Source organism: Bos grunniens, chromosome 15 (assembly GCF_055505025.1).
Source record: "Bos grunniens cultivar Pamir isolate PY7600 chromosome 15, Bosgru_T2T1.0, whole genome shotgun sequence".
Lineage (NCBI taxonomy): Eukaryota > Metazoa > Chordata > Mammalia > Artiodactyla > Bovidae > Bos > Bos grunniens.
In genome coordinates, this window is record NC_141179.1 from 80,720,507 (window position 1) to 80,792,595 (window position 72,089).

A 72,089-nucleotide genomic window follows, 5' to 3' on the forward strand; every position below is an offset into this window, starting at 1 on the left:
ATAGAAGGGTATAGTAGTCCTGAAAACACCACAAATCAATTCAACATAATTAAGATTTATACAATTTTCACACAACAGTAAGATAAAAATTCTATTCAAGTTCCCACAGAGTATAAACTAAGAGACACTGGAACATATCCAGGGACATAAAAGAGGGTGCAAAATGTTCAGGGTCTGAACGTATTGAAACCATACAGAGTCTGTTCTCTTATTATCACTGGAGAATTATGTTAGAAATTGATATCAAAATATATTTGAAAATAACCCATATATTTTCAAGTGCAATGTGACATTTGCCAAGAGAGGTCTTTGACTTAGCCACTGAAAGCTTCAATAAAGTTAGAAAACTGAAAAAAAGAAAAAGAAAATGGGTGATTGCAGAGAAGAACGCATTTAAATGAGAAATTAATAGCAAACATACTTTCAAAACCACTTTTTCAACTATGGGAAGGGAAGCTGCCTTTCCTTAACGTGAAGTCAGTTTGTCCTTTTTCTCTCACCTTTCTTTAAAATTCTTGTTTCAGTTTCTTTTCAGTCAGTGCTTTCCTTGTTCTCCTCTGGTTCATGTTAATCTTGAAACTAGGAAATGCTTACATGGAAGGATTCTCAGAGGATGCTTTCTTGCCTCCACAGAACTGGGTTTCACCTCCGTCCTCCACTCTGTCTTACCACTTTGCCCCATCCTGGGCTGACATACTCAGTTTTCATCTCCTACTAATATTTCTGTTGCCACCACTACACTGCAATCTCTTATCTGTAAGAACTGTAATCTCCACAGTTTAGCTTGTGCCCTGGAGATTAATACTTGATCAACAAGCACTGATGGGGAGAATCAAGATCCCACATGCCATGTGTCTCATGATGTGGCCAAAAAAAAAAAAAAAAAGTTAACAAATATTGATGAATAATTTAAGGAGTGTGTGCAGTGTATAATTCAGCAAATATACTGCACTCCTTGTCTTCTTGTATATTGCTTCCCAGGTACATTTGCATTTATTGAATACACAACCTCATCCCTCATACTTGAAATTCTGTAGGGAGATCATATGGGGTGAGTGACTCTCTTGTTTAACAACTGCAGGGGGAAAAAATGAATGGAAATAATTGATTATGGGTAATAGACATCAAATCCTTAATATGTGTGAGGCATTGACCTCACCAGTTTACATGGATTAGTTCAGTCAATCCTCACAAACTCTTTGGGTCATCAGTATTATTATATTCACTTTACAAAAGGGAAACTGAGGACAGTGGAGGATAATTAACTTTCTCTGTCATATTGCTATTAATAAATTTTGAGAAAGGGTTTAAACAGATTAATAGATGGTCTTTAATATCATGTTGTTTAGGAAAGAAATGTGGCAAGCTCACACAGTGCTACATTCTGGGTAGAGGCAATCATTCATTCATTCATTTCTTCAGTAATCTATATAGTTAATAAATTTTCAAGGAAAAACTTTTGCTTGCACTTTGCTATGAATATAGAGAGTATAATAGAAACGTAAATGATGATTTGTGTCCTTAAACCATTTCCTTTTCACAGTGGGAAAGGTGAGACATGCATATTTAAAGTCACACAATAGGATTTTAGATTGTTAAGAATTCTTCATGAAGACCATTCTGGAAAGTGGTAGTATGTAGAGATTGCACTTAATTCTCCATAATGAGAAAGGGCTATAATAATAGTTCAAGAAATATTTATTGAGAATCATCTTATTCACAGGTTTTGTGAAAAATGTTCACTTCATTTCAAACAGTGGGCAAAACTACACATGCACCTTGCCTCCATGGAGCTGAGACCTCCAAAGTTATGCTGTTTCTCCTGGTTCATGGACAACATTGAAGGGCAACAGCCTAGACTAATAAGTGTAGTTCATTGTTCCAGACCTGAGTATTTTTTGGTGAAATATTCTTCCATAAAGACATATGTTGGGAGCCGCGTTAGGCATTACTGATAAAATGGAGGTACGGCCCCAACCCCCTCTCCTCATTCCGCAGGCACGGTCCCGGCATGAAGGAGTTAGCTCTTGTGATTCTGACTTGTTTCTTCCTTTCTTTGGTTGAGTTGGCTGGAAAGAATGTTAAGGTGCTTATTGTTCTTGACAGGAGCATGAGAAAGCACAAAGCCTTCTGCAGTTGTGCCCAGAAAATAATCCATAAAGTTAACCACTGACATTTATTCAAGAATCTTTACAAAGAATGTTCCAGGATCAGCACATAGGCCACAGCTTGAGGCCAGGGGAAGGATTGTTGTCTGAGACCTGCTTGTGAGGGGAATGTTTATGGCAAAAGAAGTTTGCTGAGCTTAGGGTTAATTAAGAATAGATAGAAGCCTTTTTAGGAGACAGTGATCTTAAGAAGCCTTTTTAGGAGACAGTAATCTTTAGATACTAGGGGCAAACAGGATCTAGAAAGATAAGAAATAAACTGAGGAATGTAGCATGAGTCACAATGTAATCACAAGTTAAGTATAGGACACATAAGAGGAAGTAGATAGTAAAGCTGATTCTGAGAGAATCGCTGAAGCAGGAACTCTGTTTGTAGGACAACAATGATTTCTGGAGACAATAAATTTGGGTGGGGGAAACTAAAAATGTCAAACCTATGACCTAATGCTTTTGTCAAAGTATAAAAGAAAACCTGAAGCTTGAAATAAACATGTAGTCCTGTACTTTGAGTCAGAGGCTACATCATTGCCCGCCAACACCACTCACCCCTTCAGGCTGATTCCCTGGCTGCTGGAGCTGGACTTCGGCAGATATAGTCATAAAGAACCTGAAAACCCATCACGATAATGCAAAGGCCTTTGAGTCAAAGGTTAAGAGTTACCGTTTATTGGAAATTGGAGGTGTTGCTGTCTGAGTGACCATATTTCTTCGGGATCCTCTTCAATGCTTGTTTTACATTGTTGTTCCACAGGCTGTCAATCAATGGATTAAGTACTGGACGTACCAAGGTGTAGAAAACAGCTATTATCTTGGATCCTTCAGCATTCTTATCTGTTGGTGATCTTAAATATGTGCAGAAGATTGCCCCATAATATAGGGTTACAATCGTCACGTGGGAACCACAGGTGGAGAATGCCTTGTGCCTTCCTTCTGCTGATTTGATCCTGAGGATGACAGCAAGAATGAAAGCATAAGACACAGGATGGTGATGAGGCAGTTGCAGAGGTTGAAGCCTGTTGATATGAGCAAATAAAGCTCTTTGACATGAGTTTAAGACCAAGCAAACTTAATGAGTGGTGGGTCAGCAGAGTAGAAATGGTTGACGACATTTGATCTACAAAAGTTCAAACAAAAAGTCAGGATGGCCTGGAAGAGTCAAGTTTGTGCAGATGCACCTGGACATCTTCACACTGTAGTGCAGAGGGTTGTATATGACCACATAGTGGTCATAGGCCATTGCTGTCAGCATGTAAAACTCAGTGAGGAGAAGTGCTATGAAAAAATAACTGTGCAAAACAACCAGCAAAGCTGATGGTCTTCTTCTGAGATACCAGGTTAGTCAGCATCTGTGGGGCTGCAGTAGAGGTATAGCACAAGTCTACAAGGGATAAATGAGTGAGGAAGAAGTACATGGGCGTGTGAAGGTGAGAGTCCAGTCTGATTAAAACCATCATGCTCAGGTTGCCTAGGAGGGTGACCAGGTAAATGACCAGAAACACTCTCTTCTAAACTCTCTTCTAAAAAGAAGAGAGACTGGAGCTTTGGGTGATCCATGAGCCCCAGGAAAATGAATTCTCTTAGTGCAGTGTCATTGGTGAGGGGCATTTTCTACACTTGAAACAAATGCAACCAAAGGAGATAAGAAGGTACACATTTTATTACAATTGAAATGATTTTTCTAATACTCTAGATGTTACTCAAAATGAATATTGTCATACACGGCTTCTTTACTTCTATTAAGCCATTGTTTCAGTTTCTTTCTTTTTTTTAATACTGAATTATTATTTTATTTCCATCTTTTACCTATTCTTGTATCTATGGCTGTATCTATAGATAACTATGCTTCTAACTATAGCTACATTCATGGTCACAAGTGAGGTGCATAATCGTTATCTCCCTGCACTATTTTTTCTTCTGCAACTCTACTTATCTTATAAGGCCAAGTTCAAGGCTAGTCCCTTGTGATGCATTTCTCACTCTTCTGTCATTATACCTGAGATTGAATTAATCTCCTTCTGTCTTATACTTCCCAAATACCCTATAAACTCTAATTTATTCTTCAGCACATTACATCACCAAAGGAGATCCACTTTCTACTCATGTGTTAGTTCTCCAGTTCAGTTCAGTTCAGTTCAGTCACTCAATCGTGTCTGAATTGTTGCAACCCCATGAACTGCAACAGGCCAGGCTTCCCTGTCCATCATCAACTCCCGGAGTTTACCCAAACTCGTGTCCATTGAGTTGGAGAAGACATCCAACCATCTCATCCTCTACCGTCCTCTTCTCCTCCTGCCCTCAATCCCTCCCAGCATCAGGGTCTTTTCCAATGAGTCAACTCTGCATGAGGTGGCCAAATTACTGGAGTTTCAGCTTCGGCATCACTCCTTCCAATGAACACTCAGGACTGATCTCCTTTAGGATGGACTGGTTGGATCTCCTTGCAGTCCAAAGGACTCTCAAAAGGCTTATCCAACACCACAGTTCAAAAGTATCAATTCTTCGGCACTCAGCCTTCTTTATAGTCCAACACTCACATCCATATGTGACTACTGGAAAAACCATAGCCTTGACTAGATGGACCTTTATTGACAAAGTAATGTCTCTGCTTTTGAATATGCTATCTAGATTGGTCATAACTTTCCTTCCAAGGAGAAAGCATATTTTAATTTCATGGCTGCAGTCACCATCTGCAGTGATTTTGGACCCCAAAAAATAGTCAGTCACTATTTCCACAGATTCCCCATTGATTTGCCATGAAAAGATGGGACTGGATGCCATAATCTTACTTTTCTGAATGTTGAGCTTTAAGCCAACTTTTTCACTCTCCTCTATCACTTTCATCAAGAAGCTCTTTAGTTTCTCTTCACTTTCTGCCATAAGGGTGGTGTCATCTGCATATCTGAGGTTATTGATATTTCTCCCCACAATCCTGGTTCCAGCTTATGCTTCATCCAGCCCAAGGTTTCTCATGATATAGTCTGCACATAAGTTAAATAAGCAGGGTGACAATATACAGGCTTGGCTTACTCCTTTTCCTATTTGGAACCACTCCATTGTTCCATGTCCAGTCCTAACTGTTGCTTCCAGACCTGCATTCAGGTTTGTCAAGAGGCAGGTCAGGTGGTCTGGTATTCCCATCTCTTGAAGAATTTTCCACAGTTTATTGTGATCCACACAGTCACAGGCTCTGGCATAGTCAATAAAGCAGAAATAGATGTTTGGGTTTTTTTGTTGTTGTTGTTGTTTTTGAAACTCTCTTGCTTTTACAATGATCCAGCGGATGGTGGCAATTTGATCTCTGGTTCCTCTGCCTTTTCTAAAACCAGTTTGAAAATCTGAAAGTTCACGGTTCATGTATTGCTGAAGCCTGGCTTGGAGAATTTTGAGCATTACTTTGCTAGTGTGTGAAATGTGTGCAATTGTGTGACAGTTTGAACACTCTTTGATATTGCGTCTTTGGGACCGGAATGAAAATTGACCTTTTTCAGGCCTATAGCCACTGCTGTGTTTTCCATACTTGCTGACATATTGAGTGCATCTTTTTCATAGCATCATCCTTTAGGATTTGAAATAGCTCAGCTGGGAATCTATCACCTCGACTAGCTTTGTTCATAGTGATGATAGTGATACCTCCTGAGGCCCGCTTGACTTCACACTACAGGTTGCTTGAATCCAGGTGAGTGATGATACCATAGTGGTTATCTGGGACATTAAGGTCTTTTTTGTATAGTTCTTCTGTGTATTCTTGCCACCTCTTCTTAATATCTTCTGCTTTGTTAGGTCCATGCCATTTCTATCCTTTATATAGCCCATCTTTGCATGAACTGCTTCCTTGGTATATCCAATTTGCTTGAGGAATTCTCTAGTCTTTCCTAGTCTATTGTTTTCCATTTATTTTCACTGATCACTTGGGTTTGCTTTCTTATCTTTCCTTGCTATTCTTCCGAAATCTGTATTCAGATGGATATATCTTTCCTTTTCTCCTTTGCCTTTCACATCTCTTCTTTTCTCAGCTATTTGTAAGGTCTCCTCAGACAATCATTTTGCCTTTTTGTGTTTCTTCTTGGGGATGGTTTTGATCACTGTTCCAGTACAATGTTATGAATCCTCGTCCGTTGTTCCCCAGGCACTCTACCTACCGATTTATTCCCTTGAATCTATTAACCTCAATCAGATCAGATCAGATTAGTCACTCAGTCATGTCTGACTCTTTGTGACACCATGAATCACAGCACGCCAGGCCTCCCTGTCCATCAACAACTCCCGGAGTTCACTGAGACTCATGTCCATCGAGTCAGTGATGCCATCCAGCCATCTCATCCTCTGTTGTCCCATTCTCCTCTTGCCCTCCAGTCCCTCCCAGCATCAGAGTCTTTTTCAATGAGTCAAATCGTCGCATGAGGTGGCCAAAGTACTGGAGTTTCAGCTTTAGCATCATTCCTTCCAAAGAAATCCCAGGGCTGCTCTCCTTCAGAATGGACTAGTTGAAACTCCTTGCAGTCCAAGGGACTCTCAAGAGTCTTCTCCAACAACACAGTTCAAAAGCATCAATTCTTCAGCACTCAGCCTTCTTCACAGTCCAACTCTCACATCCATACATGACCACTGGAAAAACCATAGCCTTGAATAGACGGACCTTTGATGGCAAAGTAATGTCTCTGCTTTTTAATAGCTATCTAGGTTGGTCATAACTTTCCTTCCAAGGAGTAGGCGTGTTTTAATTTCATGGCTGCAGTCACCATCTGCAGTGATTTTGGAGCCAAAAAAAAATAAAGTCTGACACTGTTTCCCATCTATTTCCCATGAAGTCATGGGACTGGATACCACGATCTTCGTTTTCTGAATGTTGAGCTGTAAGTCAACTTTTTCACTCTCCACTTTCACTTTTATCAAGAGGCTTTTGAGTTCCTCTTCACTTTCTGCCATGAGGGTGGTGTCATCTGCATATCTGAGGTTATTGATATTTCTCCCGGCAATCTTGATTCCAGCTTGTGTTTCTTCCAGTCCAGCGTTTCTCATGATGTACTCTGCATATAAGTTAAATAAACAGGGTGACAATATATAGCCTTGACGAAGTCCTTTTCCTATTTGGAACCAGTCTGTTGTTCCATGTCCAGTTCTAACTGTTGCTTCCTGACCTGCATATAGGTTTCTCAAGAGGCAGATCAGGTAGTCTGGTATTCCCATCTCTTGAAGAATTTTCCACAGTTTATTATGATCCATACAGCCAAAGGCTTTGGCATAGTCAATAAAACAGAAATAGATGTTTTTCTGGAACTCTCTTGCTTTTTCCATGATCCAGCATATGTTGGCAATTTGATCTCTGGTTCCTCTGCCTTTTCTAAAACCAGCTTGAACATCTGGAAGTTCACAGTTCACGTATTGCTGAAGCCTGGCTTGGAGAATTTTGAGCATTACTCTACTAGTGTGAGATGAGTGCAATTGTGTGGTAGTTTGAGCATTCCTTGGCATTGCCTTTCTTTGGGACTGGAATGAAAACTGACCTTTTCCAGTCCTGTGGCCACTGCTGAGTTTCCAAAATTTGCTGGTATATTGAGTGCAGCACTTTCACAGCATCATCTTTCAGGATTTGAAAGAGCTCAACTGAAATTCCATCACCTCCACTAGCTTTGTTCATAGTGATGCTTTCTAAGGCCCACTTGACTTCACATTCCAGGATGTCTGGCTCTAGGTCAGTGATCACACCATCGTGATTATCTGGGTTGTGAAGATCTGTTTTGTACAGTTCTTCTGTGTATTCTTGCCATCTCTTCTTAATATCTTCTGCTTCTGTTAGGTCCATGCCATTTCTGTCCTTTATTGTGCCCATCTTTGCATGAAATGTTCCCTTGGTATCTCTAATTTTCTTGAAGAGATCTCCAGTCTTTCCCATTCTTTTGTTTTCTTCTATTTCTTTGCATTGATCACTGAGGAAGGCTTTCTGATCTCTTCTTGCTATTCTTTGGAACTCTGCATTCAGATGTTTATACCTTACCTTTTCTCCTTTGCTTTTCACTTCTCTTCTTTTCATAGCTATTTGTAAGGCCTCCTCATACAGCCATTTTGGGTTTTTGCATTTATTTTCCATGGGGATGGTCTTGATCCCTGTCTCCTGTACAATGTCACAAACCTCATTCCATAGTTCATCAGGCACTCTAATCTATCAGATCTAGGCCCTTAAATCTATTTCTCACTTCCACTGTATGGTCATAAGGGATTTGATTTAGGTCATACCTCGATGGTCTAGTGGTTTTCCCTACTTTCTTCAATTTATGTCTGAATTTGGCAATAAGGAGTTCATGATCTGAGCCACAATTGGCTCCTTGTCTTGTTTTTGCTGACTGTATAGAGCTTCTCCATCTTTGGCTGCAAAGAATATAATCAATCTGATTTCGGTGTTGACCATCTGGTGATGTCCATGTGTAGAGTCTTCTCTTGTGTTTTTGGAAGAGGGTGTTTGTTATGATCAGTGCATTTTCTTGGCAAAACTCTGTACATCTTTGCCCTGCTTCATTCCGTATTCCAAGGCCAAATTTGCCTGTTACTCCAGGTGTTTCTTGACTTCCTACTTTTGCATTCCAGTCCCCTATAATGAAAAGGACATCTTTTTTGGGTGTTAGTTCTAAAAGGTCTTGTAGGTCTTCATAGAACCTTTCAACTTCAGCTTCTTCAGCATTACTGGTTGGGACATAGACTTGGATTACTGTGATATTGAATGGTTTGCCTTGGAAATGAACAGAGATCATTCTATCGTTTTTGAGATTGCATCCAAGTACTGCATTTCTGACTCTTTTGTTGATCATGATGGCTACTCCATTTCTTCTAAGAGATTCCTGCCTGCAGTAGTAGATATAATGGTCATCTGAGTTAAATTCACCCATTCCAGTCCATTTCAGTTTGCTAATTCCTAGAATGCTGACATTCACTCTTGCCATCTCTTGTTTGTCCACTTCCAATTTGCCTTGATTCATGGACCTGACATTCCAGGTTCCAAACCAATATTGCTCTTTACAGCATCGGACCTTGCTTCTATCACCAGTCACATCCAGAGCTGGGTATTCTTTTTGCTTTGGCTCCATCCCTTCATTCTTTCTGGAGTTATTTCTCCACTGATCTCCAGTAGCATATTGGGCACCTACTGACCTAGGGAGTTCCTCTTTCAGTATCCTATCATTTTGCTTTTTCATACTGTTCATGGGGTTCTCAAGGCAAGAAAAATGGTTTGCCATTCCCTTCTCCAGCGGACCACATTCTGTCAGATCTCTCCACCATGACCCGCCCATCTTGGGTTGCCCCACGGGCATGGCTTAGTTTCATTGAGTAGACAAGGCTGTGGTCCTAGTGTGATTAGATCGACTAGTTTTCTGTGAGTATGGTTTCAGTGTGTCTGCCCTCTGATGCCCTTTTGCAACACCTACCGTCTTACTTGGGTTTCTCTTACCTTGGGCTAAGTATCTCTTCATGGCTACTCCAGCAAAGCGCAGTGGCTGCTCCTAACCTTGGACGAGGGGTATCTCCTCACCACCACCCTTCCTGACCTTCAACGTGGAATAGCTCTTCTAGGCCCTCCTGCGCCTGTGCAGCCACGGCTCCTTGGACATGGGGTTGGTCCTCCCAGCTGCCACCTCTGGCCTTGGGCCTGTTGGTGTGGGGTAGCTCCTCCCAGCCGCTTCCCCTGACCTCAGACGTGGGGTAGCTCCTCCTGGCCACTGCCCCTGACCTCGGACGTCTGGTAGCTCCTCTTGGCCGCCCCCCCAACCTTGGACACAAGGTAGCTCCTCTCGGCCGTTCCTGCGCCATCGCAGCCTGGCACTCTTGGCCACTGCCCCTGACCTCGGATGTGGGGTAACTCCTCTTGGCCACCGCCCTTCGGGCGTTGTGTCCTCCTGGCTTCTGCCCCTGACCTCAGACGTGGGGTAGCTCCTCTCGGCCATGCTTAGTGCGCCGGTCGTCGCAGCCGCCTGCATAGCTGAACAAAAATAAGCCAGAATATAAGACATTTTAAATACTGAAAGCAAGTATCTGTCTTTCTACATTCATACCCAAATAAATTCTCCTCTGAGAATGGACAAGTGATATTCTCAGATAAGTGGATAGAGAGGGACTCTCACTGAAAGAACTGATTAAGGATATATATCACACAGAAGAAAACTAAACCATAAATGAACAATGGGTGCCATATAATGTGAAAGTGAAGTCGCTCAGTCGTGTCCAACTCTTTGCAACCCCGTGGACTGTAGCCCACCAGGCTTCTCCGTCCATGGGATTCTCCGGGCAAGAATACTGGAGTGGGTTACTATAATAGTGAGAGAAAAATTGATAAATGTCATGAAAGTTAAAGGAACATGAACATTGAATCACCATTTAATATAACTGTAATCATATACAATAAAGATAATATTTAAAGTTCATTAATAAATGATTTACTATTGATGATTTATTCTATACCTGCAAATGACAGTTTATAAGTTAGAAGCAGGATGAATTCATAATTAAAATATTGTATATTCCTTTTGGGAGAAGGCAATGGCACCCCACTCCAGTACTGTTGCCTGGAAAATCCCATGGACGGAGGAGCCTGGTAGGCTGCAGTCCACGGGGTCGCTAAGAGTCAGACACGACTGAGCGACTTCACTTTCACTTTCCACTTTCATGCATTGCAGAAGGAAATGGCAACCCACTCCAGTGTTCTTGCCTGGAGAATCCCAAGGACGGAGAAGCCTGGTAGGCTGCAGTCCATGGGGTCTCACAGAGTCGGACACGACTGAAGCAACTTAGCAGCAGCAGCATATTCCTTTCATTATTTAATAGCAATGTAGATATACTGAGTAACGAAGACTAAGTTAAGACAAGTATGCATACACAATTTAAGGAAACTTACTAATAATAGAAAATAGACTGTGTCATAGTCAAACAAGGATTAAAAAGGAAAGAAAGTTGCAAAATATGATTTAATTCACAGTAGGTAAAGAGGAGAAAAAGCACAAAATAATTTGTGGAAAGCACAAACTAAGTTGTCAGAATTATTCAAAAGTGGCAATATCCACAATAAAATAAGAAATAGTGATCAAAAGGACTCTGGGCCTGAAAATAAAAAGGTAAAAATAAGCATACTGGACATAACCAACCAAAAACAAAAAATAACAGTCAAATATATGTGAATATCAGACAAATCAGGCTTTTAGACTTTATACATCATAGAAAGGAAAGAAAGTATAAGTGATAAAAGGAATAATACCAGTTTAGCAGTTGATAAGACCTAATAATATAGTCTAAATAGTTTCAAAAACTACAAAAGAAAATAGGCAAGTCCACATCATCGTTCTCCATTTTCATATCTGAAAATTCAAACACTGAAGATCTGATAAAAAAATTTACTGGATAGACTTAATAGGACGCTGCTCTGCTCAGTTCCCATCTCTTCTAAGCATGTTTCAGTGTCATAGTCTTTCCCCCAGATATGCTTCAGGAGGATATGCCAAAGATGAGCCCTAGTGTCCATGACATGGAGAGGTGATGGATCTGAGTTTCTGAAACAATGAAATAAAAGGACCTGCTGTTATAGCACAGGGAAGACTGCTCAATATTCTACAATAATCTAAATGGGTAAACAATTTGAAAAATATAGATTCATGTATAGTTATAACTGAGTAGCTTTGCTGTACACCTGAAACTCACACAACATTGTTAATCAACTATGCTCCAAGATGATAAGAAAGCTGTGGTACATATACACAATGGAGTATTATTCAGCCATTAAAAAGAATACATTTGAATCAGTTCTAATGAGGTGGATGAAACTGGAGCCTATTATACAGAGTGAAGTAAGCCAGAAAGAAAAACACCAGTACAGTATACTAATGCATATGTATGGAATTTAGAAAGATGGTAACAATAATCCTGTATCAGTTTAGTTCAGTCGCTCAGTCGTGTCTGACTCTTTTCGACCCCATGAATCGCAGCACGCCAGGCCTCCCTGTCCATCACCAACTCCCGGAGTTCACCCAGACTCACGTCCATCGAGTCCGTGATGCCATCCAGCCATCTCATCCTCTGTCGTCCCCTTCTCCTCCTGCCCCAATCCCTCCCAGCATCAGAGTCTTTTCCAATGAGTCAATTCGTCGCATGAGGTGGCCAAAGTACTGGAGTTTCAGCTTCAGTATCATTCCTTCCAAAGAAATCCCAGGGCTGATCTCCTTTAGAATGGACTGGTTGGATCTCCTTGCAGTCCACGGGACTCTCAAGAGTCTTCTCCAACACCACAGTTCAAAAGCATCAGTTCTTCGGCACTCAGCCTTCTTCACAGTCCAACTCTCACATCCATACATGACCACAGGAAACACCATAGCCTTGACTAGACAGACCTTTGTTGGCAAAGTAATGTCTCTGCTTTTCAATATGCCATCTAGGTTGGTCATAACTTTCCTTCCAAGGAGTAAGTGTCTTTTAATTTCATGGCTGCAGTCACCATCTGCTGTGATTTTGGAGCCAAAAAAATAAAGTCTGACACTGTTTCCACTTTTCCCCATCTATTTCTCATGAAGTGATGGGACCGGATGCCATAATCTTCATTTTCTGAATGTTGAGCTTTAAGCCAACTTTTTCACTCTCCACTTTCATCTTCATCAAGAGGCTTTCTAGTTCCTCTTCACTTTCTGCCATAAAGATGGTGTCATCTGCATATCTGAGGTTATTACGAGACAGCAAAAGAGACACTGATGTATAGAACAGTCTTTTGAACTCTGTGGGAGAGGGAGAGGGTGGGATTATTTGGGAGAATAGCATTGAAACATGTATAATATCATATATGAAACGAGTCACCAGTCCAGGTTCAATGCACGATACTGGATGCTTGGGGCTGGTGCATTGGGATGACCCAGAGGGATGGTATGGGGAGGGAGGAGGGTTCAGGATGGGGAACACATGTGTACCTGTGGTGGATTCATGTTGATATATGGCAAAACCAATACAATATTGTAAAGTTAAAAATTAAAAAAAATAGAAAAAAATGAAAAAAATGAAAATGTGGCATTGCGTGATATCCTAACACTGCTAGTTATCCTGACACTGGTAGTCTATACTGCTTTATATTTTGGATGTATGCTGGAAATTGTTCATAACAAAACAAAACAAAAAAAAATGGAACCTCAAAACTAGTTTTGTGATGGGGATATAGATAGATTAAAACACTTAAAATATATAATAAAAATATTCTGTAGGATATTTAGGATTTACTTCAACAATCTTAAGAATGAAGATTCTATTGGACCAGTACTAATAGCTAAAGATATATCTTGGAGTAATAACCTGAGATTCCTAAAGGTTTTCACTTCATATAATTTTAATAAAAAATACAAAAAAAAAAAATCCAACAAGCAAGTTCACATATTTGGTGACTATGGGTAATGTAGATAGAATAATCTGTTTTTTTGCTAATTTTATAGAGCAATGACAATGCTGTTTGGTCTTGTGTCTTAACATATGTGTGGTATTATTTTAATATACTGAGTCAAAACTAACAATTTGATAACATTCTTCCAAGTCTCATAGGTGAATTATAAAAGGAAAAGAATAGTCAATAGGCAAAATGATTTGTTAAATTAAAGTGCTCACTGATTGATCAGAGAATACAGGTATGTTACATTCCAGTGACCAAAATGTCTACACTATTTGGCAAATAGCTTCTCTTGAATCGCTCTTCTTACTGCTTTTTAAACATTATCTCCACCAGTGGATCTTCCCAACCCAGTTCTGAAACCTGCATTTTCTGAGTCCCCTGAACTGCAAGCAGATCCTTTACCACTGAGCCACTGGAAAAGCCTCTATAACCGTTCTAAAAATTGTAAATCACTATGCTGAACACCAGGCTTTCCTGGTGGCTCGGACTCTAAAGAATCTGCCCGCAATGTGGGAGACCTGGGTTCGATCTCTGAGTTGGGAAGATACCCTAGAGAGGGGCATGTCAACCTACTTGAGTATTCTTGCCTGGAGAATCCCCATGGACAGAGGAGCCTGGCAGGCTACAGTCCATGGGATCACAAAGAGTCGGACATGACTGGGGGACTTTCAAATGTTGTATACCTGAAACTTAAAATTACAAATCAGTTATAAATCAGTTTTTTTTTTTTTTTTGTCTTTTACTTTATTTTATTTTTTTTAATTTTTTTTCAACTGCACTCACTCTTTTTTTTTTAACCATAATTCATTTTAATTTTTTAATTTAATTTTATTTTTTAACTTTACAATATTGTATTGGTTTTGCTATATATCAAAATGAATCCGCCACAGGTATACATGTGTTCCCCATCCTGAACCCTCCTCCTCTTCCCTCTCCATATCCTCCCTCTGGGTCGTCCCAGTGCACAAGCCCCAAGCATCCAGTATCGTACATCGAACCTGGACTGGCGACTAGTTTCATATATGATATTACACGTTTCAATGCCATTCTTCCAAATCATCCCACTCTCTCCTTCTCCCACAGAGTCCAAAAGACTGTTCTATACATCAGTGTCTCTTTTGCTGTCTCATATACAGGGTTAGGGTTAGGGTATTACTCAGCCATTAAAATGAATACATTTGAATCAGTTCTAATGAGGTGGATGAAACTGGAGCCTATTATACGGAGTGAAGTAAGCCAGAAAGAAAAACACCAATACAGTATACTAACGCATATACATGGAATTTAGAAAAATCAGTTTTTTAAAAAATCAACTCGATTTACTTAACAGAACCAAGTTCTACTCAACTCTCATCTCTTCTGAGTTTTCCAGCATCATGAGCTTCCCCAACTTGTATGTCCCGGGGGAGACGCCAAAGGTGAGCAGTCAGGTCCATGAAATGGAGATTTGTGCAAATTTGAAATAAGCGTCATTGTGTGAAAACTTAATGATGATTAGTTATGCTTCGAAAAGTGTTCTTCATATCATTCACTATTTTTGTCTGTGAGCTGTTAACAGAGCATAATTTAAAAAAAAAAAGTGAAAGCCTAATATAAGTTAGTGCTGGAGGCATATTGGTTAAAAAAAATTTTTAAGAAATAATTTTTAAAAATCTAAAGGAAATTTGGCATTTCTGTCAAACATTTAATCAATGAGGATTCCGTTAGTATAGTTCTTAAGTAATAATTTAAGATACTCAAAGATCTTGGATATATAATGTGAACAAAGGAAAAAACCAACCAACCAAAGAAAAAACTTTCCTCCTTATACGATTGACAAGTTTTGGAAAATAATTTGGAAAATATTAAACCCCTCAAATCAAACAAATTGGCATTGTCTTAGGATCATTGGTAATTCTGCCTTTTATAACTTTCTACCTTTATGAGTACTGTGCACAGAATTATCTGTCCTTTACTAATATTACAAAAATAGCAATGCTGTCTGGTCTTGTCATTGAATTTCCACGTGGTATTCCTTTTAAATACACTGAAATGAAACAAGCTAATGATCTGACAGATTCTTTCACATTTCATAAGTGAATTGCAAAAGGAAAAACTAAGTCAATGACAAAAAGTGACTTATCAATTTAAAATTCTCTCTAATCCGTCAGAAAATACAAATCTATTACATACGTCTGGCCAAATGTGTACCTAATTAAACAAAAATTTTCTCTTGCATTACTCTCCTTATTGCTCTTTTAACATCTTTGTTCCGAAGGCTGTAGATCAAAGGGTTAAGCATAGGACTCAGAAAGATATAAAAAACAGCTGCAATTTTGGTCTGTTCTACAGATGCCTCAGAAGGCGGCCTCAGATACATCCAGAACAGTGTGCCATAAAACATAGTGACAACTGTCAGATGAGACCCACAGGTGGAGAAGGCCTTGTGCCTCCCTTCTGGAGAACACATTTGCAGAATGGCTGTAAAGATGAAAATGTAGGAAATGAGGATAATGGTGAGAGAAAACACGAGATTGGAACCAGCCACCACGAACATGGCAGTTTCATTGACATGAGTGTCTGAGCAGGCCAGGACTAGGAGAGGTGGGTCCGCACAATAAAAGTGGTTGATTTCATTGGGTCCACAGAAGGAGAGGTGGAGCATCAGGATGGTCTGTGCAAGACCGTTTGCAAAGCCGTAAGTATAAGACGTAGCAACGAGAGAGAGGCAGACACCTCGGGACATTTTGCTGCCATATAACAAGGGTTTGCAGATGGCCGTGTAGTGGTCATAAGCCATTGCTGTGAGCATATAGCTATCTGTGAGCCCCAAAGAAATGAAAAAGTCAAACTGTATAAAGCAACCAAGGAAGGAAATAGTTTTTCTCTTGGATAAAAGATGGACCAGCATCTGAGGAGTGACATTGGTGGCATAACAGAGATCTACAAAGGAGAGGTGGCTGAGGAAGAAGTACATTGGAGTCTGAAGCTTTGAGTCAGCTCTGATTAACAAAATCATGCTCACATTGCCAAAGACTGTGATCAGGTAGATGACTAGGAAGACCACAAAAAGGACAGGCTGCAACTCAACTCGATCTGTCAGTCCCAGGAGGATAAACTCAGTCACTTCTGTGTAATTTTCTTTTAACATTGTGTTTGCTCAGCTTCCAATGATGTCTAAAGTAAATGAAATAAAAATGCATTTTTTTTATCATTTTCCATTACTCACATCATCAATGCCTACTTCTTTTTTTTTTTTTTTTTTTTCTTCTTTCAAACTTCTAAACACATATGGCATAAAGAAGTTACATAGAGGACTTTCTAGGTGATCCAGCAGTTAAAACTTCGTTTTGCAATGCAGGGAACAAGGATTTGAACCCCTTTTAGGAAACCATGATCCCACATGCCTCATGGCCAAAAAAAACAAAACATAAAACAGAAGCAATATTATAAGAAATTCGGTAGTCTTTTAAAATGTTCCGTATCAAATTTTTCTTTAAATATCCAGAAATAACCTAGTAATCATACACTAGATGCTTCAATATTTAACTTAATATAGAACACAATGACATAGTTTCAAATGCTTTTCTGCAAGTCTTTTCATAGTTGAGAAGCTTAGATCTTTCCTACAAATCATTACCATGAATAGGTCACTTCCAATCCCTTTAAATATTGCTTTTCTTTAAAACTATGATTCTTTGTTTTCAGAATGATTTTGATGTGGTGTCTAAAGAGTCAGTAATTGAAATTCATTTTGTTCCCCCCACAGGTGAATGATTTAGGGAAACAGAACAGATAGATCTTTATAGAACCAGTGTCTGCCTACCTGCCACTCTAACCTCAAGGTTATTTTCAAGCTAGTCCCTCACCCTGTGATGCATGTTCATTTTATCCACACTTGCCTATCTCAGGTTGCCCTTACATTACCAAATCTTACTTCAGTAAGATATCCCAAGCTATCCTTAGCTTTGTATATTTCAGACAATTATTTAGGGCAATAATTGACTTAGCAGCAGCAGCAATTGGCTCATGGGACACAAAATTAAATTGGTGTTTTTGTATAAATACAGGTAAAAATACAGTACATAAACAATATGTGATTATTTTTATATATCCAGATTTATCAGTGATGTTAAATATTAAAGGAGGGAATAATTGGGATAAAATAATGTATTAAAAATGTCCCCTTGAGGAGAAGACAATTTTTTAAAAAGTGATTGACACACCCATCCCCAAACTGTAATAATTTTGTTGTAACTTTACCTCATTTTAACTCTTTCATAATGTAAGAATAAGTTGTATGATAGGGATTCAATTTGAGTTCTGTAAAGGTCACACTGAGAATAATAATAGTACTTTTTATAAAACTGAGACAGTATGTAATAAATCATAAAGTGCATTTTTCAACTTTTGTACATGATAAAGGAGACCATCTCCTTGGAAGAAAATCTATGATGATCCTAGACAGCATATTAAAAAGCAGAGACATTACTTTGTTGACAAAGGTCTGTCTAGTCTAAGGTATGGATTTTTCAGTAGTCAGGTATGGATGTAAGAGTTGGACCATAAAGAAAGCTGAACACCTAAGAATTGATGTTTTTGAGCTATGGTGTTGGAGAAGACTCTTGAGAGTCCCTTGGACTGCAAGGAGATCCAACCAGTTCATCCTAAAAGAAATCAGTCCTGAACATTCATTGGAAGGACTGATACTGAAGCTGAAGCTCCAATACTTTGGCCACCTAATGCAAAGAACTGACTTGGCAAGGTAGTCTTAGAGAGTAGTGGACAGAAATGGCTTGCGACACTATAAACCTTCCTATTCTTGACAGACGCTCTCGACCTGAGGCTCTGTCTTGTGCCCTTTGATCTCTTTCTTTTTCCATTGTGATACCACTCCATGGTATATTTATAGATATTTGTACTATGAGAAAAATAGAATTTTGCTTAGCTGGTAAAGAATATGCCTGCAATGCAGGAGACCCCGTTTTGATTGCAGGGTCCAGAAGATCCCCTGGAGAAGGGATAGGCTTCCCACTCCAGTATTCTTGGGCTTCCCTGGTGGCTCAGATGGTAAAGCATCAGCCCTCAATGCAGAAGACCTGGGTTTGATCCCTGGATTGGGAAAATCCCCTGGAGGAGGTCGTGGCAACCCACTCCAGTATTCCTGCCTGGAGAATCCTCATGGACAGAGAAGTCTGGTGGGCTACAGTCCATGGGGTCACAAAGAGTCAAACAAGATTGAGTGACTAAGAACACACCACAGCAAACTGTTCAATACCTAGTCCTACCTGAGAAAGAAGGGTGATTTCCCAGTGACAGCACAAATATGAAGTAGCTGAGAAATTTATACCAGAATTGTCACAGAGGGATCAACACCTTAGGGTTCAATTATTTTTCACAGAAAATCATTTAGACTATAAACCACCATGAGTAATTTACTCTTTTTAAAATCTTAAGCCCACTGAGGACATGATTCTTGCCTCTCCCCAGTATCTTCAGGGAATCAAATCTTCTGAAATGGTATACTAATGGGAATCATTTTTTTTTAACTTATGCCTAAATGTCTTGATATTTTGAGACTTGACTTGAGTAAGTTATTAAGTTATCATGCAGATAGAAGACTGAATGATATAGGAAAACCATCAGACAGTCAGATAACTTTGGCTGCATTTGAACTACTTATTTACTGATTCTGAACCTTGCTCTTTATATTTTAATTGTTATAATAATAAACACATAGCAAAGGGAACACCATGGATATACAGATAATATAAATGTGCTAATGATGCTTCTTTTGTCAGTCTAGACCATCTGTACAGTTTACCTTTTTTCTTTTTCTTTTCTTTTCTTCTTTTTTTTTTTTTTTTTTTTTTTTTTTTTTTTTTTTTTTTTGGTCTACCTGGAGCTTAATCTTTAAATTCCATCAATAGGGCTCCTTGAGTGTCTAGTTTCCATCTGAGTTAGGCCAGTGGAAGAAACCAGGAGCATAACAGAAATGAGAGGAAGAGAAAAGTATCCAAATTTCATTTTCTCCCAGTTTCACAATGAAGTGCCAAGGTGGCTGCATCTTTTCAAAGAAAATTCCTGCTAAGGTGTGTGTTGAAAAGGTGGCCTGGCATGCTCTTCCTGGATCTTGTGACACTAGAATCCTGACAGAGGCCCTTGTGTTGACTGCTTTGGAACTGGTATGAAAATTGCCTTATGAACTTAGCCTCCAGGTACTTCAAGCTCGTGGACTGATTTAATTAACACTGCCAGTATTCTCCTTATTAAATTAAATTCTTTCCATTAAATTCTCTTCAGTTAAAACATCTGAATAGGATTTTGTTTTGTCTCACATCCCTGACTCAGACCAGAGGGTTTCATAATAATTACTCAATAAATGTGATTGAAGTGATATTTCTGGCTTCACCATTGCTAGATACTAAAAGGACCATTGAATCATCATCCTTCTGGGTCATGGATCACTTGCAGACTACACACAGGAGTCAGAGATTAAAATTACTAGAATTGTGCTGTACTTATTCACTCAACTAGTCTGACTCTTTGTGACTTCATGGACTGTCACCTACCAGGCACCTCTGTCCATGGGGATTCTCCAGGCAAGAATGTTAGAGTGGGTTGCCATGGCCTCCTCCAGTGGATCTTTCCAATCCAGGGGTTGTACCCAGGTCTTTGCATTGCAGGCAGATTCTTTACCGTCTGAGTCATCAAGGAAGCCCAAGAACACTGGAGTGGGTAGTCTACTCCTTCTGCAGGGGAACTTCCTGACCCAGGAATTGAACCAGGATCTCCTGCATTGCAGGTGGATTCTTTACCAGCCAAAATATCAGCATTATTGGAGATAAAACTGGATATGAGAATGTGGCTTATACATGCTTCTCCAACCCTTTCTTGAGAATTAGAGTCACCTGGGCAAGCAGAATAGTGAGATAATTCTTGCTCCCTCCTCCTCCCCTTTGACATGACCAAGCAGCATCTCTGACTGAGATGGACTGGGTATCAACTACACAGAGCAGAAAAGGACATTTCTATTGATGATGAGACACCTGCAGTTATCTTACATATCTTCATATGTAAAGGACTTATTGTATATGAATACAGTTTTGCTGTTTGTGAGAACATGGATTCACTTGGAGGGCATTAAACTGCTGAAATAATGCAGAAAGAGAAAATACACAAATGTTGTATGATATGGCATGTATGTGGAATAGCAAAAACATAATAAACTTAATAAGTAAACAAAAAAAGAAGCAAACTCACATACATAGAAACCAAACTATGGCTACCAGTGGGGAGAGGGAAGTGGGGAAAGGCAATATAGGGTTAGGGGAAAATCAAGTTATTAGAATATGTAAAATCATGTGTATGAAACTCTTGAAAATTTTAAAACATTGAAGATTTTTAAAAATCTTTCACTAAACAATGATGGAGGTCCTAAGATGGCAGAGGAATAGGATGGGGAGACCACTTTCTCCCCCACAAATTCATAGAAGGATCATTTGAACGCTGAGCAAATTCCACAAAACAACTTCTGAATGCTGGCAGAGGACACCAGGCGCCCAGAAAGGCAACCCATTCTCTTCGAAAGGAGATGTTTTATCATCAGTGTGATATGGATGAAGAAGTCTTGAGGCTACTGTAAGAATAAGACTGAAAACCAGAGGCAGGAGGCTTACATCCAAAATTTGAGAACACCAGAAAACTCCTGACTCCAGGGAACATTAATTGACAAGAGCTAATCCAAAAGCCTCCATACCTACACTGAAACCAAGCCCCACCCAAGAGCCAACAAATTTCAGAGCAAGACATACCAAGCTAATTCTCTAGCAACACAGGAATATAACCCTGAGCATTAATATACAGGTGGCCAAAAGTCACAGCAAACCATAGACACCTCAAAACTCACTACTTTACACTTCATTGCACTCCAGAGAGAAGAGATCCAGCTTCACCCACCAGAACACCGACGCAAACTTCCCTAACCAGGAACCCTTGACAAGCCACTCATCTAACCCCACCCACAGGGAGGAACCTCCACAATAAAGAGGAACTACAAACTTCCAGCATACAGAAAGGCCACCCCAAACACAACAACCTGAACAAGATGAAAAGGCAGAGAAATATTCAGCAGGTAAAAGAACATGATCAATGCCCACCAAACCAAACAAAAGAGAGGGAGATAGGGAGTCTATCTGAAAAAGAATTCAGAATAATGATAGTAAAAATGACCCCAAATCTTGAAAACAAAATGGAGTTACAGATAAATAGTCTGGAGACAAGGATTGAGAATATGCAAGAAATGTTTCACAAGCACCTGGAAGAAGTAAAAGAGTCAATCAATGATGAATAATGCAATAACAGATCAAAAACACTCTAGAGAGAACCAACAGTAGAATAACTGAGGCAGAAGATAGGATTAGTGAGGTGGAAGACAGGATGATGGAAATAAATGAAGCAGAGAGGAGAAAAGAAAAAATAAATAAATAAAAGAAATGAGGACAACTTCAAAGACCTCTGGGACAGTATCAAATGCCCCAACATTCAAATCATAGGAGTCCCAGAAGAACACAATAAGAAAGGTCATGAGAAATACTTGAGGAGACAATAGTTGAAAAGTTCCCTAAAATGGTGAAGGAAATAGCTATCCGAGTCCAAGAAACCAAGCAAGTCCAAACAGGATAAACCCAAGGAGAAACACACCAAGGCACATATTAATCAAATTAAGATCAAACACAAAGAATGAATATTATCTTTCAATAGAAACTCTTCAGGCCAGAAGGGAATGGCAGGACATACTTAAAGTGATGAAAGAGAAAAGGCTACAACCCAGAATACTGTACTCAGCAAGGATCTCATCCAAATATGAAGGAGAAATCAAAAGCTTTACAGACAAGCAAAAGTTGAGATAATTCAGCAGCACCAAACAAGCTCTCCAACAAACGCTAAAGGATCTTCTCTAGACAGGAAACACAGAAAGGGTGTATAAACTCGAAACCAAAACAACAAAGTAAATTGAAATGGAATCATACTTATTAATAATTACCTTAAATGTAAATGGTTTGAATGCCCTAACCAAAAGACAAAGACTGGCTGAATGGATACAAAAACAAGACCCCTATATATGCTGTCTACAAGAGACCCACCTCAAACCAAGGGACACATACAGACTGAAAGTCAAGGGCTGGAAAAAGATTTCATGCAAGTAGAGACCAAAAGAAAGCAGGAGTAGCAATACTCATATCAGATAAAATCGACTTTGAAATAAAGGCTGTGAAAAAAGACAAAGAAGGACACTACATAATGATCAAAAGATCAATCCAAGAAGAAAATATAACAATTATAAATATATATGCACCCAACATGGAGAAGGCAATGGCATCCCACTCCAGTACTCTTGCTTGGAAAATCCCATGGACGGAGGAGCCTGGTAGGCTGCAGTCCATGGGGTCGCTAAGAGTCAGACGCAACTGAGCGACTTCACTTTCACCTTTCACTTTCATGCATTGGAGAAGGAAATGGCAACCCACTCCGGTGTTCTTGCCTGGAGAATCCCAGGGATGGCTGAGCCTGGCGGGCTGCTATCTATGGGGTCGCACAGGTTTGGACACGACTGAAGCGACTTAGCAGCAGCAGCAGCAGCATGCACCCAACATAGGCACACCACAATATGTAAGGCAAATGCTAACAAGTATGAAAGCAGAAATTAACAGTAACACAATAATAGTGGAAGAGTGTAATACCCCACTTATACCTATGGATAAATCAACTTAACATAAAACTAGCAAGGAAACACAAACTTTAAATGATACAAGGGACCAGTTAGACCTAATTGATATCTATAGAACGTTTCATCCCCCCCAAAAATGAAGTTCACCTTTTTCTCAAGTGCACATGGAACCTTCTCCAGGACAGATCACATCCTGGCCATAAATCTACCCTTGGTAAATTCCAAAAAATGGAAATCATTTCAAGCCTCTTTTCTGATCACAATGTGGTAAGATTAGATGTCAACTACGGGGGGGGGGGGGGAACTATTAAAAATGCAAACACATGGAGGCTAAACAACACACTTCTGAATAACCAACAAATCACAGAAGAAATTTTAAAAAAAAGAAATAAAAATATGCATAGAAACTAATTAAAATGAAAACACAACCCAAAACCTATGGGATTCAGTGAAAGCAGTGCTAACGGGAAGGTTCATAGCAATACAAGCTTACTGCAAGAAACAAGATAAAAATCAAATAAAAACCTAACTCTACACATAGATCAACTAGAAAAAGAAGAAATGAAGAACCCCAGGGTTAGTAGAAAGGAACAACTCATAAAAATTAGGGCAGAAATAAACAGGGGAAAAAAAAGAAAGAAAGAAAACTATATCTAAAATCAACAAAGCTAAAAGCTGGTTCTTGAGAAGATAAATAAAATAGCCAAACCATTAGCCAGACTCATCCAGAAAAAAACGGAGAAGAATCAAATCAACAAAATTAGAAATTAAAATGGAGATATCACAACAGACAACACAGAAATACGAAGGATCATAAGAAACTACTATCAGCAACTATATGCCAATAAAGTGGACAAACCGCAAGAAATGGGCAAATTCTTAGAAAAGTATAACTTTACAAAACTGACCAAGGAAGAAATAGAAAATCTTAACATACCTATCACAAGCACAGAAATTGAAACTATAATCAGAAATCTTCCAACAAACAAAAGCCCAGGACCAGACAGCTTCACAGCTGCATTTTACTGAAAAATTCTACCATTCTACCATTTAGAGAAGAGCTAACACCTATCTTCCAGAAAATTGCAGAGGAAGGTAAACTTCCAAACTCATTCTATGAGGCCACCATCACCCTAATACCGAAACCAAATAAAGATGCCACAAAAAAAGAAAACTACAAGCCAATATCACTGATGAACATAGATGCAAAAATCCTTAACAAAAGTCTAGCAAACAGAATCCAACAACACATTAAAAAGATCATACACCATGACCAAGCGGGCTTTATCCCAGGAACGCAAGGATTCTTCAATATTTAAAGATCAATCAATGTGATATACATTAACAAATTGAAAGATAAAAACCATATGATTATTTCAATAGATGCTGAGAAATCCTTTGACAAAATTCAACATCCATTTACGATAACAATTCTCCAGAAAGCATTCATAGAAGTAACATACCTCAGCAACATAATAAAAGCAATATATGATAAACCCACAACTAACATTATCCTCAATGGTGAAAGATAGAAAACATTTCCCCTAAAGTCAGGAACAAGACAAGGGTGCCCACTCTCACCACTACTATTCAACATAGTTTTGGAAGTTTTAGCCACAGCAGAAGAAAAGAAATGAAATCCAGATTGGAAAAGAGGTAAAACTCTCCCTGTTTGTAGATGACATGATCCTCTACATAGAAAATCCTAAAGACTCCACCAAAAAATTACTAGAGTTAATCAATGAATATAGTAAAATTGCAGGATATAAAATTAACACACAGAAATCCTTTGCATTCCTATACACTAACAATGAGTAAACAGAAAGAGAAATTAAGGAAACAATTCCATTCACCATTGCAACAAAAAGAATAAAATACTTAGGAGTAAATCTACCTATGGGGAAAAAAAAAAGACCCATATATAGAAAACTATAAAACATTGATGAACAAAATCAAAGATGACACAAATAGATGGAGAAATATACCATGTTCATGGATTGGAAGAATCGATATAGTGAAAATCAGTATACTACCCAAAACAATCTGTAGATTCAATGCAATCCGTATCAAGCTACCAATGGTATTTTTCAGAGAACTGGAATAAATAATTTTGCAATTTGTATGGAAATACAAAAACCTTGAATAGTGAAAGCAATCTTGAGAAAGAAGAATGGAACTGGAGGAATCAACCTGCCTAACTTCAGACTATACTACAAAGCTACAGTCATCAAGACAGTATAGTACTGGCACAAAGACAGAAATATAGATCAATGGAACAAAATAGAAAGCCCAGAGATAAATCTACAGATTTTATCTTTGACAAAGGTGGCAAGAATATACAATGAATAAAAAACAATCTGTTTAACAAGTGGTGCTGGGGAAACTGGTCAACTACTTGTTAAAAAAAAAAAAAAAAAGAATGAAACTAGAACACTTTCTAACACCATACACAAAAATAAACTCAAAATGGACTAAAGATCTAAATGTAAGACCAGAAACTATAAGACTCCTAGAGGAAAACATAGGCAGAACACTCTGTGACATAAATCACAGCAGGATCCTCTATGACCTACCTCCCAGATTTATGGAAATAAAAGCAAAAATAAACAAGTGGGACCTAATTAAAAGCTTGTGCACAACAAAGGAAGGTGAAAAGATAGCCTTCAGAATGGGAGAAAATAATAGCAAAGGAAGCAACTGACAAAGAATTCATCTCAAAAATATACAAGCAGCTTCTGCAGTTCAATTCTAGAAAAATAAACGACCCAGTTAAGAAATGGACCGAAGAACTAAACAGACATTTCTCCAAAGAAAACATACAGATGGCTAATACACACATGAAAAGATATTCAACATCACTCATTATCAGAGAAATGCAAATCAAAACCACAATGACGTACCATCTCACGTCAGTCAGAATGGCTGCTGTCAAAAAGTCTACAAACAACAAATGCTGAAGAGGGTGCTGAAGAGGGTGCACAGAAAGTGGCAAAGATGATGGATGCCAATTCCATAATTAGGCAATATAAAATTGTGACTTTTGTCTTGCCAGTAGTATCTCTTTCTCTCTGGATTTGAGATAAGCAGATATATTGTGAGTTTCCTTAGGAAGATACCCGTGACAATGAACTGTGTGTGGACACAATCAGGAGCCACCAAGAAACTGAAGTCAATGAGGTACCATCTCACTCTGGTTAGAATGGCTGCTATCAAAAAGTCTACGAACAATAAATGCTGGAGAGGGTGTAGAGAAAAAGGAAAGCTCTTACACTGTTGGTGGGAATGCAGACTAGTACAGCCACTATAGAGAACACTGTGGAGATTCCTTTAAAAAATGGGAATAGAACTACCAAATGAACCAGTAATGCCATTACTGGGCATACACACCAAGAAAACCAGAATTGAAAGAGACACGTGTACCCTGATGTTCACTGCAGCACTGTTTGCAACAGCCAGGACATGGAAGCAACCTACATGTTCATCGGCAGATGAGTGGATAAGAAAGCTGTGGTACATATACACAATGGAACATTACTCAGCTATTATAAATAATGCATTTGAATCAGTTCTAATGAGGTGGATGAAACTGGAGCCTATTATACAGAGTGAAGTAAGTCCAAAGAAAAACACCAATACAGTATATTAATGCACATATATATGGAATTTAGAAAGATGGTAACCATGACCCTCTGTGCAAGACAGAGACACAGATGTAAAGAACAGACTTTTGAACTCTGTGGGAGAAGGCAAGGGTGGGATGATCTGAGATAATAGCTTTGAAACACGTATATTATTATTATTTTTTTGAATCACGTATATTATTGAAAGGTTGTTATTGACCCACGAAAAGATGCCAGGATTCTTGGCCTCTGGAGGAGAATTCAACCCAGGGCCAGAGATGAGGCTTGATCACTCAGAGTTTTTGTGTAACAAAGTTTTATTAAAGTATAAAGGAGATAGAGAAAGCTTCTGACACAGGCATCAGAAGGGAGCCAAAAGAGTACCCCCCTGCTAAGTCAGACACAACTGAGCAACTGAACTGAACTGAACTGAGCAGTCTGTTAATGAAAGAAAAGAATGTCTTAAAAGTCAGAATGGCACCAGGCCCCTCATCCATAAGATGCATTTTGGGATAATCTTGGCACCAGAAGATTCATCCTGGGACATAAAACCATTGACTTGAATCTTGTAGAAGGGCAGATTACCATACAAATAGTTTCGTTTACATAGATTCACTTCATTTCGGTTCAGTCACTCAGTCGTGTCTGACTCTTTGCAATCCCATGAATAGCAGCACGCCAGGCCTCCCTGTCCATCACCAACTCCCGGAGTTCACTCAAACTCATGTCCATTGAGTTGGTGATGCCATCCAGCCATCTCATCCTCTGTCGTCCCCTTCTCCTCCTGCCTCCAATCCCTACCAGCATCAGGGTCTTTTCCAATGAGTCAACTCTTTGCATGAGGTGGCCAAAGTATTGGAGTTTCAGCTTCAGCATCATTCCTTCCAAAGAACACCCAGGGCTGATCTCCTTCAGAACGGACTGGTTGGATCTCCTTGCAGTCCAAGGGACTCTCAAGAGTCTTCTCCAGCACCACAGCTCAAAAGCATCAATTCTTTGGCACTCAGCTTTCTTCACAGTCAGAGGAACAATATCTGAATATAACATACTGGTTTGTCAAGTAGATTCTGAGCTATTAGGCGGAACCAACTTGAAGACAAAGTCTGGGGTAAATGCATAGTACATTAGCATAGCTTAAGACAAACATTTCCATAAGAAAAATGCATTGGATTAACTCAAGGTTTGAGAATGGTTAACTTCAGGTGAAACCAAATGTCATTATGGCAACACAGTATTTTAAGAGAAACCTTTTACATTTGTATAGAGAAGGAAAAAAAATATTGCTTGTGTGTTTCCTCCTGCCGCTCAAGAGAGATAAAAATGTCTGACACTTGCAGCCTATTTCCTCCGTTTGGAAATCCCTAGCCTTCCTAATTGTTACCCTCTCGTTATCATATGTGAAAGAGATCACCAGTCCAGGTTCAATGCATGAGACAGGGTGCTCAGGGCTGGTGCACTGGGATGACCCAGAGGGATGGGATGGGGAGAGAGGTGGGAGGTGAGTTCAGGATGGGCAACACATGTACACTCATGGCTGATTATGTCAATGTATGGCAAAACCCACTACAATATTATAAAGTAATTAGCCTCCAATTAAAATAAATTAATTAAAAAATACAGGGAAAATATTACATTTTATATATTTTGGTATTTCTTTGTTTTTCTACAATTAATATGTTCAATTATTTTTGTAACTAAGTTAGTGTGATTTAATTGTTAATATTAACTGCATTAAAAGTGGTGTTCACCGAAAATAGTATCTTTGAAATGTAAACCTTATACTATCAAATGAAACTCAAGATTTATATATAGCACATGATTCCAATTTTGCTTTATCAATTATAATAATATATGTACATAATATTATTGAGAAGCAATATTTAAAAATACAAAGAGAATTCATTCATTGGTTTAGAACACATAACTCATAAAAGTTATTTCTTCACATCTGTTTTTATTTTCTAGTCATTTATAATGAATATGTATGTTTTATAATCTGAAAAATATATTCATAAAATATGGTCAAAATAAATCTTCCACATATCAAAATTGCCTGCTTTACATGGAACAACAAGACAGTTCTATTATATTACCCACAAATTATCCTGAGGACATGTAGAAGAAATTCACATTAGCTGTTATTAGTTATCTTGCTCTCATTACAATCACCATGATCATTTATAGCAATAGACTGGTCAATTCATCACCCCCAACATCCCATCCAGTATTTGTTGTATAATAAGTGGTTTATTAATACACACACAGAGAAGACAAAGAAACATCAATGAAGACATAAACTACATATTTATAGTGAGTAGAAAATATTCTTTTTGTGAAATTATTTTCTGTTTTTAAAACAAGTGTATCAATTACTAAATGAAATTGGCAATAGTTTAAAAAAAAATAAGCGGTTTAGCTGAGTTCTTCAGGCGGTTCTAGTGCTAAAGGAACCCCCCTGCCAAAGCAGGAGAGGCAAGAGATGCGGCTTTGATCCCTGGGTTAGGAAGGTCCTCTGGAGGAGGCATGGCACCCTACTCCAGTATTCTTGCCTGGAGAATCCCATGGTCAGAGGAGCCTGGTGGGCTACAGTCCACAAGGTCACAAAGAGTCAGACACAACTGAAGTAACTTATCATGCACACAAAAGAGGTGTAGCCACTTCAATATGAATTTGAAAGAGAGAGAATATAAAATCAAATTGCCTTTGTGCTACTAAATGGCTGAATGACTTTGGGTAGACCCTAAGGATCTCCCTGTGCCTAACAAAGTAAAGCTTATAAATGGAGATGATCATTTTCTCACTAGTTCATTTGTTAGGATTTAATGCATAATGACATAAAAGTGAGAACTCAAATATAATGGTGTTACTTATGATTATTTTCATACATGTTGATGTATACTCTCAAGAATTTCTGAGGTAAGTTTCACACAAAGACTTACAGAGTACGAAAACATAAATCACAAATAGAGGTCAATAATTAGAATATTAAAAAATGAGAGACTCCAAATAGGTCAACCATTGGATTAAGAATTGCAAAGACTGAGTTTAAATTTGGGTCCTAAAAGCCACAGTGGTTTTCAAGACTACAAAATTTAGGCAAAATGTTAAGTACTTTACAATGATTTTAAAACACATTTTCAAACTGGATATAAATCTTGACATCAGAATATTCTGTTGGCTAAGGGTGAAACACAGCTCTTTGCTTAAACAAAAGAAGAGATTGCTATATGTCATGTCCCAATGTCTAAATGATTTGATCCTCAAAAAAAAAAAAAAAAAAAAGGAACCTGGAGTTCTATCACAGAGTTCTGTGTTACTCATTTCTAATCTCTATAACACAAAGTTGTTATGGACACTTAGTCATATCAAGTGAACAGATGTTTAAACTGCAATTTTATGAAAGATTTCTCTTAATCATTTGCTGCATGGCTTGGATCACATCCTTGTTCCTCATACTGTAGATCAATGGGTTCAACATTGGGCTCAAAAAACTATAAAAGACTGCAAATATTTTAGACTCCTTTACAGACTTCTCAGTTGGAGGCCTCAAGTACATGCAGAAGAGGGTTCCATAAAATAGAGTGACTATTGCCAGGTGGGAACCACAGGTAGAAAAGGCTTTGTGCCTGCCTTCCACAGAATGGATCTCCAAGATAGATGCAATGATGAAAACATAAGACAGGAGAATGATGAACAAAGAGCTCGAGAGAGTGAAACCAGCAACCACAAACATTGCCATCTTTTTGACATAGGTGTCAGAGCAGGCCAACATTATCAGAGGAGGATCAGCACAGTAGAAATGGTTGATCTCAAGGGAGTTACAGAAGGACAAGTGAAAGGTCAGCAGTGCCTGAGAGAGACCATTGAAGAATCCACAAGTATAAGGGACTGTGACTAGAAAGATGCAAACGTCCTTGGACATCCTGGTGCTGTAATATAGAGGGCTGCAGATGGCTACATAGCGGTCCAAGGCCATTGAAGCAAGGAGATAAAACTCAGTGATCACCAGGGCAATGAAGAGAAGGCACTGTGTGAAGCATCCAGCATAGGAGATGGTCTTCTGGTCTGAGAGGAAATTGTGCAGCATATTTGGAGTAACATTGGAGGAATAGCAAAGGTCTACAAAGGAGAGGTGGCTGAGGAAGAAGTACATGGGGGTCTGGAGGTGGGGATTGGTCCTGATCAGCATGATCATGCCCAGATTCCCTGCCAGTGTGACTAGGTAGATCACCAGGAACACCCCAAACAGGGCCTTCTGTAGCACTGGGTCATCTGTGAGTCCCAGGAGAATGAATTCAGTCACTGCAGTGTGGTTAGGGGAAGACATATTCTCATCCCTTAAAAACTGAAAGTGGTAAAGTGAAGAATTCTATCTGATCCTGATTATGCATTTATTCCATTCTTTTGTCATTTACTTTTGACCTATCTCTCTATAAGGAAATTACTCTTCTCAACCAATGCATCAGAGCATCTATGTAAATATTTGCACCTTATCTCTTTGAGATATATTTTTCTATATATATACTGGAAGCACACACTCACAAACTCACACATTCTCTTTCTCCTTCTTATTTGTAAATCTTGTATACACATATACAATTAAACCTGTTTTCTTGGAAAACTCCATATTCAGTATTTTTTTTTTTCAAATTCTGTGAAAAAGAAAGCCAAAAGAATGAAAACCAGGTCTGGAAAGCAGCAGGTCAGTGGCATCATTCAAATGGACAAATGAAGGATGCCGAGTTTCTATGGTCCCTGCACCTCTGATACACTATTGTTTTTGACACACATTAGAAGACATGTTCAATCCAGCATTTTCTCCTGAAACCCATATTATCTAGCTTAAATTCATTCAGAAGACATTTAATTAGTAGATGCATCTCTTGACATATGGCTAAGAAGGTACAGAATGAAGAATTGTTCTTTCTGCTTTTTAAATTCACCCACTCATTATTTATGGAGGCATTTTTTTTTTTCTATTCTAGCTTCTGGGGTTACATGAGTGAGCAAATTACCTATCCCGGTGAACCATATATTGTAAGAGAGGTAACAGATATTTAGCACATAGACAAACGTTTACCGCAGTGTGTCACTTAGAAGAAAACACTATGAGGAAAATTAAAGGTGGAGTGCTTTTAGATGGCCATTCAAAGAAAATCTGAGGGGGCAGAATTTGAACAGTAAATAAAGAATTCAAATACCTGAAGAGGAATTTGTTTCCATTATTTTTTAAAACTGACACACCTCTGAATATATTTGTTTAGGAAAACACATCAGGATAATATTTAAATGTAGACTTAGCTCCCAGCTGGAATTATCATTTCTGGTTTTTGTTTTTGTTTTTTTGGGAAAGTAAGATATGACTGGAAGCATTATGCCTCAAGAATCTCACCTTAAGGCTTTTTAAATTTAGTTTTCACATACACATCAGAAAAGCCTGTATATAATACTTGATTTTTCAGAGATGCCATGAAATATTAACATTTGAATAGAAAGTATATATGATGAAAATAATTTTTTCAGTACTGGTGAGAATATTAATTTTCACACAAAATAAAAAACATATTTTTAGTGAACAAATGTAGAAAATGACTTACGTGTAAAACTGAATTACTATATTTTCTAAAACAGGTGGGAAGATTTATAGTGTTTCTTAGGAATATTCCCTAGAGTATTTTTTTTTAATTCTTATAATCCAATTAAGATAGATTTTGTTCCCTCAAGGGCATAACCTTAATTTCATGTTTTGAGATCTTTAATTTTCCTTCAAGACCAAAATCTGTATGCAACATCTTTGTATGCTGCTTTATACTATGTGGCTGAAATCTTAGGCAAAAATAAAGAAGTTCACCATCACTTTTAATAGTATGAATGGACAAAAATATGGTTGGATGAATTTTGCATTTTTTGTGTCTAAAAGTGACTGAGAACCAGGATCATTCATAAAATTGATGTATCACAAAATTGGTGATTTAAGAGGAAAGGTCAAATATGAGTAAAGAATATCTGAATGTTGTTTGATACTGCATTTGTTAGAGAATAAAGGAATCCATAGATGGTCTCAGTAGCCTCTATCTTTCAGGGCATTGATAACTCCAGCCAATTCAATCAAAGGAATTAAAGTAGAGTCTCATTAAGACAAGAGAGGCATCTCTGATTGTTTTAGATTTCCAAATACTGGGTTATAGTCTGAGAAATCAGTCAGTGAAATAAAGCTGTATATCATTATAAAAATGTATATTGTCATCAACTTAGCACATTAGGAGAGATTTGAGCATAATGGTGTATTTTTCAGATTGGGGTCAAAAATATTTATTTATCCCAACATTTTCTGTTTTACCTTGATTCCTTGAACAAATTAAATAAAATTTTAAAGTGTAAAATCCTAAATATTCCCATGAAATAAAATTTTCTTATATGATTGTAAGGCTAATTGTAGAATAGTAGAGCTCTTATTTCCTGACCCCTTAATGTAAAGATTCCTTATCTTGCATAAAGATACTTGAAGGTTTGACCCTTCTTTAAGCTGAATATCAGCACTGGTTTCCTAAAGTACTTATATATGTATGTAAGTACATTCTGATATGGGCTTCCCTGGTGGCTCAGATAATAAAGAATCTGCCTGCCAAGCAGGAAACACTGGCTCAAGCCCTGAGTTAGGAAGATCCCCTGGAGAAGGAAATGGCAACCCACTCCAGTGTTCTTGCCTGGAGAATCCCATGGACAGAGGAGCCTGGTGGGCTACAGTCCATGGGCACACAAGAGTTGGACAGGACTCAGTGATTAAACCATCACCACCACTACATCCTGATATACTTTAATATAGAATAATGTTGTAATAATCATAATATTTACAAACAGATTTTTCCAAGAAGAGGTAGGACTAACTCAGTAGCAATTGAACAAGTAAGAAAAAAGTAGTGAATTAACTCTGGAAAGGCAAAATAACAATACTTTTCAGTATGGGATCATTTGATCAAAAGTTCATGCATAAGAAGTAAATGCTTATTTATTTTACATGTATAACAACAAATAATACTGGAGGGCACAGAATTTACCTATCTACCATTGATACTGGTTAAAAGAAGGATTTTCAGCATTCTTATTTTATTTTCCTAGAAAGCCTTCAGGAGATTCTATTTAATTTATATTTGAAGACACAAATGCCTTAGTTAATATCACTCTGCTTCAATTGCAATGACCAGTTGACACGTGTCTGCTAAAAGAACACATAATTGTTTTAGCTACACAAATGTCAAACAGTCAGATAATTGAAACTATCCCACTGACTCTGCTATTTGTGTTCTTATGATTATTTAATTCACTATATTTTTGGTTATGGCAGATTCAATAATATACTGGAAGTTCTAATCTATGTAATAAAAGTGTATTGATTGAAAGGGGAAAAAAATAAAAGCATCCTATTCATAGATCGCTTAATAGTTTATATGCTGCTGCTGCTGCTAAGTCGCTTCAGTCGTGTCTGACTCTGTGCGACCCCAGAGACAGCAGCCCACCAGGTTCCCCCGTCCCTGGGATTCTCCAGGCAAGAACACTGGAGTGGGTTGCCATTTCCTTCTCCAGTGCATGAAAGTGAAAAGTGAAAGTGAAGTCGCTCAGTCGTGTCCGACTCTTAGCGACCCCATGGACTGCAGCCCACCAGGCTCCTCTGTCCATGGGATTCTCCAGGCAAGAGTACTGGAGTGGGGTGCCATTGCCTTCTCCGAATAGTTTATATAGAATCTCCTTTTAAGATACACAAATAAAATGTTAACTAGATTTATTGTGGTGATCATTAAGTTGTACATCCCATTTTTTAATATGCAGAAGAAAAGCTAAGCCTACATAGTGGAAGGTCACAAGGTAAAGATCAATATGCATAGATTATTTATATTGTTATGTAAAAGCCAACCATAACTAGAAAACAAATGCTTCTATATATCACTTGGAGAAGGCAATGGCACCCCACTCCAGTACTCTTGCCTGGAAAATCCCATGGATGGAAGAGCCTGGTACGCTGCAGTCCATGGGGTCGCTAAGAGTCGGACACTACTGAGCGACTTCACTTTCACTTTTCACTTTCATGCATTGGAGAAAGAAATGGCAACCCACTCCAGTGTTCTTGCCTGGAGAATCCCAGGGATGGGGGAGCCTGGTGGGCTGCCGTCTATGGGGTCACACAGAGTCGGACACGACTGAAGTGACTTAGCAGCAGCATATATCACTTATAATAACATCAAAAGAGTAAGCCACTTAAAAATGATTTTTTTATAAAACTTCAAGAGTTACATACTGATAACCACAAAACATTGCATGCATAGAGAAATTAAAGGAGACTTAAATAATGGAGAGATATATCTTCCTTGTGGATTGTAATATTCAGTAGTTTTAAGTCCAATATTTTTAAGTTACCAATTTGTCTAAAATTGATCAATGGTTTTAATGCCAGTTCAGCTTGCTTATTTTTAATAGACAAACTGATTCTAAGGTATATAGTGATTATTTAAAAAAAAACATTCTTAAATTATCCAAAACAATTTTGAGACAGAAGAAAAATCTTTAAATGATTTACACTATCTAATTTTAAGAGTTAGTAAGGAACTACAGCACTCAAAACAATAAATTTAGCTACTCTGAACAAGATATTTTCAATATGGGTGAAACGGCTTTATATTGGAAGGAGATGTTATCTAGGACTTCCAAAGCTAAAGAGAAGTCAAAGTTTCAAAGGACAAGGTTTGCCTCACTTCAAACCTTCAAAGGATTGACTGACTCTCTTGTTAGGGGCTAATGTAGCTCAAGGCTTCAATTGAAGCCAATGCTCATTTACCACTTTGAAAATTCTAGGGCCCTTATGAAGTATGCTAAATCTACTCTGCCTCTGCTCTATAAATAAAACAACAGTGTAAGATGATAGCACATCTGCTTACAACATGCTGCTGCTGCTACGTTGCTTCAGTCGTGTCCAGCTCTGTGCTACACTATGGACTGTCGCCTGCCAGGCTTCCTCTGTCCATGGGATTCTCCAGGCAGGAATACTGGAGTTGGTTGCCATGCCTACTCCAGGGGAATCTTCCCGACTTAAAGTTTGAACCCACGTCTCTTGTATCTCCTGCATTGACAGGCGAGTTCTTTACCACTAGTGCCGCCTGAGAAGCATGGTTCACTAAATATTTTAAGCTCACTGTTGAGATCTACTGCTCAGAAAAAAATAAAATAAAAGGAAGAAAATAAGATTTCTTTTTAAAGTACTATTACTTATTGACAATGCACCTGTTCACCCAAGAGTTCTAATGGAGATGTACAACAAGATATGTGCTGTTTTTATGCCTGCTAACACAACAGAGCAATCACATTCCCCATCCATTCTGCAGCCTACAGATCAAGATATCATTTCAACTTTCAGATGTTATTATTTTAAAAATATGTTTTGTAAGGTTATGGCTGTTGTAGTTAGTGATTTCTTTGATATCTGGGCAAAGGAAATTGAAAGCTTCCAGAATGGATTCATTATTGTGAATGCCATTAAGAACATTCATGATCCATTTGGAAGACGTAAAAATACTAACATTAACAGGATTTGGGGTAAGTTGTATCCCACCTTCATGAATGACTTTGAGGAGTTCAAAATTTCAGTGGAGAGAGTAGCTGCAGATGTTGTGGAAATAGTAAGAGAACCTTATTAGAAGTAGAGAGTGAAGATGTGACTGAATTGCTGCAATCTCAGGATAAAACTTTAGTGGATGAGGACTTGCTTCTTGTGGATGTGCAAAGCATATCGTTTCTTGAGATGGAATCACTGCTGATGAAAAATGTTGTACAGATTGTTGACATGACAACAAAAAAATTAGAATATTACATAAACTTAGTTGATAAAGCAGTGACAGCCTTTGAGAGTATCAATTTGAGCTTTCAAAGTTCTGCTGTGGGTAAAATGCTGTGGAACAGCATTACATGCTACAGGCAAATCTTCTGTGACAATGTCAATTGATGTAGCAAACTTCATTGCTGCATTAGTCCACATTTTGAGCAACTGCCACCCTGAGCAGTCAGCAGTCATCAGCAGTAAAGCAATATCCTTCACCAGTAAAATGATTGTAACTCACTGAAGACTAGATTTTAATAAAGTATTTTAACTAAAATATATACGCTTTACACATAATGCTGTTGCATACTTAATAGACTATAATATAATATAAATATAACTGTTACATGAGCTGGGAAACCAAAAAATTGTGTAATTTGCTTTATTATGCCATTTATGTATTGCAGTGGTCTAGAACAAAGCCTACACTATATTTTAGGTATGTCTATTTTGGGTTTTATGCTTCTAAATAGGGAGTTGAACTATGATAATTTGTTTTTTCAAGCATATACGTTCTCTGGAATAAATGAGATTTATATAGAGCAATCATATTCCTGAGGATGCTTGGAATATTTGGTCCAATTCCACTAGTAGAAAAAAAAAGCAAAAACAAAACAGGAAACCTCGTGACAGAATGACATGGAGCCAGAGTAAACACATGTGGATTTGACCATTTCTAAGTTCCCTCTGAGCCCTAACAGCCCACGCTTTGGCAATTCTAAGTACAGAAGCAAAAAGAGAATGTTTTAAAAAGGGCTGGTACACTGGGATGACTCAGAGGGATGGTACGGGGAGGGGGGTTCAGGATTGGGAACACGTATACACTCATGGCAGATTCATGTTGATGTATGGCAAAACTAATACAATATTGTAAAGTAATTAGCCTCCAATTAAAATATATAAATTTAAATTAAAAAATTTTTTGCCAAAGGAAGTTTTGACCTCCTTATTTCTCAGACTTATCCTCTCAGATGAGAGGATTTAACATGAGAATGACCACCATATAAAACACAGACAGCACTTGGTCTTGAGTATCTGGAGGTCCAGATACTTGAGTATCTGGAGGTCCATTGAGTTTCTGGAGCTGGGGTGCAGATACATGAACAGGATTGTGCCAGAGAAGATGGTGACCACCATCAGGTGGGACGCACAGGTGGAGAAGGTTTTGTGCCTCCATCAGCAGAGCGGATCCTCACGACAGCAGTGAGGATGCAGAGATAGGAAGTGAGAATGGTCAGGAGGCAGCTCAGCTCATTAAAACTGGCAAAAGCAAGAATGACAGCTTCATTGACACGAGTGTCTGAACAAGTGAGTTTCAGGAGGGGTGGAATGTCACAGAAAAAGTGGTTGATGACACTGGAGTGGCAGAAAGGCAGCTGGAAGGTGAGGCAATGTGAATGGCAGCATTTATGAAGCCAGTGAGGTATGTGGTCAACACCAGTAGGACGTTAAGTTGGGGGGGGACACAGTGGCCGTGTAAAGGCGAGGTTTGCAGATGGCCACATAATGGTCATAGGACATCACGGTCAACAGGAATCCCTCAATGCCAGCAAAAGAACCAAAACAGAAGAACTGAGTGGCACATTCATTGAATGAAATGACTGAGTTCTCTGCCCAGAAATTTATGAGCATTTTAGGGGCAATGACAGAAGAGTAACAGAAGTCAACAAGGGACAGGTTACTGAGGAAAAAATACATTAGCATGTGGAGATGTGAGTCAATCTTGATTAAGAGGATCATGCCAAGATTTCCAAACACAGTGATCATACAGATGACTAGAAATACCATAAAAAGAAGACTGTAGCTCTGGATGATCGCTGAACCCCAGGAGAATAAATTCAGTCACTGTCGAATGGTTGCTCATCCCTTTGTCTCAGAATGGATGATTTGCTTGCTGAGATAAGAAAGAAATTGGTGATATAAATTATGAAAAAAAAAGAAAATCAAACAGTTTATTCTCTACTATAGAATTACTTCTAAAATGTCCAAAGAACATGTGTATTAATGCTTTTTATTTTTTTAACTGCAGAACAACAAAAAGATTTCTTAAGTGAACTCAGCAACTTTTATTTTAAAATGAGCATTTATCCATGCATGTGTGAAATTGTTGATAATCAGCCCCTGCTTGTCTATATCTTACCTTACCTCCCCAAGTTTTTCACCTCTTCCGTTGACATTTTTGCCTTCACTGTCTATCATCCAGTTCCTTTACATTCTCTTTGGCAATGAAATGTAAGACATACTTGGATATATAATAAATACTTTCTGAATTCAGTTTGGTTTTTTCCTGTTTTCTCTTAAGCCCACTCTAATCAAATTTTCACTCCATCACTCCACAGAAATTGTTCTTGTCGAGGTTATTAGGGTTCTTTATGCTGCTAAATTCAGTGGTCAATTCTCAATCTTCATCTTTTTGATCTATTGATAATATTTGGCAGAGTTAATTGCTAACTACTCCCTGAAAAACTATCATCTCTTGTCTCCCAGGACACACCATTCTGAGTTTTCCTCCTACCATATGGGCTGCTCCTTCTCAGCCTTCTTTGTTTATTCCTCTTTTCTCTGACTGTTAAGATTGGAGTAGCTCAGAACTCATTTTGTGTTCTTCTTCTATTTTTTTTTCCTATTTACACTCTACCTTCATGATCTTATTCAGTCTCATGACTATAAATACTATCTATATATTTACAACTCCTGAATTTATTTCAGCCCCGACCTCTTTCCCAAATCCTAGACTTATAATGCAATCACTTACTCACATTTTCATACTAATATCAAATAATGACTCAACCTAACTCAAAGCTGATTTGCTCATGTCTTCCTTTAATTTTCCCAAACATAACATTCTCTGTCTCAAGTCAGTGACAACTCTCTACTTCCATGTGTTCAAATAAAGAATAAATACAGGCAAATAAATATTAAAGAAATTGTTCTTTTCTTTCTCACATACTATGTAACTAGTCTATCAGATAATCATGTTGTCTCTATTTTTGAAATGTCTACGTCAACAAGCCAACTTTATTTATTTCTACCATTAAGGCTCAAGTCAACATCATCTTTCACCTAGATTACTACAATAGTCCTTTAACTGACCGTTCTTTCTCTAAAATCAGTTAAATTCCACCCTATAAAATACCACTTAAAAAAATTCACAGCCATTTTGTAGATCTCTACTTTATACATATAAATATATATACATCTATCTATATGATATAAATTATATCCTATATGACATATATGATCATATATGTGTGTATGTGTTTACATATGTTTATGTATATAGATATATAGATATATAGATAAAGGCTGACAATTGCAGTAGTTTCTCAAAGTGTGCATATAAGAGCATAAAATAATTTTATTTAATGTACTACACAGTGTATTAAATATGCCAAGTGCCTTGGCACTCTTTCTGCACAAAATTAATTAAATTTCCCTGCTTCATACATGAGAAGGCAATGGCAACCCATTCCAGTGCTCTTGCCTGGAAAATCCCATGGACAGAGGAGCCTAGTGGGCTGCAGTCCATGGGGTCGCACAGAGTCAGACAAGACTGAAGCGACTTAGCAGCAGCAGCTTCATACACACACAAAAACACACATATATACACAGAGAGATGCATGTGTACATGTGTGTTTGTATGTGTATGAATAGGTTGAATATTCTATAAAGTCCTCATCTCTTATTAGTTGTCCTAAACTTCTTTCTTCTAAAAAAAAAATTGTGTTAGTTTAGTTGCTAACCTTCAATTCAGTGTTTCAGACATTGCAATTTAGAGACATAGTGTTTTTAACATTTTTATTTATTGATCTTAATTGGAGGATAAGTACTTTACAATATTGTGATGGTTTTTGCCTACATCAATATGAATTTGCCATAGGCACATGTGTGTCCCCTCCATGCTGAGGCTCCCTCCCTGTCAACCCTATCCCTCCAGGTTGTCACAGAGCACTGAGAGGCTTTTGTCTTAATTCCTTGAATGCTTTTTGAATCCTCTTTGAAGCTTTCTATATCTAACCAGTTAGAGATAAATCAAATCATCTTACCTGCTGTCCTTAAGACATACTCACTGAAAGTAGTGGTGTTTATAAGTTTAGTTTTATTTATTGCTTTTTGGAGGAATACAATTTTTTTCCCCTACAGTGTGAAATTTATAGCTTTGATGAAAATGGAAGTGGCCTAAGGAACTCAGCTGTGACAGACTTAAGATATGGTTAATTAATTCAACAAAGAATATAAGATGCTACTTCTGAATTTGAGGCTGAGGGTCAGATTATTAAGGTTGTGATGATGCTCTTGAGATTTAATCATCTTTGCAAAACACTAAAAAAATGAAAGCCTGAAATATACTAACCCAAAATTAAGACATCCACTTTTTTTTCACTGAGATAATTGAACTATTTTCTCCCCAGGGAGTCACTTATACCTTTGTGAATAAGTTAGGCATTTGAAGTACAAAATGTATTTTATGGTCTTAAGACTCCATTGTGAATAACACTGAATTAAATTAAATGATATAAAATTTATTAGGTCTTGCCTCAAAAATTCACAATTCCACTGAAAATATAATCCATACTCATATCTATTTTAATAGGCAAGAATACTGGAATGAGTTACCATAATCTACTCCAATTGATCCATCACTCCCGAAACACCTTCCTGAAATTTCAGTTTTTTCTCTCTTTTTATTTGCTTACTCTGTTCCATGTATAATTTGTTCCCTTACTATTCTTTTAACAAACCAAGGAGGATCTCACCTCAGGGCCTTTGATTCACCACAGATATTCATGCAATGTTATTCCTATGCAGGACTTGCTCAAATGTTATTTCCACAGGTTGCTCTACTCCCATACAACCCTTTTCTCTCACTTTAATTTATTTAAAGCACAACTCTTATCCATGTCACACACATGCATCCCACACAAACAGGAGCAAATGCCTGTGCACACATGCATACACACTTTGCTGTTGACAATAAAGTCTTCCTCACTCAAAAACAAGTTTAATGAAATCAATAATTTTGTTTTCTCACGTGGTGTATCTTCAGCATGTGTTATCTGCTGAATACATTTTTCCACTAATGTCCTTGAGAGAAACGTTGGTTAATAATTAAAAGTGGAATTAACAGGAGATTGGAGGGTTGTTCCTGGGGGATAAGATGAGTTACCTCCTCCTTTGTGGTCTCTAACAAACCTTTTGGGGATGAAGTGGTCTCATTTGGAACATTGGTATTCCACCTTCAGGTCTGTAGTGGAGACTGGGATGGAAAGACATAGGAAACAGACATTTAGCCGATTTGAAATTATTTCTTCAACATATCATCTCATGAAAGACAGTTTTTTCCCTGTTGTTCCAACATTGACAGCCCTGACCCCACTACAATGAGCAATAAATAAATAATTGTGTTTGATAACTGTTTATTGAAAATTATGTGAAACTTTGGCTGGGCTACAGATAAAAAGTTAGAACACTTTGACTTTGAGATTACTACACTTAAATATTTCAGTTAATTCACAAAGTCAGTAAACTATACCCCTATTATTGCTATGGCATCCTTGTTATTAAACAGCTAAGACTTTCTTCTATAGTATTTGTTACTATTGACATCCATGTGAATGGAAGAGTGTTACTATTTACAATAGATGCTGTGATATACTACCCAGATTGGACTTTCAGTATTGAAGTATTTACTTCCCCAGCTTCCTAGGGCATCGACAGCTCACACCTCATAGCTGAGCTCTACTCTTGGAATATCCCTGCTGAAAGGCATTGTCATTCTGAAAGTTAGACTGCTTCCAGTGGGTGACCCATATCTAAAGCAGGTTATTATGGAGGTATAAATACCTGTTCAAATTTGAAACATCTCTGAGAAGGATAACCTCAGCTCCAGATCTCCACATGGAACTGGCTGAATACTCTGTTGCAATTTCATCACAAATTAGTTTCTTCTACCCAATCCGTTTTCCCTTACTTCTTTATCAGTATTGTTTCTGGGAACACTATCCAGTAAATTTCCTAAATACAAATATCTGTCTCAGAGTCTATTTTCCAATATCCAATCAAAGTCATATATATATATATATATATATATATATATATATATATATATATAATTAAGAGTGAAAAAGCTCAAATTTGACATTGAGATTTAAATCTAGGCCAGCCAATTCCAAGTATTTTGATATTTTGCCAGACACTGCCTTCCTTCACTGTATTGATTCATACTATAGGCTAATAAATACACATTTAGGACACCAGGAATTTAAGAATGCATCTCATTTTACACAATATACTTTAACACAGAAAAACAGTTCAAGCAATTAGACAATACAATTAACATGAAAACATTCTTATTCCACATAATAGGGTGATATGTAACATGGCTTCACAGTATCTGTTGCTGTAAGATCTTCTTTAAGGCCCCTTTCACATCCTTATTTTTCAAACTGTAGATGAGGGGATTTCGCATAGGGATCACTACCGTATAAAAGACAGAGACAATCTTGTCCTGCTCCATTGAGTAGCTAGTCTTAGGACGCGAGTACATGAAGAAAATAGTCCCAAAGAATATGGTGAGAGGCACAGGTGGAGAAGGCTCTGTGCCTGCCCTTCAAGGAGGTCATCCTCAAGATGGCAATGAGGATGCATAGGTAGGAAGTGAGGACGATCATAACACAGCCAATGACAGTAACACTGGAGAAAGCCATGATCACGATGCCATTGATGCGGGTATCAGAGCAAGAGAGTTTGAGCAGGGTTGGTGTATCACAGTAGAAATGATTGGTCTTATTTGAGCCACAAAAGGACAACTTGAAAGTCATTCCTGTGTGTATGGCTACATTTACAAAACCTGCTAGGAATGAGGTAGCTGCTAGCAAGAAGCAAATTCTCCCAGACATGAGAACTGGATACAGCAAAGGGTTCCAAATGGCTACGTAGAGGTCATATGCCATCGTAGCTAACAAGAAGCACTCAGTCCCCAGGAAGGAGCCAAAGAAATAGAACTGGGCAGCACACCCAGTAAAAGAATTGGCCTTGCTCTCAGCCACAAGGTTCACCAGCATCTTAGGAGTGACAGAAGAAGAGTAAGAGGCATCAACAAAGGAGAGACTGCTGAGAAAAAAGTACATGGGGGTGTGGAGACAAGGATCCATCTTAATTAACACAATCACCCCCAAATTACCCACCACGGTTGCCATATAGATCAACAGAAATAATCCAAAGAGGACGACCTGTAGCTCTGAATTGTCTGAGAGTCCTAAGAGGATAAATGCTGTCACTTCTGTTTGATTCCTGGTTTGCATCTCTTTCATATATCTGACACGGGCTGCAATAAGAGAAAAGATGGAACATGCTATTTGGTCAGATGAATACATGACTTTTGGGGTTCCCTGCTGGCTCTATGGTAAATGAGCTCGCCAATACAGGAGCTTCAAGTTACATCCTTGGGTGGGGAAGATCCCCTGGAGAAGGAAATGGCAACCCACCCCAGTATTTTTGCCTAGAACATTCCATGAACAGAGGAGACTCATGGTGAAGCTGAAATGCCAATACTTTGGCCACCTGATGCGAAGAACTGACTCATTGGAAAAGACCCTGAGTCTGGAAAAGATTGAAGGCAGGAGGAGAAGTGGATGAAAGAGGAGGAGATGGTTGGAAGGCATCACCGACTCAATGGGCATGTGTTTGAGCAAGCTCCAGGAGTTGGTGATGGACAAGGAAGCCCGGTGTGCTGCAGTCCATGTCGCAAACAGACATGACTAAGCGACTGTATGGATGTGAGAGTTGGACTGTGAAGAAAGCTGAGTGCCGAAGAATTGATGCTTTTGAACTATGGTGCTGGAGAAGACTCTTGAGAGTCCCTTGGACTTCAAGGAGATCCAACCAGTCCATTCTAAAGGAGATCAGCCCTGGGTGTTCTTTGGAAGGACTGATGCTGAAGCTGAAACTCCAATACTTTGGCCACCTCATGCAAAGAGTTGACTCATTGGAAAAGACCCTGATGCTGGGAGGGACTGGGGGCAGGAGGAAAAGGGGACGACAGAGGATGAGATGGCTGAATGGCATCACCGACTCGATGCACATGAGTTTGGGTGAACTCTGGAAGTTGGTGATGGACAAGGAGGCCTGGTGTGCTGCAATTCATGGGGTTGCAAAGAGTCAGACATGACTGAGCGACTGAACTGAACTGAACGGAAGCGACTGAACTGAATTAATATCAATCTTTTTTAAAAAAAAAAAAACTTAAAACAGAAGATCAAAGTAACTCAGCACCTGTGCTAATATTGATGTTAAAGGATCTACTGAGCACAGCTTGAGGGAAGGGTGGCAGGATCTGGTTCCATTCTTACAGACACCACTGTACAAGAAGTGCCTAGTCATGCTCAAATCTGCTCAGTTTCCACTGGGACAGGGACTCAATACTCCAATAAGTAAAAAGCCTGGCATTTTTATACAGTACTGTAATACTTTCAATGTATCACTGCACCCATTATCTTATCTAAACCTCACCACAATTCAGTGAGGGAGATAATCAAGAATAAGCCCATGAGTATTAAGAAGATAATCTTTTTTTTTATTTTATTTTTAAACTTTACATAATTGTATTAGTTTTGCCAAATATCAAAATGAATCCGCCACAAGTATACATGTGTTCCCCATTCTGAACCCTCCTCCCTCCCTCTCCCCATACCATCCCTCTGAATGGCATTGAAACATGTAAAATATCATGTAAGAAACGAGTTGCCAGTCCAGGTTAGATGCAAGATACTGGATGCTTGGGGCTAGTGCACTGGGATGACCCAGAAGATAATCTTTCGTTAGGTGAGGTCAGTGAAGTATAGGAATGTCTCAGCTAATCAGTGGTGAATGCTGGATAGAGCATAGGTCTCCTGATGCCACATTATTTTTTTCCTCAAAACTACACTGCCCCTCTTCTGATTTCACTTGGCAGATATTCAGCCTAGGTCCTTGTCCTTGGACTAAAGCTAGTTTGAATTTCACAGAAGAGCATCTTCAGCAGGTATTAAAAAGAAGGAAAGGGTCTTTTCCTCTCATCTTCAACATGAAAGCTTCCATGAGAGTACTTTTCCATCAGAAATAGCAGAGAGAATAAAATGCTCTAGAAACGTGTGTGTGTGTGTTAGGCACATAAAGAAAGGCAACAATGTGTAAAAATAGCAAGTACTAAATTAGGTGACTCATTCCCTATGAGCTACAAGCTCTGTGTTAAGTATGTTTCCTGCATTATTTTATTTAAATTCTATGAGGTAGGTGGTATTATAGTCCTCTTTTTGCACATGAGAAATGAGAGGTACAAAAGATTGGTGACTGCTGCTCAGAGTCCCATAGATCGCCTATGGATGTCTAATTTACATCCAGTCAGTGAAGTTCTCCTTCTCTTAACATTCAAGGTCATTTATAAGGACCTTGTCAATAATAGGTGTGAGCACTAATATACATAGATGTTGATATTGTAATTCTCAGAACTGTATTAATACATTAGAATCCATTTACCTACATTAGGAAAAAAAAAGTGTATATCTCCTAAAAAGAAAATAGAGTGGCTGAAAACTGCCTTTTTCAGAACTCACTCTCATTAATTTGTCTTTTAGCAAAATACCATTTATTTTACATCTAGCATTGTAAATTACATGCCTCATTCTCTCATCTTCCTTAGCAAATACATTTCTTGTTCTTATGAAATATACTCTTTCCCCCAACTGAGAGTTTGCAGTCAACCATTTAGTCCAGAGATTCTTCATCTGGGTTTTCAATTTCTAAGAGTTTGTGAAAATAATAGTAAGATTTCCTTAAAATCTCAGGTGTTTAAAAAAGCATTCAAGTCATATATTATTTATTCTTCTTAGCTTTCTCCTAAAGACTAAGAAATTTTGTGTTGATAAAAATGGACAGAGCAGTTATTTAACATACTTTCTTAGTCATTTAGTATTCTTGGAACCTTGGGTCTGTGGGTAATTGGAGAAATTAACAAGATGGTGAATTTTTCTTGAGATCAGTAAGCTACATGGTACACAACTTTAATATTTTTTTCTTACCTTTCTTAATTGGTTGACTTCTACTTGATCCCTTTGCTTGTTCTTATCCAATGCCCAAATTCACCAGAAAAAGAAAATCAGGAGGCAAGAAAACATAAAAACTTTTTAGAAAAGTTTCCTCTAATTGTCCCAGGTTAAACAGTAGACACAGTTGTAAAGGACTTTAGACACCAACCATTACAGAGATGAGAAAACTGAAACACTTATACCTTTCCTGTCATTAGAGAATCTCTCACATTCAGCAGAGACTGAGTCCTCCTTATTTTTACTTTTCCTTTAAGGTAAGAATACCAATGTGTTAAAATGTAAAATACATTTCAAAATATAGAATACATTGCTGCAGTATATTTGTAATACTGTTTGCAGCTATTTCCAGTTGGAGAGTCCCTAGACCAGAGTCTGGAGTAAGCATCCTGACATTTTAAATAGGATATATTTCTTGTTCTTATGGCTCTGGGGACTGTGTTCCCCATGTCATCTCATTTTAATATACTTGTTTTTTTTTTTCCCCTCTGCAACTAAGGGACTCACATGTCTGTTTCATGTTCCTCTCCTTTACCCTTGGGATACCTGGGGCTAAATAGAATGAATTTTCAGATGAGTAGTCCTAACCACTGTTTTGATTTTTTTTTTTTTTTGATTCATTGCTTCATTGCTATGTCAGACTTTCACTAATTGTCATGAGCAGGGACTGCTCTCTCACTGCAGTACTTCTCATTATGCAGGCTTCTCGTTATTGTGGTCTTTTGTTGCAGCACATGGGCTCTGGTGTTTGGGCTTCAGTAGTTGTAGCTCACAGTCTCCAGGGTGCTGAGTGCTGAGGCATAGGCTTAGTAGCTCCAGCACCAGGTCTTTCTGGCATGTGGGATCTTCCCAGACCAGGGATCTGAACCCATGTCCCCTACACTGGCAGGCAGATTCCTAATCACTGAAACACCAGGGAAGCCCCGCTAATCACCATTAAACACCCTTTTATTGTCATCCCAACAGTTAGTGGTCTAGTCCCCTTGGGAGCATTACAAGTATCCACAAAAGAGCAGGTTAGTTCAATCTCTGATCTTGCCTTTTATAAGGACTTTGGGTACATAGGGGAAATTATGCTACCTGACTCACTGTAATGGACTAATTGAGGGAGGTAAAGGATCCATATGCAGAGTATATGCAGAGTACATCATGAGAAACGCTGGACTGGAAGAAACACAAGCTGGAATCAAGATTGCCGGGAGAAATATCAATAACCTCAGATATGCAGATGACACCACCCTTATGACAGAAAGTGAAGAGGAACTAAAAAGCCTCTTGATGAAATTGAAAGTGGAGAGTGAAAAAGTTGGCTTAAAGCTCAACATTCAGAAAACAAAGATCATGGCATCCAGTCCCATCACTTCATGGGAAATAGATGGGGAAACAGTGGAAACAGTGTCAGACTTTATTTTTTTGAGCTCCAAAATCACTGCAGATGGTGACTGCAGCCATGAAATTAAAAGACACTTACTCCTTGAAGAAAAGTTATGACCAACCTAGATAGCATATTCAAAAGCAGAGACATTACTTTGCCAACAAAGGTCGGTCTAGTCAAGGCTATGGTTTTTCCAGTGATCATGTATGGATGTGAGAGTTGGACTGTGAAGAAGGCTGAGTGCTGAAGAATTGATGCTTTTGAACTGTGGTGTTGGAGAAGACTCTTGAGAGTCCTTTGGACTGCAAGGAGATCCAACCAGTCCATTCTAAAGGAGATCAGCCCTGGGATTTCTTTGGAAGGAATGATGCTGAAGCTGAAACTCCAGTACTTCGGCCACTTCATGCGAAGAGTTGACTCATTGGAAAAGACTCTGATGCTGGGAGGAATTGGGAGCAGGAGGACCTGCCCCCATCGACCTGACTCGATGGATGTGAGTCTGAGTGAACTCCGGGAGATGGTGATGAACAAGGGAGGCCTGGCATCCTGCGATTCATGGGGTCTCAAAAAGTCGGACATGACTGAGCGACTGAACTGAACTGAACTGAAAGGGAGCCAGCAAGAAAAAGGATTGACCTGACTTTCAGTCGTGGGTATCTATCACTGATTGTGTGATTTTGGATAATGCATCAAACCTCTTTATATATCAGCTTTTTCATTTCTATGTAAGAATACTGATACCCACCTCATATATTGAATCTGTAGATAAATGGATGAATGCATGTGAATTGTTGCATCAAATACATATAGACAGCTGACTGATAAGCAAGAGTTTTCCCCACCCTGACTCTCCTTCCTACTGTCTAGAATAAGAAATAGTTATCAGTGTATGTAGTCTAGATTGATGCTTACAAGTTTCCCATCACCTAAATGTATCTTGCATATAAGAGATACAGAGTCTCAAATAAATTGATCAACATATTACAATTATTTATATAATCTATGTCACTTTGAGAAGATATCCCAATTAATTTCTCTCATTACAATGTAATCAATGTAATTTGCACTAAATTCTGGGGGACACAAAGACTTAAAAGGTACATTGCTTTATCTCTAGCAATTCAGACAATATTTGCATTATTTTGGTTAAACCTTAGCCTTTTTTTAGAGGGAAAATACAGTAGGCTCCTATCAACACAGAGTCTGAAACATAATTGGCAAACAATGAAGTTTACTTAATAAGTAAATAAATAACCTTTCTTCAATTAATAGTGAGTTCATTATTATACAGGACTGTGAGTGGAAGCTGGAAGAAAGATCACACGGCACTAAGAGATCAATGGTAAGGGATATAGGACTAAAAGAACCCTAGGTGACATCACAGTGGTGGAATGAGACCACTGAACAGCACAGGAGTAATTAATCATGGACAGGATAGGGGACATGTCCTAGTCAGCCCAAGCTGTGAAGCAGAAAGTCTCAAGGAGCTTCAGAATAAGAAAATAATTAATTTCTAAACCCAGTTTAAGTGTCATTCAAAGAGGCACCAGACAGGGACTTCCCTGGCAGTCCAGTGGATAAGAATCCACCTATCCAGGGGACATGGGTTCAATTCCTGGTCAGGGAACTAGGATCATACATGCCCAGAGCAACTAAGCCTACCCTCCACAGCTACTGGAATCAGCTGGCCTCAACTACTGAGCCCATGTGCCACAACGAGAGTCCATCGCTGCAACGAAAGATCCCACATGAAGCAACAAAGACTCTACATGCTGCAACTAAGACCTGGCACAGCCAAATAAATAACTATCTTAGAAAACAGACAGCATTTTATCTCCCTAACCAAGATGAGAACCATCAGAAGTTAGGATGCAATGAGAGCTCCATGGAGTTTTCTGAGAATTCACCTTGGAAATAAGAATGTGAGATTGGCACCATAAAAGAGAAACCACTGACAAGTTGCAACACAGTTTTCATGGAGAGCCATGGGACTTTCAAGTCCAAAAAACAAGCAACTACCATTTACTCATCAAAAAATAGAAGTAATGCTGACTAACGAAGATATGACTTTTCCTCATATGACTTTTCTGATCTCAATCATGGTACCATCAGAAGATTCAATTGACCAAATAAGGAAATTACCCTGCAGAATCTCTGATGAATAAATGCTCAAAAAGTGTTAATTTTCTGCAGCCCATTTTTTTTTTCCTTTTCCTATCCACTAGTCTCTCAAAAAAGATCAATCTCAAAAATTTGGATTTTGTTGTTGTTGTTGTTGTTAAATTTCAGTCTTTTATTCCAGATTCTTTCACATTAAATAGAGAAGTATAGTTTAAATATGAGATGGTTGGATGGCTTCACTGACTCAAAGGATATGAGTCTGAGCAAACTCAGGGAGATGTTGAAGGACAGGGAAGCCTGGCATGCTATAGTCAATGAGATTGCAGAATCGGACATGGCTGAGTGACTAAACAGCAACAAACTATGGCCACTCTGTATAGCGTGGAAAGTCTCATCCTCTTTGAAGTGACTTCAGCCATCAGTAAGCAGAACTTTCTAAATTACAGCCAAAATAATATCATGAAGGCAGTTTGGGGATTGTAAAAACAGTGCAGGTAACATTCATCATTGACTCAGTTACCACAACTAGAGAGGCTGAAAAAAATTCCCTTGTGTTTCCTTCTTTTATCACTAAAGTTGAAGGGAGAGAGAGTGAAATTCCATAGGGAATGGTAGTTCATCAAATCATTGAGTCTCCTGTGAGTGCAAAAACCATTTCATCATATTTCCTCTGGGAGAAGTGATGACTGAAACTTAAATATTTTCTGCAAATAGAGCAAAAGTGGGATGAGCGGATGGCTCAGGGACAGCAGGAGGGAGATTGCTCATCTTGGGATTCTTCTCAGAATATTTGTTCAGCATAACTCAGTAAGAGAAGAGGAGACATTGGACCTCTCCCCAAAGGTAAAAAACAAACAAACAAACACAAAACCACACAAGTTAGTCCCATGTCAGCATGTTTGGGGCTAAAAAGAAATATGACCTGTTCAGAATGGAGTATTATGCTACTAAGTGCTCCTTTGGGCATGGATTTCCTTGGCATCAGGTCCATGCCATCTTAAAGTTTACAAAAGAGATATAGACCATGGGTTTGACTTTTAAATGTCTCACTCTAAGTCAGAATTTAAACTGCTAGAATTGGAAATTTCGCAGATAAGGAAGCTGCATCTCACAGCAATTCATCAAGTTCAAACAATTAATTTAGTTGATGGTGGTATTACTATCAATCACACCAAGATTTAGCTTATTATGAATGTGTGCATACTGTGTGCTAAGTCACTTCAGTCATGTTTGACTCTCAGGATGCAGGACTGCATCCTGCCAGGCTCCTCTGTCCAAGGGATTCTCTAAGAAAGAATACTGGAGTGGATTGCCATGCCCTCCTCTAGGGGATCTTCCAGACCCAGGAATTGAACCCGGGTCTCTTACATCTACCTGCATTGACAGGCAGGTTCTTTACCACTAGCACCACCTGGGAAGCCCATTATGAATAACCACACCCCAGTGAAAGATGCACTATACTTCTCTACTTTCTTGAGCAATAAACCAAATAGAGTAGATTCAGTCTGACTTCTTTCAGGTTTACATCTATATGCACCCTATTTATTTCTAAGTTCATATTTTGGTTTAGTTTGGTTTACTCTTGCCCATTCCCTTCTTAGAATTTTTCAATGGACCAGTTATCCATAAAAACAGAGAAAAAGTTTACCAACACATGCTCCTTTGTGTCCATAGAGATGGATAACACTTTCCCTATTCTCCCAAGAGAGGAATCCTTGAATCTTAACTCTGAGTTGAAGCTGTTGGCTAGGCAATAAAATCGTCCAAAGACACAGCAGTGTCTTCATCCTTGTTATGCTCCATGCCAAAATCCTGGGTGCTTCTAAAGATCAGAGAAACCAAAGAACTGATTCCATGCCCATGAATAATAGGCAAGACAGGAAATAAAGAAAGGTGGGCACAAAAGTAAAGATCTATAACCTCCATCAAATCACATATACACAGAAGATGACAAAGTGAAGTAGATTCTAGAGTCAGATCCAGCTCTGCTACTTACTGGCTCTTGATTGTACGGAAGCTACTTAGTATCTAGCCTTGCTCTTTTCAGATGTAAGATGGAGATAATGTTGGCACCTACTTCATAGAGCTGTGATGAGGATGAAATTACATAATGTGTAGAAGAAATGAAAATTCTGGCATACAGTTAGCATTCTGGCCTTTTAAAAATTATCATTATTCACTGCTTTAATCTTGTATTGCTCACCCTCTGCTCCAAGTATTTCACTTTCTGTGTGTGTGTGTGTGTGTGTGTGTGTGTGTGTGTGTGTGTGGAGAGTGGGGTGGTATGATGTGTTATGTCCTGAGACTCTGGGATCTTTTTGTGTGTGTTTGTGTGCCTATATGCAATGAGAGTTAATGTTTGCTGTCTGCTTTGTTTTAGAAAGAAGAGGCACTCAAAATTATTCTTTACTAATTAATTAGGTATATATTCACACCACTCAGGTCAAACATTTGGTACTATGTGGTAAATGACCTCAGAACACCAAGGTTTTTGGAGAAGAAGATTTGCCATCCCTAAGAGGCTAACATCTTCTCCTATGTTGACTGAGTTCCTGCAGGAAACCCATGGCCATCACCTTCACCAAAGTCATTTGATTTGCCCTGTGGATCACTGAGTCTAATTACTGGGAGGATTTTTAAGAATCACCTCAAACAATAAGCCAAATCCAGACACACATAAAATTGAAAAGATGGATAAAGAAAACCACTCAATGGTGACTGAGTTTATCTTTATGGGCATCACTCAAGACCCTCAGCTGCAGATCATCTTTTTTGTGATCTTCCTCTTGGTCTACCTGGTCAATGTAGTGGGGAATGCTGGGATGATTATCCTGATCATAACAGACACTCAGCTTCACACACCCATGTATTTTTTCCTCTGCAACCTCTCTTTTGTCGACCTGGGCTACTCCTCAGCCATTGCCCCCAGGATGCTGGCTGACTTCCTAACAAAGCACAAAGTCATCTCTTTCTCCAGCTGTGCCACCCAGTTTGCGTTCTTCGTAGGCTTTGTGGATACTGAGTGCTATGTCCTCGCTGCCATGGCCTACGACCGCTTTGTGGCCATCTGTCGACCCCTCCACTACAGCGCTCTCATGTCCAAGCGAGTCTGCTTGGCTCTCATGCTGGGCTCCTACCTGGCTGGCTTGGTGAGTTTAGTCGCCCACACTGCCCTCACTTTCAGTCTGAGTTACTGTGGTTCCAACATCCTCAACCACTTCTTCTGTGAAATCCCACCACTCTTAGCCCTCTCTTGCTCAGACACCTACATCAGCGAGATCTTGCTCTTCAGTCTCTGTGGCTTCATTGAATTCAGCACCATCCTCATCATCTTTATCTCCTATGCCTTCATCCTCATCGCAATCATCAGAATGCGCTCAGCTGAAGGCCGCCTTAAGGCTTTCTCCACCTGCGGGTCTCACCTCACTGGTGTCACACTTTTTTATGGTACAGTCATGTTTATGTACCTGAGGCCAACATCCAGCTACTCCCTGGATCAAGACAAATGGGCCTCCGTGTTCTACACTGTTATCATCCCCATGTTGAATCCCTTGATCTACAGTTTACGGAACAAGGATGTGAAGGCTGCTCTCAAGAAAATAATTGGAAAGAAACCTCAATAATATTAATCACAAAAATGAAAAAAAGTATTAACACAGGTAAATAATAGTGGTAGAAGGATGTGGCAGGAAATAAAAAAAAATTCTAGTAACTTTCTCATAAGCCCTACAACTTACCAACTATTTGCTGAGTCAATCTTCTATTTTTTTTTTTTTTAAGTTGAGGTATAGTTGATATGCCATTTTGTATAAGTTTCCATGTACAGCATACTGATTCAAAATTGTTAAAGGTTATACTTATAGTTATTATAAAATACTGCCTATGTTCCTTGTACTGTACAAGATATTCTTGTAGCTTATTTATTTTTTATGTTTGCTATATTGACTAGTTTGTTTTGTTTTGTTAGATTCCACATATAAGAGATATCATGCAGTATTTGTCTTTCTCTGTCTGACTTAATTCACTAAGCATTATATCCACCAAGTCAATCCTAAATTCCTAAGGATTTTCAGTAATCTTTAACTCTATGAGCTGAAGAAAAGATAAACTAATATTTTTGAAAGTCAAGCTGAGAAAGATGCATTAGGTTTTTATTTTTTAAAAAATTCTTATTGGAAGATAGATCATTTTCAATGTTGTATTAGTTTCAGGTGTACATTAAAATGAATCTGATATACATATATCCACTCTTTTTTAGATTATTTTCCCATATAGGTCATTAGAGAGTATTGAATAGACCTCCCTATGCTATCCAGTAGGTCCTTGCTAATTATCTATTTTATATACTGTAGTGTGTATGTCCGGAGAAGGCAATGGCAACCCACTCCAGTACTCTTGCCTGGAAAATCCCATGGACGTAGGAGCCTGGTAGGCTGCAGTCCATGGGGTCTCAAAGAGTCGGACACGACTGAGAGACTTCACTTTCACTTTTCACTTTCATGTGTTGGAGAAGGAAATGGCAACCCACTCCAGTGTTCTTGCCTGGAGAATCCCAGGGATGGGGGAGCCTGGTGGGCTGCCACCTATGGGGTCATGCAAAGTCGGACACGAATGAAGCGACTTAGCAGCAGCAGTGTGTATGGCAATCCCAATCTTCCAATTTATCCCTCCTCACATTACCCACTGACATACATGTTTTTTTTTTGTTTGTTTGTTCCTGTTTTTGAAATTGGCTCACAGGTTGATTTGAAATGGAGACAGGACATGAAAGATGAAATAAACAACCAATCACTCTAAAGAATATTTTTTTCAGAGTCAAGAAGAATGATAGATTCAAATGTTGAAAATTTCCCTACTGTGAAAGGAAGTCAGAGAAAACTTAGCTAAATACATGAGGAATGGGACTGATGTGAACGATAACTTAACTCATCCCAGGATCCTTTCACTCATATATTCAGCAAAACCTTATAAATGCCAGATATGTGCCTCTGGAGGATACAAACACGAGACACACATGTGCCAAGGACAGGGGTTTTCTGTGCTTCCAGAGAGAGTATACCGTGTTTTCTCTCTGAGGCTCCTGCCACCAACAAAATCAGGAGCTATGCAAAGGGAAAGATTGAGGGCAGGAGGAGAAGGGGGTAACAGGGTAAGATGGTTGCATGACATCATCAACCCAACGGACATAAGTTTGAGTAAACTCTGGGAGACAGTGGACAGGGAGGCCTGACACACTGCAGTCCACGGGGTTGCAAAGGGTTGGACATGACTGAGCAATTGAACAACAATGCAAAGCCCAAGAATAAGAGCTGGAGACTCAGGCTCTGCTAACTAGGTTTGTGAATATTGACAAGACTCTTTTCTTTTCTTTTTTGTTCCTGTCCTCAGTTTTCCCTGATGCCTAGTGGTTGGTTTCACCTAATAATCACTGGTACCCTATGGTCTCTTCTTCTTAAAATTGAAAGGGGCAGACATCTGAGTTTGGTCAACTTCACATATTTACATCCTTTCAGTCCTCAAAGGATACTGTTTGGATCAATCCCTAAGGCTAATTTTAGCAAGACTGTAATGTCTACAGGACTGGCTGTCCAGCTCTCATCCTTAATTTCCCCTCTGCCATCCTTTCCCTCTCTTCTAATTGCAAGTAAACTCTAGCCTCTTGGGGCACCAAGAGTCTTCATGTTTTCCACCATCATCCCAAGGCCCTTATCAAAGAATAGTTCCATTAACTCTGACATATCAATGACTGATGATAGAGAAGGATATAATTTCTCTTTGTGTGTTCTCAATGTTATGGTGTGGGTGCACACGTCTGTCCAATTCTGTGTGATTCCATGGCTGTAGCCCTCCAGGTTCCTCTGTCCATGGAGTTATCTCAGCAACAATACTGAGGTGGGTTGCCATTTCCTACTCCATGGGATCTTCCCGACACAGGGATCAAACCCCCATCTCTTGCATCTCCTACATTGGCAGGCAGATTCTTTTTTACCACTGTGCCACTTGGGAAGTGGAGAAGGAAATGGCAACCCACTCCAGTATTCTTGCTTGGAGAATTCCGTGGACAGAGGAGCCTGGTGGCTATAGTCCATGGGGGTCACAACTGAGTGACTGAGCACCTGGGAAGCCTACAAATCTTGAATTAGAAAGCAAGAATGCTAGTATCAGGATAGGGTAAAGACAGAGACTGGGATCTAAGGACACCTAAGTTTTTCTCAGATATGTTGAAATTCCATCACATCATCCATTTCAAATACTTGCACTGTTTCTATCTCAGCCCTTCCTCCAATCCAATACAGTGAAAGGTCAGGGAAACACAATGGTTGCCTTAAAGTATAGAGCATCCACACTCATCATGAAAAGCATCAGAGAGCTTTAGGGATAGAAGCCTCAGAATTTACCAGTCATTCTAATGAGTGTCATTGTATATGAGTTGAAATTGATCTGGTTCAAAATCACTCAATCACATGAGTTCTTAAAATATCACTGGTGTCACATTATGGAGGAAATCATAGGGGTTAATAGACAGATGTAGAGTTGGGAGGAGAAGGAAATGGAAACCAACTCCAGTATTCTCGCCTGGAGAATCATAGGGACAGAGGAGCCTGGCATGCTGCTATCTATGGGGTCACACAGAATTGGACACGACTGATGTGACTTAGCAGCAGCAGTGTTGGCAGTCCTGAAACAGTCCAGAGATTTAGCCTTCTGTTTTGAGTGTTTTGGTTTTTATTTTAAATAATCCAGTGAATAATCCTATATGCTATGTGAAAAATAAGAAAATTAGATTTCCCTTCACACTAACTACAAACCAAGTAGTATATGTCATAATTTTTAAAAAAGAAAAGAATAGTAAACAAGAAAGAAAACAAGACCAGGAGCTGACTGTGGCTCAGATCATGAACTCCTTATTGCCAAATTCAGACTGAAAATGAAGAAAGTAGGGAAAATCACTAGACCACTCAGGTGTGACCTAAATCAAATTCTTTATGACTACAGAGTTGAAGTGAAAAATAGATTTAAGGGACTACATTTGATAGAGTGCCTGATGAACTATGGACGGAGATTTGTCACATTGTACAGGAGACAGGGATCAAGACCATCCCCATGGGAAAGAAATTTAAAAAAGCAAAATGGCTGTCTGGGGAGGCCTTACAAATACCTGTGAAAAGAAGAGAAGGGAAAAGCAAAGGAGAAAAAGAAATATATAAGCATCTGAATTCAGAGTTCCAAAGAATAGCAAGAAGAGATAAGAAAGCCTTCCTCAGTGATCAATGCAAAGAAATAGAGTAAAACAACAGAATGGGAAAGACTAGAGATCTCTTGAAAAAAATTAGAGATACCAAGGGAACATTTCATGCAAAGATGGGCTCGATAAAGGACAGAAACGGTATGGACCTAACAGAAGCTGAAGATATTAAGAAGAGGTGGCAAGAATACACAGAACTGTACAAAAAAGATCTTCACGACCCCGATAATCACAATGGTGTGATCACTGACCTAGAACCAGACATCCTGGAATGTGAAGTCAAGTGGGCCTTAGAAAGCATCACTATGAACAAAGCTAGTGGAGGTGATAGAATTCCAGTTGAGCTTTTCCAAATCCTGAAAGATGATGCTGTGAAAGTGCTGCACTCAATATGCCAGGAAATTTGGAAAACTCAACAGTGGCCACAGGACTGGAAAAGGTCAGTTTTCATTCCAGTCCCAAAGATGGGGAATGCCAAAGAATGCTCAAACTACCACACAATTGCACTCATCTCACACGCTAGTAAAGTAATGCTCAAAATTCTCCAAGCCAGGCTTCAGCAATACGTGAACTGTGAACTTCCAGATGTTCAAGCTGGTTTTAGAAAAGGCAGAGGAACCAGAGATCAAATTGCCAACATATGCTGGATCATGGAAAAAGCAAGAGAGTTCCAGAAAAACATCTATTTCTGCTTTATTGACTATGCCAAAGCCTTTGACTGTGTGGATCACAATAAACTGTGGAAAATTCTGAAAGAAATGGAAATACCAGACCACTTGACCTGCCTCTTGAGAGACCTATATGCAGGTCAGGAAGCAACAGTTAGAACTGGACATGGAACAACAGACTGGTTTCAAATAGGAAAAGGAGTACATCAAGGCTGTATATTGTCACCCTGCTTATTTAACTTATACGCAGAATACATCATAAGAAATGCTGGGCTGTAAGAAGCACAAGCTGGAATCAAGATTGCTGGGAGAAATGTCAAAAACCTCAGATATGCAGATGACACCACCCTTATGGCAGAAAATGAAGAGGAACTAAGAAGCCTCTTGATGAAAGTGAAAGAGAGTGAAAAAGTTGGCTTAAAGCTCAACATTCAGAAAATGAAGATCATGGCATCTGGTCCCATCTGTTCATGGGAAATAGATAGGGAAACAGTGGAAACAGTGTCAGACTTTATTTTTTTGGGCTCCAAAATCACTGCGGATGGTGATTGCAGCCATGAAGTTAAAAGACGCTTACTCCTTGGAAGGAAAGTTGTGACCAACCTAGATAGCATATTGAAAAGCAGAGACATTACTTTGCCAACAAAGGTCTGTCTAGTCAAGGCTATGGTTTTTTCAGTGGTCATGTATGGATGTGAGAGTTGGACTGTGAAGAAGGCTGAGTGCCGAAAAATTGATGCTTTTGAACTGTGGTGTTGGAGAAGACTCTTGAGAGTCCCTTGGACTGCAAGGAGATCCAACCAGTCCATTCTGAAGGAGATCAGCCCTGGGATTTCTTTGGAAGGACTGATGCTAAAGCTGAAACTCCAGTTCTTTGGCCACCTCATGCGAAGAGTTGACTCATTGGAAAAGACTCTGATGCTGGGAGGGATTGGGGGCAGGAGGAGAAGGGAACAACAGAAGATGAGATCTCTGGATGGTATCACCGACTCGATGGACATGAGTTCGGGTGAACTTCGCGTGTTGGTGATGGACAGGGAGGCCTGGTGTGCTGCAATTCATGGGGTCACAAAGAGTTGGACACAACTGAGTGACTGAACTGAACTTAACTGAGTAGCTTCACCACCAGAAAGATCTCTGAATATCATTTCTATGTCTCAAATCAATATTCAGTGACTTTAATATTAAAGGACTATCTTTTTTCTCTCTCTCTCTTTCTTCATTGATAGTTGTATCCAGTGAGTAAATGAATCACTTTAAATTTCTTTAGGTTCCTACAACAATGAATAGTGGTAAGCATTATTCCAATTTTAAAGAGGATAAAACCAAAATTCAGAAAGGTCAATAAACTTGTCGAATGTAAGTAATAGAGTCAAAAGTTGATCCAAGGGCTCTACTTTCCACTCTGACCAGTGGCAAATATTCAGGCTTTTTGAAAATAGTATTTGAGTATAGTCCTCATATAGATTCTGCTATTTCTTTCTGTTTTAAGACTTTGGACAACTTAATAAGTCTCTATAAGCCTTCATTTCTTTACTTACTAAATGGTAATAATAATGCTTACATTTTAGCATTTGTTCAATAATATGCAGTGATCTCTATTAAAAATCAGTTCCATAAATTATTGAATAAACATAAACTCCTCCTATTTTTGCTTCATTTATATCTTAACTGCAAAAATTTCACTGTAACTGTGATGTGATTAAATGAGGAAACTAAGTTTTTTCCATGTAAGTGGTGGTTGAAGCATTATATCAACTTATAATGAAAAAAGAAAAGTGGATAGATGTTGAATCACCTTAGTCTTAGTCAGTCCCACCAATAATCATGTCAAATAAATCCTGCAATGTCTCTGTACTTCAGTCTTTTCAACAGTAAAATGAAGGCATTATTTACACTTCATATATCCTGTTAGTTTGCTCAAATAAATATACATAAATGTCTGGTGTTTAAAAAGTCTTGAATTATCTTTCATACATTAAAAACTTCATCCAGCAATACAATCATAATAGAGGTAAGTGTTTTGATTTTGATCATATTCTCTACAATAGACTACATAGACCTTTGAATGGCTATTCCCTTTAATCAACAAAGAACTGGTAAACTCCATACTAAGAGCAACTAAAGGCAAAAACTGATGCAGAAGCAGTTAATACAGAAGATGTCAGAGTGAGATAAAGCTGAGGCTAAATTCAGCTTCTCCACTCTCAAGCTATAAAAGCTCAGGTGAGATTGTTTTTTTAACAGTTGGTGCTTAAATCTATCTATCTGTCTATCTATCATTTCTGACTTCACCTATTTGACATTCAGTTCAGTTCAGTGGCTTAGTCGTGTCTGACTCTTGGAGATGCCATAGACTGTAGCATGCCAGGCTCCTCTGTCCATGGGATTCTCCAGGCAAGAATACTGAAGTGGGTTTCCATGCCCTCCTCCAAGGGATCTTTCCAAGCCAGGGATCGAACCTGTGCCTCTTACACTCCTGCATCTTTACCACTAGTGCCACTTGGGAAGCCCCTTAGAGAGGATACTAGCCATAATTAGGGTCTAAGATTCCTCATCCTATCCCATGGTTGCCCCTATTCCCTAACATGGAAACTGTAAAATTGCCAAAGTTCTTTGCTTAGTAGTCTAAGCCCTCTTCCTTAAACCACTTCTTTGATATTGTTTCTCCCTACTTGTTTTGTGCAAAAATTCTCCTATAAAGTTATTTCTTGAATGGCATTCACATTTTTCTACCTCTGTATTCTTCCCAGCTTCATACTCTTTCCGTCTCTACTTCCTGCTTCTCTAATAGTCTGAACTCCATGTCTTGGAATATTCAAACTTGTCTCTTCCTTCAAGGATCAGCTTACATACCACTCTCTCAAAAACCTTCATTCTCTGATCTACTGAACCACTAAAAAAAACCTACTGTTCTGAATAGCAAATCCTTTCATTGATAAGTTGCACTTGTGGATGCGGTATTTATGCACATATGTGTATAAATGCCTTGAAACACAGACACTAAATAAGATGTGCCTGGGTGTTGCCATGGCAATAGAAACCTCATCATAGACACTTAGAAACGTTTATGAAAAGAAAAGAATGAGTTGACATATTTGATGCCTGCTGCTGCTGCTGCTGAGTCCCTTCAGTTGTGTTCCACTCTGTGCAACCCTATAGACGGCTGCCCACCAGGCTTCCTGGTCCCTGGGATTCTCCAGCCAAGAATACTGGAGTGGGTTTGCATTTCCTTCTCCAATGCACGAAAGTGAAAAGTGAAAGTGAAGTCGCTCAGTCGTGTCCAATTCTTCATGACCCCATGGACTGCAGCCTACCAGGCTCCTCCGTCCATGGGATTTTCCATGCAAGAGTACTGGACTGGGGTGCCAGTGCCTTCTCTGATTTGATGCCTAGACCACTTCAAACAACCAAGTACCAAAACTAAGCAGCCATTTGAGGTGCTCTGAAAACAGCTGTTTTGGTATCTTTGTTTTTTTTTTTTTTTTAATTTTATTATTATTATTATTATTATTTAACTTTACAATATTGTATTGGTTTTGCCATACATCAACATGCATCCACCATGGGTGTACACGTGTTCCCCATCCTGAACTCCCCTCCCACCTCCCTCCCCGTACCATCTCTCTGGGTCATCCCAGTGCACCAGCCCCAAGCTTCCTGTATCCTGCATCGAACCTGGACTGGTGATTCGTTTCTTATATGATATTTTACATGTTTTAATGCCATTCTCCCAAATCATCCCCCTCCTCCCTCTCCCACAGAGTCCAAAAGACTGTTCTATACATCTGTGTCTCTTTTGCTGTCTCGCATACAGGGTTGTCGTTACCATCTTTCTAAATTCCATATATATGCGTTAGTATACTGTATTGGTGTTTTTCTTTCTGGCTTACTTCACTCTGTATAATAGGCTCCAGTTTCATCCACCTCATTAGAACTGATTCAAATGTGTTCTTTTTAATGGCTGAGTAATAATACTCCATTGTGTATATGTACCACAGCTTTCTTATCCATTCATCTGCTGATGGATTGTTTTTAACTCTACTAGATCAAATGTTAGTGAAATAAGCCTCTTCACCAGACCTGGCTTCTGGAGACAGGAATAGGAGCCCATAATAAAATCAGTGCTATGAATGCCATCCACAGACGACACCTGAAATTCAGCATTTTCAGCTTCATCTTAGGCATTTGCTTTGACAACCCGCCTCTTAGAAGTACAAGAAAGTGTTAGTCACTCAGTCGTGCCTGACTCTATGTGACTCTAAGGACTGTAGCCCACCAGGCCCCTCTGTCTATGGGATTCTCCAGGCAAGAATACAGAAGGGGGTTGTCATGCCCTCCTCCAGGGAATCTTCCCAACCCAGGGATGGAATCCAGGTCTCCTGCATTGCAGGTGGTTTCTTTATTATCTGAACCAGCAGGGAAGCCCAAGAAAAAGTGAGTGAGTAGCCTAGTCCTTCTCCCAGGGATCTACCTGGCCCAGGAATCAAACTGTAGTCTTCTGCATTGCAGGTGGATTTTTACCAGCTGAGCTACCGGGGAAACCCCTTAGAAGTACAAGTTACATTGAACTTGAATATACCTTAAAATTTCTTGCTTCTAGTCCTATGCATTGAATAAAACTAACCCACCTAGAAAACACATGCTTCTGTTTTATGTCACAAGTCAGTCATTACTTTTTTTTTTTTTTAACAATTCTTGAGAGCTTTATTGCCTGAATTAATTTCACTCTCTCATCCATTCTATGGGCTAATTGTTATTCTAATACATATTTTACATGTTACTAAGCTGAAACACAAAATTAAGTAACCTGTGCAAGTTTAGAAAACTGACAAGTAGGAAAAGCAAGACGTAAGGCCAGGAATCTGGCTTCAGAGGCCATACTCAGCAGCCCCTCAAGAAAGGAAAAGGCAAGAAGGAAGTGATCCAAAAATACTGTGCCTATTAGCCTTACAGTCCATATGGATTTGACTGGGAACACCATGGTGTCCATGTTCTGGAGCAAGGTCAGCAGTGGTCTTCACACCTGAAAACAAGTGCCCCCCAGGCATATGCAGAGGCTTTCCAAGTGTATTGAGGGTGCAGTCAGTTTTAAGGGGAGGACTCACTCCTGAAATCACTTTCCAGATTTTTCTCATCTGTACAGTGGTACCAATAATACCTACAACATGGAGTTTCTGTAAGAAGAAAGCAAGATAATATTACCATGGCCAGTTGTCCCTTTCCTTGAGAGTTTTATTTCTTTGCCTACTATCTTGGAGTAAGTATCAATTGTGCAAACTTTTACTCTCAAAAATGCCCTAATTCAGATATTAAAATATAAGAAAATCCCAAGTAGTGTATTTAAGCATTTTGGGTCTTAATTAATGGCAGCAGTCCTTTGTGCTAGAAAAACACTGCACATGTAATTTTTCTATAACATTAAACCACATACTGTTTTTATATAAAGCCAGTGGTGCCAGTGGTAAAGAACCTGCTGCCAATGCAGGAAACACAAGATGTTGGGGGCCAGAGTGAGGCACTCCGCCCATGGCAAAGGTCATGAGGAAGGAGGCTCGACATACGCAAAGGCGAGATCGAGCCTCAGGAGTCCCCCTGGAAATCCTCGAGCATCTACCCCCATAACCAGAGCCTGCCTACTTTACTACTTTGTGCTCCCACCTACACCTCTGACTTTACGGGGGGCTGTCCCCCACCACCTCTTTCGGACAAAGAGTTAACCTAGAGCTCCAGTTATTAAAAACTCCTGGGCGTGACAAGAGTGTTTTAACCTACAAACTCCTCTGAAGGTTCTCTAGCCTGCCTGACAGGCTTGTCCAGCCACATGTGATTGCTCACAGTCTCCCAACTGTGAGAGGCACGAGATGCTTTAAACCTTCTAAAAACAGGTTCCTTAGAAAAGTTAGAAAACTATTAGTATAAGTGTAATGGGCTGATTAGAAATTGTATTGGTGAAGCGTTTTTCATTTGTTGAGCCAATGTTTGTTGCTAAGTCTCCACATCCCCTGCCCTTACACACGTTAATGAATATATAGAAGAAATAAATATTAACCTTTGATATTAATCATGTTAGACCTTAGGCTAAGTAAATTCTTTCCTTAACTAAAACCCACTACACCCTCACCCTATAGGAATGTAACTTTATTTGGGTGGCATCTGTTTTAAGAATAATCACCCCTGGAGAAATAAGTGTCCTGGTTGACTGACTGCTATCACAAGGAAGGGGTCAAAAATTGTCAGCAGGCCCCCTGGCCAGAAGATGATGTAACACCCCTAATACCTCTGTATGCATTTGTATGAAGCACCTGACTTTGATAAAAGTCAGGACTGCTGACCCTGCGTGACTTTTGCATAACATCTCAGTGTATAAAAGTAGACCATGGAAAATAAAGAATTGGGATCAGTTTCTTGAAATACTGGTCCCCCCATGTCGCTCTCTCTCTCACTCTGGCTGAGTCTCCATCTGGAGCGCGGAACCCGCCATGCTTACTAATTATGCCTGGGCTTCTAAGATCCGACCAGGGAGGCCTCAGTGTCTCCTCTCCTTCGGGAGGATGGAAGGACGCCTGTGGCCTACGTAAGTGGTGCAAGCTTCTTGTCTTGAAGTTTTATTGGTCTCCCGTGTAAACCAAGCTACTCAGCCTCTTTTCTCCACTGAATTTTCCTACTGAGCTATCCTAATTCTATTACTCTTTACATCTTTAATTAATATCTAATTGAAGCTATTGTATCCTGATCCTCGCCGACGCCGTCCCCACTTCGTACTCCCTGGATCAGCCGGGGCTGGACTCTGCCAACAAGAGATTCAAGTTCAACCCCTGGGTGGGGAAAAATCCCCTAGAGTAGAAAATGGCAACCCACTCCAGTACTCTTGCCTGGTAAATTTCATGGGCTGAGGAGTCTGGTGGGCTTCAGTCCATGGGACCACAGAGTCAAACAAGACTGAGCACAGGGCATTTACTTGGTAGACTGTGAAACTTTAAGGTAGTCTCTTTTCACCCTCAAACCATATGATATAACAAGATTGAGCTGGTGTCTTCTATGTGTTTTTTGCACTGGCAAGCAGGTTCTTTACCACTAGAGCCACCTGGGAAGCCCAAACGGCATGTTAATGTGCTCTTAAATAGTAGAGCTGGGAAGAGAGCTGACTTCTACTGGTTCCTAGTTCAGTATTCTGAAAACAGAGAAATGTACAGCATTATAGAAAATGATAAGTATGATTAGAATTGAGAAGAGCTTTGGGGAAATTCTATGAAGGTCTGGTACATGGCTGTATTCAATCTGATGTTTTTGATTAAATTGATGAGTCAAGATTTAGACAGTATTGTGTTGTGAAGCATTTGTTGAAAGCACCCCCCATTGCCTATGGTTTATGGTGAGCTGAACCATTGAAAATTCAAATGGGCCAAAAAGGCACTATTGATGTTTAAGTGAAGGAAAACAGCAAAGTAGATGATATCAAAGAAGCAGTTTAGCTTTCAGATGATTTTGGAATAGAGATACTGATAACAAATAATTTGTTTCCCTGTGACTTTTCTCCTTTTCAATCTTTTACAACCCTCATATTCTCTAACAGTAGTGTTAAATTAATTTGGTCTCTTAAAGGACAAAGATACCTATTGAGAAAGCTGGTACCTGATGTATGATGTATGATAGTAGTGTTTCTGTACCTACAGTGATTCCAATATTGTTCTTAAAATAAATATAGCATGTCCAAAAAGTGAAAACCATTTCAGTAGAAATTTTGACAGATTTATAATATATACATTTTAAAATTATTTTATAATAAATCTGTTCTAGAGAGATTAGAGATATCCAGATAGAGATAAAGAGAAGGTTGATGGCTTTTTACTTTTTTAATGAATTTATTTATTTTTGGTTGCACAGCATGTGGGATCTTAGTTTCTCAACCAGGGATTGAATCCATGGCACCTGCATTGGAATTGCAATCTTAAATAAAAAGCCCCTGCTTTTAATTTTTTAAAATATTCTTTAAACCAGTGATGTTTCCTTCACCTGTTTAACTAGAGATAGTCCTTTTTTTGATTGTGTACAACCTTTGTATTTAGTTAAATGGTTGCATTTAATTATTGGACATCTATAAAACAAATTATCTTCTTTTTATTTTATTCTAAATTGTGAAATAAGCAAGTGATAAAATTTTAGAAACCACTACTTCTGTGCTCAAAGGCCATCTTTAAGCTTTTTTGTTTGATTGGTTTTGCTATTCTCTTAATTTAAAGAATGATTCTTTTCTAAAGATATCAATGATTGAAAAGCTTCAAAATGAAGGAATCGTTTCCATGCATTTATGATACACATGTGTATATCTGTCTGCTATACAGCATTCAGAAAAACCTTTCAAAACTAGTTGTGTCATATAACCCTTCTTGATAATACTTACATATTTCTGAGAATAAATTCCTACTCCTTATCACAATCAGTTTAGTCCTGCATGGTCTGGCTATTGTCTGCTCACCACATACCTCCTGCTTCTCACTAGTTTTCTTTATCCCCTCAGATAGAGAAAGCTGTCTCCAGTCTTTGCCCACAAACCCCCTTTACATAGAAAACTCTTCTCAATGTGACTATTTCTCCTTCCAATCTTTGTATGCAGCTTGTCTGCCACTGCCCCTTGAACAGTACTTTCCTTATTCCATTTATCATAATTTGCCAATATAAGTATCCATATTATATGTATATTATAAATATTTATGTATACATAAGGAAATGAAGTATTTCTATTTTAATTAGCATTGTGTTCTATAATCACTCAATAATACATAGTGAATGAATGAGCTTATTTATTCATTCACATTTGACCAAATCTTCTGCTTCTGACCATTGCTATCCTCCTGTCCATACAATCAGCCTAGGACCACCAGGAATAAGCCTATAGTCAGTTAAAATCAGATTTATTGACCCACTGTAAAGAAGAATATCACACACCAGGATTTAGGGGAAAGAGTAGGGTTAAAGTAAAAGTTAAATGAAGAAATATTTGATAGATTCATTTCAAAGCAGGGCTGTGTGTAATGGGGTCAAAATCAGGTCTAAACCACAAAGTAGCTGCAGGGTCTTGGTTCCTTAGAAACTACAAAATTCATTCATTTTGGATTCATTTTGATATTTGGCAAAACTAACACAATATTGTAAAGTTTAAAAATAAAATTAAATTTAAAAAAAAAACTACAAAATTAAGATAGATGTGAAATGTGGCATCCAAAAACCCTTATCTGAAGTTCTGCATCTGAGTTAAAAATTGAGAATTCTTCTATCAGGCCCCTTTACATACTTCATGTATAATTAAGATAGCCAAAGTTAAGATAATTCACCTTATTGATATGATTTAAAGAGATCACTTACAGAGAGTGTATGATTTTAGAGAAGCAAGTTTTTTCTGGGAGTAAGAAAAGAGTAGTCACTTGATAAAGGGTGTTGCTTTGACACATGAAAGATGTGGTTTGTCCTTGGGGGGGCCATGATGCTTGTTGAGTTTGCAGCTGCAATGATGTGTCTTTTATGAGTTGGCAGGGCAGAAACTGACCTTCAGAGCTACTTTTCACTCCATCACTTCATATTCAGAAGTCAATCATCTTATAATAACAGCTGACATCGTGTCCCATTGGGAGCTCTTCAGGTCCTCTGTTTTGCCAGAGCTCTTCTTAGAGCCCCTTTTACATCTTGGTTCCTTAGGCTATAGATCAAGGGGTTGAGCATGGGTGTGATCACAGTGTAGAACACCGCAATGATCTTGCCCCCAGCCCTGGAGGTCTTTGACTGGGGTCTCATGTACATGAAGATACCAGTTCCATAGAATAAGGCCACCACTGTCAGGTGGGAACCACAGGTGGACAGAGCCTTGTGCCTTCCAGAGGCTGACCGCATCCTGAGAACTGTCAGAAGGATTCGGGCATAGGAAACAACAATGAGGAGAAAAGGAATGAAGACAATGATGATAGTGAAGATGAAAACAACCATCTCGGTAAATGATGTGTCAGTGCAAGCCAACCTCAGGATGGAAGGAACCTCACAGAAAAAGTGATCCAGGACATTGGGTCCACAGTAGGGTAAGCTCAAGGTGAAGATGTTGATGACCGTGGAACTCAGGAAACTACTGGCCCAAGAAATGCCTGCCAACTGGACACAGGTCCTTTGGTTCATAATGACTGTGTAGTGAAGAGGATGGCAGATGGCCACATATCTGTCATAAGCCATGACTCCAAGGAGAACGCATTCAGTCATTCCCAAGGAGAGGGAGAAGTACATCTGAGTAGCACATCTAGGAAATGGGATGGTCTTCTTTCTGCCCATCATATTGGACAGCATTTGTGGGACGTCAGTGGATGTGTAGCAGATATCCAGAAAGGATAAATTAGTGAGGAAGAAGTACATTGGAGTTTGGAGACGTGTTTCTATCTGGATGACAGTGATAATAATAATATTCCCCACCACGGTTAATAAATAGAAGAACAAGAACATAATAAAAAGAATGAGCTGCATCTTTGGCTGTGATGAGAGCCCCAGGAACACAAATTCGGTCACAGTGAAGTTTGTTGTTATCATATTCATTTTTGAGGCCACGTCTCTTTCACAGAACCATCCACTCACCTAAAGAAGAAATCAAATGCCTTCTAGGTCACAATGTTGGAAATTTAGGATGTAAGTAAGACAGCAAGGAGAAGTATTGGTCTGATGATATATCTTGAGTATCTGAGTTGTATTACAAGTGGAAAGCATTTCTTCTGCTTTCAAAGGAAATATTCTAAGAGAACAGTCAAACTCAAATACTGATGACATGAAATAGATATTCTTGTCTTTTCTCTAAGGGTGCATGCTTTTGGCTGTTCATAATCTTTTCAAGGCTTCCTCAGGGGCTCAGTGCTAAAGAATCTGCCAGCAATGCAGAAGACACAGGAGACACATGCTTGATCTCTGGGTCGGGAAGATCCCCTTGAACAGCAACCCATGCCAATATGCTTGCCTGGAGAACCCTATGGACAGAGAAGCCTGGTGGGCTACAGTCTAGAGGGTAACAAAGAGTCAGACAGGACTAAAGTGACTGAGCATGCACACATGCAATCTTTCCAAATTATAACCATTCTTCAAAACTTTACTTATACTTCTCTCTTCAAATAGATCTAATTATTTCTGTGTTCTGCATCTAGCAATAGCATGTTGTAGCACTCAAGTAAAAAGCAGTAAAGGGCTTTGCTTTATGTGCTACCTGCTAACCTTAAAGTAAAAGCCATAACTGCAGCCTGTGTATCTTCTGTATCACCTTGATGCAGCTTTCTAGTGATTAGACACTCTGATACACTAAGAACAGAGTGTACACACAATCACAAACCAGTGATGGATCACACTAATCGCCAGTTCTCCCAGCTTCACAACTTTCATGCAGAGGGGTCTTGGATGGTTTTATTTTATATATATATATATATATATATATATATATATATACACACACACACATATACTATATACACACACACAATAAGAATAATGATAGAACCAATTTTTTGAGGATTAAATGTGTATAAAGAATTAAAGACAATTTAAGACAATGTTTACACATAAAAGTTTATTCACAAATAATACTTATTATTAATAGCCCTAAAACATACAGTGTTCCTGCATTTATCCAGAATTTATTTCTCTAATAAAAAAACATTTCAGAGAAATAATAGCATTAAAAAGGATCCAGACAAGTTAAACTTACTTGGCCAATTCACTGAGAGCTCCTTAGCTTCTATGCCTCGTGTTTACCTACTCTTAGCTTATGCACAGTTATCAGTAGTGTGTGTGGGTAACTGATTTGCAGCAGATCAAAAGCAGAGAGTTAGAAAGGTATGGAGTAATGAAGAGTCTTAGAGGTAGGCACAGTTACAATATCAAGAAGCTGCCAGTTATTCATCTACTCATTCTTCATTATTTATTTTTCTTTCTTTCTTCCTTTGAAATCTGTCTTTTCAATAATCTAGTATGTACCAGATGCTGGGCTTGCCCTGATAAACACAGCAGACATTTTGATACTCTCATAAACCCTACTGTCCATATAAAGTTGAGATAAAGGAAACCAATTGATTCCCAAGAAAGTGAGGAATCTTCATAAATGTCCCAAGAAGACATTTATGAACCAAGTAGTTGCAGATCATGAAAAAGACTACTTTATGCAAAACATCATTTTCAAATAATATTAATTTGCATGTGACATGTTTTAGACAGTCTTCTTATATTTTGATTTAAATCAAGGCTTTTCAAATCAAACAGCTCAGTGAGCTGATAAACCAAATGATCTAAAATATGAAGTCCCGAGATAAAGGAAGGATGAGTCTGGACAGAGGCCTTTCAGACTCTCCAAACAACAGTCAGAAAGTCCTGAAAATGAGCCATTCAAGTAATGTTAAGAAGTGATTAGCAGAATAGCAAAGGATATGCAGAGTGAGTTTCTCAGTTGACAGCGAGCTGGCACATGGTGAGCAGGGTCCACCACTGGAGAGTTGAGATCCCAGGCCTGGCTCCCTTTTCACCAGCTGGGAGGCCTTGCTTGCACAATTCAGACCACCAGTCTGTGCTTAACTTTACTTACCTGCAGGACAGGGGCAAGAGTGGGCATTTTCATAGAGCTGATGGACCAGGTGAATGAGATGATACATGTGAAGCACCTAGAACAGAGTTAGCTATATCTTGTAAGGACTCGAGGTATATTAACTCTATCATTATTTTATATACATATATATGTGATCCTCATTAGGGGATCTTTGTTAAGCGCCCAAGACAGGAATTATGGGCACTCCTAATCCACTCCAGTACTATTGCCTACAAAATCCAATGGATAGAGGAGCCTGGCAGGCTACACAGTCCATGGGGTCGCAAAGAGTCGGACACAACTGAGCGACTTCACTTTCACTTTAATCTCTACACCACATGATAGATAAACTAAGTATTTTAAGAATATAAAGAAGGGAATGGCTACCCACTCCAGTATTCTTGCCTGATACCTATTGTAATTCTCTATTACATGGCAAACTGTTTAAGTACTTTGCTGATAGTAAATCGTATCTTCGTAACAACTCCAGTAGAATTTATGTCCATTTTAAATATGAGAAAATTGATGGTCAGAGAGTATACAACTGTCTCAAAGTTAGAGTATTTAGCAAAGCCATAAATTTATACTTGAGTTTACCTAAGTCCAAAATGCCCTTTAGTTAAATAATTTATTGCTTTATTTTACTGTTATTATTTTAATATCTCAATAAACATTTAAATCAGAAACACCACAGATAAAATACCTAAAGCTGTTAAGTGCTGTGTAGAAATAGTCTTCATATCTGTCCTCACCACATATTCATGCAAAAAAAAAGACATGATATCCATGTGTAAAAACTACAATTCCATGAAAATAAAATAAAGCTTCTTCTATGATAACCACAAATGAGATGCTGCTATAATCCAACCCAACCTTTTTATAGATTAAAAATAAAGATAATGAATTCATGCACAGTGAAATCCCTAAGATATTTGAGTTTCCTCATCTCAGTACCTTAGGCTGAACTTTAGATTCTTGAGGGATGATGTCCCAAGACCAGTGATTAAAATTTAATTAATGATTTGTTCTGAGGGAGTCCTGGTTGCTGTGTGTATCGGTTGCTCTCTTCTTTTCCATCTCCTACATTTGAACCATTACCAAGTTAAACAATGCCTTCCAAGTGACCAGGGCATTCTCAACCTTCTGTGTTGCCTAATTCTGGAAATCATAAAAGTAGATGCATTCAACACAAAAACAGCAAACTCTAAAGTGCAGGCATCAAAGACCATGCACAGAGTCATGTCC

At 38.8% G+C, this 72,089-nt stretch overlaps 5 protein-coding genes and 2 pseudogenes across 6 annotated transcripts; 1 reads left to right on the forward strand and 6 right to left on the reverse strand.

Annotated features, from left to right (window-relative positions):
- Positions 1-2,818: 2,818 nt before the first annotated feature.
- On the reverse strand, positions 2,819-3,773 carry LOC147358730 (olfactory receptor 5M11-like; annotated as a pseudogene). Its single transcript, XR_015141705.1, has one exon. The product of XR_015141705.1 is annotated as an olfactory receptor 5M11-like (transcript).
- An 11,987-nt stretch (positions 3,774-15,760) lies between these two features.
- LOC147358731 (olfactory receptor 5M5-like) lies at positions 15,761-16,718 on the reverse strand. The gene has a single exon (XM_086338703.1). It carries the CDS (start codon positions 16,694-16,696, stop codon positions 15,761-15,763), a length of 936 nt encoding a protein of 311 aa, XP_086194829.1. The 5' UTR covers positions 16,697-16,718.
- Positions 16,719-30,273: 13,555 nt separating this feature from the next.
- On the reverse strand, positions 30,274-31,254 carry LOC147358732 (olfactory receptor 5M10-like). The gene has a single exon (XM_086342131.1). The coding sequence runs from the start codon at positions 31,220-31,222 to the stop codon at positions 30,290-30,292; it is 933 nt and encodes a 310-aa protein (XP_086198257.1). The 5' UTR covers positions 31,223-31,254; the 3' UTR covers positions 30,274-30,289.
- Positions 31,255-37,727: 6,473 nt separating this feature from the next.
- Positions 37,728-38,817, reverse strand: LOC147358733 (olfactory receptor 5AP2-like; annotated as a pseudogene).
- A 4,328-nt stretch (positions 38,818-43,145) lies between these two features.
- On the reverse strand, positions 43,146-44,076 carry LOC147358734 (olfactory receptor 5AP2-like). Its single transcript, XM_086342133.1, is given in 2 exon segments — positions 43,146-43,335; positions 43,337-44,076. Coding segments are annotated over 2 exon segments (927 nt in total). The 5' UTR covers positions 44,074-44,076.
- Positions 44,077-53,028: 8,952 nt separating this feature from the next.
- LOC147358735 (olfactory receptor 5AR1) lies at positions 53,029-54,895 on the forward strand. Its single transcript, XM_086342134.1, has one exon. It carries the CDS (start codon positions 53,029-53,031, stop codon positions 53,959-53,961), a length of 933 nt encoding a protein of 310 aa, XP_086198260.1. The 3' UTR covers positions 53,962-54,895.
- Positions 54,896-67,888: 12,993 nt separating this feature from the next.
- On the reverse strand, positions 67,889-68,824 carry LOC147358736 (olfactory receptor 2G3-like). The gene has a single exon (XM_086342135.1). The coding sequence runs from the start codon at positions 68,822-68,824 to the stop codon at positions 67,889-67,891; it is 936 nt and encodes a 311-aa protein (XP_086198261.1).
- Positions 68,825-72,089: the final 3,265 nt, after the last annotated feature.

What these genes read in the sequence shown, in the direction of transcription:
- LOC147358735 (XM_086342134.1), top strand. Translation starts at nt 53,029, where the DNA reads ATGGATAAAGAAAACCACTCAATGGTGACTGAGTTTATCTTTATGGGC.
- LOC147358731 (XM_086338703.1), bottom strand. Translation starts at nt 16,696, where the DNA reads ATGTTAAAAGAAAATTACACAGAAGTGACTGAGTTTATCCTCCTGGGA.
- LOC147358732 (XM_086342131.1), bottom strand. Translation starts at nt 31,222, where the DNA reads ATGTCTTCCCCTAACCACACTGCAGTGACTGAATTCATTCTCCTGGGA.
- LOC147358736 (XM_086342135.1), bottom strand. Translation starts at nt 68,824, where the DNA reads ATGAATATGATAACAACAAACTTCACTGTGACCGAATTTGTGTTCCTG.